The sequence below is a fragment of the Elaeis guineensis genome, chromosome 12 (assembly GCF_000442705.2).
Source record: "Elaeis guineensis isolate ETL-2024a chromosome 12, EG11, whole genome shotgun sequence".
Lineage (NCBI taxonomy): Eukaryota > Viridiplantae > Streptophyta > Magnoliopsida > Arecales > Arecaceae > Elaeis > Elaeis guineensis.
Window position 1 is genome coordinate 17,040,436 of NC_026004.2, and position 72,089 is coordinate 17,112,524.

Consider the following 72,089-nt stretch of genomic DNA (forward strand, 5'->3'; position numbering starts at 1 on the left):
AACAGGTCTTGATTTGCCACATACGCCAAGACAGACGAGGGGAGTGTGATATTAGGAGATGATCATCCGTGCAAGATTGCTAGGATAGGTACGGTTCGGATGCGAATATTTGATGGGATTATGCAAACTCTCACAAATGTAAAGCATGTCTCAGAATTGAAGAACTTGGTATCACTTAGTTATTTGAAGAGGAATGGCTGCAGTTTCAATAGTCATGCCAGGAGTGGTGTGCTGAATATCTCCAAGGGGGCCATGGTGGTGATGAGGGGAAGAAGGTTGGATAATAACTTTTACAGGTTGGAGGGTTCTGTTGTGATCGAAGATTCTGATATAGTGGCTGCGATACAGAATCAGCAGGACTTGCATCGATTGTGGCACTACTGTCTGGGCCACATGGGAGATCGAGAGATGCAGGAGCTGAGTAGGCATAGGTTGATTTCAGATACGGAGGGTAGAGTTTCAGATATCTGTGAGCTGTGCCAGATGGACAAGCAGAAAAGGGTTCAGTTTGCCATCAATACAGCTAGGAGTGAAGCCCCATTGGAGCTTGTGCATACAGATGTGTGGGGACCAGGACCTGTTTTGGCCTAGAATGGGGCCAGATACTTCTTGACACTGATTAATGACTTCTTGAGAAAAGTTTGGATTTATTTTTTGAGAAAAAATTAGATGTCTTCTTCAAATTCAAGGTGTGGAAGGCTGAGGTGGAGAAGGAGCAAAGATGCAGTGTGAAGTGCTTAAGATCAGATAATGGTGAAGAGTTCACCAGTAGAGAGTTCCAGAAGTTCTGTGAGGAGTGCGACATTAAACGATATTTCATAGTGAAGGAAACTCTACGGCAAAATGAGGTGGCTGAAAGAATAAACAGGACTCTCCTAGAGAAGGCAAAATGCATGAGGCTGCAGGTAGGATTTCTCAAGATTTTTTGGGTGGACACAGTTAATGCAACATGCTACCTAGTGAATCGGTCACCTCATACCAGACTGGATGGAGGTATTCCTATGGAGAAGTGGTTTGGAAAGAAGGTGGAGTTGGGCCTGCTTAGGATGTTTGGGTGCACGGCTTATGTGCACATTGCTACTGGTGAGCAAAGCAAATTGGATGCCAGGTTGAGGAAGATGGTGTTCCTATGCTATCCGCCAAATGTGAAGGGATATAGGCTGTGAGATCCCATGGAGCAGAAGGCCGTCATCAATAGAGATGTGGTCTTTGATGAGAGTTCAGTTCTTCAAAGGTAATGAGGTATGAAAAAATAGCAAGAGCAATAGGAGATCCAATCGGACAGTGGTGGACAGCTAATCTCCTATACTGTTTTGCCTTTTGTAGGTACATCTGGAGGATTGACATTCACGTGGAGCACTCACCCGAGATGTCTCCACAGGTGGAGAGGACAGTGACTAGAGGTAAAAGCCAAGAAGGTCAACAGGATTATGTTGAACCCAAAACAGATGGTGGAATTGCACTGAATAGGCCCAGGAGGAATATACGTCCACTACAGCAATATGGCTTCGAGGAGCCTGATTCATATGCTTGATGATTGCAAATGGGGACCCATATACCTATGAGGAGGTAATAGAGAGCCGTGATAGTGATAGGTGGATTTAGGTGATGTCCGAGGAGATGCAGTCACTATATAAGAATCAGACTTGGTAGTTGGTGCAGTTGCCAGAAGAGAAAAGATCCATTGGATACAAGTGGCTCTTTCAGTGCAAGGAGGGGCCATCGGAGCAAGGAGTTATCAGGTACAAGGTGAGATTGATGGTTAAGAGATACTCTCAGAGAGAAGGCATTGATTTCAGTGAGATCTTCTCTCTTGTAGTCAGACATACGTCAATTCAGATACTATTGAGTATAGTTGCGGCTTAGGATTTGGAGCTAGAGCAGATGGATGTCAAGATCGCATTTCTCCATAGAAATTTAGAGGAGAGCATATATATAGAGTAGCCACAGGGGTTTACAGAGTCAGGGTCAGAGGGGAAGTGTGTTTGCTGCAGAAGTTATTGTATAGATTGAAGCAATCGCCAAGGTAGTGGTACAAATACTTTGATTCATATGTGAGAAGCATCGGATTTTCAAGGTGTGAGTATGACCCGTGTGTCTGTGTGAAGACTCTAGAGGATGAGTCTAGATTGTATTTATTCCTATATATGGATGATATGTTGATAGTATGTAGTAGTAGAGGAGTTGTGTAGGAACTAAAGGAGGCCTTATCTCAGGAGTTCAAGATGAAGGATTTGGGACCTGCAAAAAAAATTCTAGGCATGAAAATCCTCAGGAACAGAGCAAAGGGGCTGCTACATCTATCTCAAGGTGGTAATATACAGAAGGTCCTTGAAAGGTTTGGGATGAAGGAAGCCAAGCCGGCAATACTTTCACTTGTCGGGTGATTCAGACTTTCAAAGGACATGTCGCCACAGACAGAGATGGAGGCTTAGGAGATGGAGAGAGTGCCTTATGCCTCAGGGGTAGAAAGTTTAATTTATGCGATGGTGTGTTGTAGGCCAGATCTTGCCCATGCAGTGAGTCAGGTCAACAGGTTCATGGCACGGCCTGGTAAGGAGCACTGGAGAGTACTGAAAGAGATTTTCAGATATTTGGTGGATACAGTTGGGGTCGGCATCTGCTTTGGACAGTTAGGAGATGCTGAGGGAAGTTTCAAGTTGGCCAAAAGAGCTCTGGAGCAGATTGAAAGATATGTGGATGCAGATTTTGGAGGAGACATGGACACTAGGCGTTCGACTACTGGGTTTGTCTTCAGTATGAATGGGGGTCCAGTCTTATGAAGATCTTACTTGCAACCCATTACAGCCTTATCCACCATCGAGGCTGAATACATCAAAGTTACAGAGGTGGTAAAGGAGGCACTGTGGCTGAAAGGACTATTGTTGGAGATAGACTTCACACAGAAGGCTGTTAAGGTGTATTATGACAGTCAGAGTGCATTGATGCTGGCACAGAATTCTATCTATCTAGCTAGGACAAAGCATATAGATATCAGATACCATAGGATCAGAGAGCTTGTGGAAGAGGGTGAAGTAGAGCTGGTGAAGGTGCACACTTCAGAAAATCCAGCTGATGTACTCACAAAGGTTCTTTTCAGGGATGGCTTCTACAAATGTGTAGGACTGATGAGATTATTGGATAGAGTGAAGCTTGCTGAGGCTATGGGGTATCAAGATAGAGATTGTAGAACTTGGTGTGGTGCTCTAAAGTCTCAGAGGAACAAGGAGGCCAGCAGGAAAAGGAAGCCAGAAACATGACAGCAATAGTAGCTTAGTTGACTCACCCTTTGACTGGATCGACTCAGCTGAAGGTGGGTCAACCCAGTCTCAAGGTGGGTCACTAAGTCTAAGAGAACAGCCAGACAAAGAGCAGCATATCAGTTTCTCTGGCATGGCATGGTAAATGAGTCGACCCAGTTTCTGGATGGATCGACTCAGTCAAGGTGGATTGGCTCAGTTATAGTGTGGGTTGGCAACTGTGTGGCCAGATAGAAAAGGTGTACTTTCGGATGTCTGGAGGCAGTAGAAAACTTAATCGACTCAGTCCAGATATGAGTCAACAAAGTGGCACACTGAGTCGACTCAGTCTCAACTGAGTCGACCTAGTTCGCAGGCTAAAGTTGCATGAGATTTCTATTTTGGTTTAGAATCGAGTTTGATTCTAAGGACCTAGGGCCTTGGTTGGAGAGGTTCAAGGGGCCTAACCTTGTGTTTGGGTTAGGATTAAGTTCAAAGAGATGTGTGGATGTGAGACATAGGTATACATGGGCTCAGGGATTGCATCACATCAGATTAGCCATTTGGGAGTTTTCTTTGAGCATTGGGCTTGACTCATTTTGTATAGTATTCATATATTGTAATTAGGTCAAGAAAGATGCACAGTGAATGAAATTTGCTCTTTCTTCCAAAACTCTAGCTCTCTCTTCTCTCTTTCTCCTTCTCTTACTCGTCCTAGGGCATCATCGATCTTTAGTTTAGATTAATCTCTGATGTCCCCACACGATCAGATTTTTCATAACAAAAAAGTTGTGTGGGCTCAGGGCCGTAGGATGCCGAAGCGCAGGGGGGGAGAAACCATCGGGAAGGAGGCACCAGGGGGAGGGGAATGGAACTGAGGTCAGGGCCGCAGGATCAAGCCGACAGGGCAGGAGTCACAAGGTCGGGGCTGTGGGTTGGGGGCAGCAGGGCAGGGGCTTGGGGTCGGGCCGATGGGGCCGGGTTACTAAGGTCTAGGCCGATGGACTCGAGGCGGCCGCAAGCATGGCCGAAGCTCGGGCTCGGGGCCATAGGATGCCAGAGCGCAGGGAGGGAAGAACTATCGAGAAGGAGGCACTGGGGAGTGGGGAACCGCCAAGAAGGAGGCACCGATGAGAGGGAGAAAAGTCAGAAAGGAGGAGGCGATGAGGGGAGAATTACAGGAAGAGGAGTGGATAAGGTACGAAAATTTTTTTTTCTCCCGTGGATCGGGAGGGATATTTTTGGTGAACTATTAGCGACGGCAAAGGTGGCCGTCGCTAATGTCGTCACTATATGATATTTAGTGACGGCAATCTTTCGTCTCTAAAAACTAATCGCCATCACTAATACTGCTATTAGAAAAAAATATTTTTTTTATAATTTTTAAATAATTTTTTTTCGAAATTATTAGCGACGGCAATTCTTTTTATCGCTAATAGCAGTTAGTAATTAATTAATTTTATTATAATTATAATCAAAAAAATTTTAAAATTTTAAATTTATTAGCGACGGCTTTTGCTGTCACTAATTATCAGAATTCCGTCGCTAATAATATTAGCAATGGATAATTTTTTGGATTATTTTTGTGGTGGTTAAAGACTATTATTAGCGACGGATTTGTTTTCCATCGTCAATACCATCGCTAATATTACAAATTCTTGTAATAGATGTTGTATGATCAAATGATGATCTCCAAATATTTAGCTTACGAATTGGCTTCGTGATGTGGTTGATCTTGCTTTTAGCCCTTATCTAGCCCTACCATAGTAGCTTAAGTTGTTTACATCAAGTTTGATGATCGTTCTTGATCATATTCTCTCCTCAACCAATCATTCATTGTGTAAGATACACCATATGGATGTATGGATTAAAAATCCTAGCTAGGATATTAAAAGGGTCATATTCATGCTAATTTTTCAACCTATATGTTATTGTTCGAGTTACATTATATTCGTTGTCATGATGAAAAAGGAGAATCAAATTCATGTAAGCATTCAAGTAGTGCATGTACACTTAAAACAAAAGAAAACAACAATTGAATAGCTCAAAAGTGTTTAGGGCTATAAATGAGTTAGGTCATCCAAGGACTCAGATTACTCAATCTAGGCCTCATTAGACTTGACCTCATTCATATTTATAGACTAGTAGGTTTGGTTGGATTCAAAAATTGGATTCAGAGCTAGGTCAAATCTAGGTATTCTATTTTCTGATGCAACCTGATTTGCATGCACAGGCTTGCATAACATCATGGTCCAATTTGAGTCAATAAAAAAGGCACAACCCGATCCAACTTGACCTGACTCAATCCTGACTTGGATCCGAATATTTTAGTTTGGGTCTAGATTGTACTTGGCCTTGATCAAATCCATGACCAGCTGGATCTAAAATCTTTTCCATTGACCCCATCAGCTAATGAGTTGCATTTAGGTCTAAAATCAATACCTGAATGTGAAAGCCGATGAAGCTAGTTTCAAGCATGCTCGACCTGACTGCACCTAGCTATTTGCCGTCCAAAGTATCAAGGAAACTTATATTGACTGATATGCCTAGCTCTCAATGGAACATTCTTTCTTCGAATTAAAAGCCATTACTAAATCAAGTCTTATATCCCTAGGTCATATCCAATAGGGATTAGATTTCATATTGTAATAAGGAAATGAGCAAGAAATCCTACACACATGTGCACAAATGCGAACATACAAATAAAAATATTAAATAAAAATAATTAAATAAAAATAAAAAATAAGAAATATATAAATTAAAAATATGATGAAAACTGCAAAACAAAATATAAGAGGCATTACCTAGCTATGGTCCCACTAATCTTGGGTCTTGATAAGAGCAAAGAGAGGAAAAACCTCATCTTTGGCATTATTTTACACAAAATAGCTAGCCTAAGACTACAACATGCACCAAGCCTTCTACTATTCCACTAAAGAATGGCTCCTATACAATTATAAAATTTATCTAACAGTATATTCAAATAATATAGTTTATAATAAAGTAGATTTGAATATATATAATAATATGAGATTTTATCTAAAAAAACTAGTTGGAAGATATTATTTAGATTCATTAGCTTGGTATATGTATCGATTTAACATCTATCTTATGTACAGTTAATGTAAGACTAAACACATATTTGTATGGATTCTCACATACTTCTCTTGTTTAAGTTTTTGTATCATTACTAAGCTGAGGATCCAAATCTAATTACATACACTATGATGGTCTATAGTCAACATTGAAATAGCTCCTGTTATAGTCTTCCTTGGGCCATGTGATCTATAGCCAGTATCCATTTGATACCATTTGTAACAACCTAAGGTCTTACTAAAAAAGACTAGACAAAATGTGTTATTTAGATTCCTTATCCCCATATAAAAACCCAAGATCTGCCTAGTGCCCGATCAATATAAGATTATACAAACACCAATATGGGTCCTCATGTATGAATCATGAGGACTTTATAAAAGTTCACTCATCTTAGTTTTACTCTCAATTGTAGTTTTTGTGACTAGATTTGATTCAATCTAAACCCTTAGCTTGATCAAAATGCTTAACTTAGACAACAAAGTATGTTGTGACCCATGCAAGCATGTCTTTTTTTTTTGGTAAAAGATGCAAGCATGTCTTTAGTCACATATCGATGGTATGCTAGAAAGATCTTAAGTATTATCTAGAGACAAGGAACTAAGTAAAATATTCCAACTAGTCTTTTTGGATGAGGTCTTGGTTCATTATAAAAGATATCGGAGCAAATCTACTCCGTGACTCTTATGTGACTAAGGGATACCATCGGATAGGTCTTTCATAGTTTGAACATAGGCTAGTCATGATGTTTATGATTGGATTGACTAGATTTGGACCCTTAAATGAGAAGGACTTGAGGGTTTAAATAGGGTTAGCATATGAGAACTTGTGCAAGCGTATGTTTAGCTTTTATTTGGATGGTTACTGAGTAAATCTTATATACTTATATAAGATCAAATAATCTAAATAATATCTTCTAATTAATCTTTCTGTAAGCTTGTGTTGTAAAGTGTCCCCTACTCATACATGAGCTATAGTCTAAATCTGCTATGATATATATTACTTATAATGATCTAATTAGATCTCATCCAAAAAAGTTCGCTAAGGAGTATTGTTTAGATTCTTTGACCTCATATTAAGTACTTAAAGTCTCCCCAATATGCAACCTATGTGATGCTAAATATGCCCTCGGAGGTCTTTACATACTCTCCCCATTTAAACTCAAATGTTCTCACCAAGCTAAAGACCATGATGAGTTTGTCGGGCTTATGCTATAGTATTTCTTAATCTACATATACTATAGGTTGAGTTTGTCCTGTCATCATTTGTGATAACTAAGGTCTCATGGTTGCCCATAGGCTAATCATGGTATTATAATTTGCTTTGACTAAATTTGGATCCTTAACCTAGCAAAGATGCTAGGATTTAAATGGAAGAACCATGTGAGGATCTACGTGGACATATATTTATTCCTATATTGCTTGTATGTTGGTAGATCTTGGATAGTTACATAAAGCATAAAGAATTGATATAACACCTTTCGACTTGTTTTCTTAAGGAAGGTTCTAAGTTATTACAAATGGTATTCGAGCGGACCCAGCTTATATCCAATATCAACTAGGAGATATTATAGTATGGGCCCTTGTGGCACTAAACATAGTTTACTTATGGTATTTGTAATTGCTTTTGTCTAGACTTGGATTCCTATCTCTACAAGGCTGCTAAAGCTTAAACAAGGAAAGTATGTGAGGACTTGTGCAAGAATGTATTAATCCCTATTAGTTGTGCACTTAGGAGATCTTAAGTATTTATGCAGAGTCAAAAAATCAAAAAATATTTTTCAACTAGTCTTTTTGGTGAGATCCTAAATTGTTACCGATGGTGTCAAAGTGAACCATGCTCGTCGTTCATGTGGATTAGATGAGACTATGCTATGAGCTCTTCTAAGGCTAAACATAGGCCAAACGTGGTATTTATGACTGAATTCAATTAGATTTGGACCTTTAGCGAGAATATCAAAGCTTGGGGGTGGGGATCATATGAGCATATGTTTTATCCCATAGCAGTTACGCACTAGGTAGAGCTTGTGTGGTTAAAGGAACCTCAATGGTACCTTCTTTCAAGCCTTTTTGACTGAGGTTCTAATTCGTTACAATATATATGAAAGATAAAACTAAGTAAATATTAAATAAACAAATAAATATATAAAAATTATGAATCTAAATAGGATTTATAGGATCCAGATGACAAAATAAAATGGCAAAATAAAAATATGAACAAAGTACCAGAAGTAAAGAAACAAAATGCAAGACAATATTAAATCAATTAAAATTTCAAACAAAATCCATATATTAAGAAATGAAAAGGAAACAAAATGATAAAGTGAAAGGTACAAACAAATTAAGTATGATAAGTAAAATGAAATAAATATAGGATATTATTAAATCAAATTATTTGAAAAATAAAATCAAAAAACAAAAATTAAAGTTGAATGCATAAACTAAGAAAATGATAATATGAAGAACATACAAACAACATATAAACTAAGAATATGCAAAGAAAAATTAAAAACAAGATACTACCAATAAAAGAATTAAAGTAGTAAGATAAAAGTTATGGAACATGTAAAGCAAAACGAACAAAAAATTAAATAAAAAAATTGGACAAAAAAAAAACACACACATATGTATCTCTCGTAACATCCAATCTGGGAACGATAGGAGGTGGGGGATGGCAGCTTAAGGGAGGTAAAATAATGGATACTATTGGACCCAGGCAAAGTTTGGTCAGATTTTCCTATAGTTTGAGAGGAAGTAAAAAAATTTTTCATTCTCTTGCTCAAACGCAACACAAGCTTGGCTTGAAACGTGAATAGTCTTGGCCAAGCTAATCCTAGTTGAGCCTCCATGCTTGGCCCAACCCAGGTCCCGGACCCTTCCATGCTTTAAAAGGTTGCTATATGTAGATGTTCTACCAGCACACATCTCCCTACTGTGTTAGTGCAAAAATGGAAGTGAGGGAGAGAGAGAGAGGAAGAAAGCAATCTAGAAAGAGGGAGAGGAGAGAGATGGGCCAAGAGATTAAGAGAGAGTGGGGAAGGAGAGAGAGAAATAGAGAGAGAGAGAAGAAGAAGAGAGAGTGAGAGAGAGGGGGCGCTAGAAGTAGGGGTGCAAATGGGTCGGGTCTAACCAGTAGGTAATAAGTGACCCTGACCCGACCCAGTTCCTTGATTGGGTCTTAATATTGGACCTATACATGAGTCCAATAAAAGATCGGATTGGATTGAATGGGATCCATAATCAAATTTCTGAACCCAATGGATCATTCAGATTGGATCAGATCCATGCATAATCCGGCTCTAATTTATAAAATATGGGTCCAATTCAAGTCTGAGTCAGGTTGGATCTGGAGAATTTTACAATCTGTGCCGACATCTCCCATCAATAAGGTTCATTTTCTTTTTCTATCTCATTTAAAATATTGTAAAATTTAAAATGCTACTTCTTTCCCCATTCTATTGAAAGAGTTTGAAATTCATTTTTTAACTTACCCTGGTATAGCACCAATATATTTTTTCATAGTATTTGGAAGAGCAACTAAAAAACTAAAGCAAATGATCTTTGTTTATCGTTGTGTATCCTAACATAGGTCATATCCTAATCCAAATAATCAGCACAATTGCATGAATAGTACTTAATAAACATACTACTTCTTAATAAAATGCAATAAACATACTACTTCTTAATGAAATGCTATGTAAAAAATATATTTGTTCTTAATAGAAAGCCATGCACAAAGTATATTTCATAAACTATGTCTAGTCTACTAAGATTTTAGGGATCAAGAATATACAAAATTATACTTTGTTTTTTTTCCTTCATCATGCTTTTGCATTACAAAATAATATTTATATTATTTAAAGCAACGATCTTTAGTCATAGATATAATATTGACAGGCCCACATATCAAAACTTTCCCTCCAGTGACATGGATGACTTATACTTGAGAAAAGGCGAGGTGACTTATACTTGAGAAAAGGCGAGGTTGTTGGTCAGTCTGCCAAAAATAGGAACTTAGGCTTTTTCTTCTATAATTGAAGGCCTTCTCTAGACTCAATAAGGATGTTCGACTCTTTCCACTGTAGTAATATTTGAAAAGCAAACACATATTATTCTTTTTGATAGACAAATTAAGATAACATTGTAAAACATGTCTTAAAAAAATCCATATCCAAAAGATAATGAATAAATCGAGTCCAGTTGGATTGGGTTGGATCATTGAGCATAAGATCCAAATCAACTTAGAAAGATTTGGCCAGGTTGGGTCAGAATTCAGTAAATGCAAATCCGATCTGAAAAGTAGAATGAGTTTAATTTTAGAATCTGACTATCCCCCATGGTTCTTTTAAAATAGTTCGGATCATGTCTCAATAGATCGGGTCATGGGTCAACCTGACATTTGTAGCTTTAGCAGAAGAGAAAAAGAGGAGAAGAGATGGAGAGAGAGAGATCAAAAGAAAGAATAAGAGCAATATGGTGAGGGATGGAAGGGAGAGAGGTGCAAAGAAAGGAGAGGGATGGTTGGGTAGGGTTGTTTGAGGGTGGGTCAAGCCTAATTGAACCCCAAGTAGAAATTTAGGCCGGACTACTCCTAGCCTTAATCTCACTTTCGGCCCGATGACTTAAACCCAAACTATCTTAAGCTTGGCGGAAAGACCAACTTGAAGCCACCCCATCCCAAGGAGCCTCAAGTCGGATATAATCAAGAAGAGTTTAGATTATGCGTTGGGAGTGAGGATAAGAGGATAAGGTTGGAGTTCGTAAAGAATGATTAGTTTTGAGAGAGATGAAATTTGGTAAGAAAGTGAGAAGATTGGTCAGGGAAAACAAGATTCCGATAGGACAAACAGAATTGATCCTAACTTAAATTTGAGGTAAAGTCAAAGAGATTGGTTTGAATAAGAACTAAAACGGGTTGGCTAGAGAGAAAACAATTGTGATGGGAGAAATAGGAATGGATTTGGTTTTATTTTCAATACAAGTGAGTGAGAGAGGAGATGATACATGAGAAGTTTCCGGGTGGAATTGACTTTCTATTATTATTCTTTTATAATAGAAACATATAGTAATTTTTTTTAAATGAGGATATTTTGATCAAAAAAAAATTTGGACAACAAAATTTATTTGCCACATATTTTTGATTTTAAATATAGGGGTAGATATTGGAGAGTATGCATATGTTTTGCTCATCCTCATGCATGAGTAGCTGTCACCATGTATTACATTTAAAAGGTGAACAAGTATATCGGAGTCATCATGTACTGTGTGTGGTGTTGATCTCTAAAGGCTTATGCCTCACCTCTACGACTGGTTACTTTAGTCTGAAGAAGCTATCAGAAACATCACTAACAACCTCTCCATTGTTGTACATATGTATATGCCTTTCCCAGCGTTTGTACTAGCAAAAATGATGGGCCCATGCAATGTAAGCCTTGAAGCACTCTATATGCTGTTCAGTACACTACTCTTTGTTGTTGGTGGTCTATACCATCTAGTTGGGCTAGCCCAATAGCAGATTACCTATGTTTCTATGCATGGACCGAAGTTAGAACACCACTGTCATATTGGTGTTTGCAATGAAAGATTCTTAGCTCAAGACCAGTGGTGAATGCAATTCAGATTGAACAGAGATTGGGGCAAGCCATAAGTGAGATCCATGCCCTTGTAAATTATGATTAGTAGGAAGATACATAAAGGAAAAGGGGCAGGGGCAGGGTTAACCCTGATCTTAGAAACACTACCATGCTTAATTTGGTTTAAAATATGACTGCATAAACCAATAAATTGATTTCTATGGAATGGGTTTTGTTGTTGTTGAGGAAAACGTCTCAAGACTCGGTCCACAATAAGCTCAAAATGAGGTCCAGGACGAAAAACAAAATTCAACGAGCCCAAGAATAGCCCAAACGGAGTCTAGACAGAGTAGATACATACGAGAGAAGACCAGCAGCAGGCTGGTACAACCCATGGGCCGCTAAAGGGGGCTCATGTGCCAACGCAGGCCGGCAGCATGCGGGCCAGGCCAGGCATACACAAGCGCACGCAGGGCGCGGCATATCGCGGTCCACCGGATTGGCGCGGTCCAAGGGGGCTGCATGGACCAGGCCCTATTTTTCAGAGCATTTCGCGTGGCCTACGATGGACCGGCAGCATTTTCTAGGGAGTTTCTCGCAGTCTATGATATTTTTTGTGGATCGGCTTCACATGATTGTACAATCGGACGGTGACTGGAGTGTGCCGGGTGTGATTTGATGGTTCGGTGGGTTGTTGGGTGCTATTAAGAGATCTAAACTCCGATCTAAACTCGATCTCAGGTCCTTAAAAGCTCTTATGGGTGAACAGAGCGTGGTAGAAGGTGCAGTCGAGAGACAGAGGCAGTAGTGAGCACCATGAGAGGTTTTGAAGTCTTGGTGAGTAATAGGGAGGCTTCTTTGGGTGATCTTAAGAGCTCTATAAGCATAAAGGCTTCTTGTTGAGAGAGAGAAATAGGGATTTGAGAGTTGAGCAAGTGAGGTCTCCTCTTGTAATTAATTTCTCTTTTTCATAGTAAAGCTTTGCATGCTTCATGGAAGTGAGTCTTTTAGCTGATCCACATATTGGATTATTTTTTATTTTTTATTTTTATTTTTTTCATAATAATTGGTATTGGATCCTATTCAACAAGTGGTATCAGAGCCAGATTAGTACCAAAGTGCATATTGTGGCGATGGTGATCAAGATTGAAGATGGAGAAAACATGCATAATCAAGGTGGAGATCAACAGATTTAATGAAAAGAGTAATTTCTTCTTATGACAAGTGAGGATAAAGAACGTGCTCATCCAACACAGGTTGATCGATACTCTCTTGTATGAGAAGAAATCGGACACTATGAAAAAGAAGATCTAAGAGCGGCTATAGATGCAGACGGTGAATACCATCTGCTTGTACCTGATGGATAAAGAGGTGATTGACGTACTTGGCAAGATTTTTCTGATGGTGCTGTAGTCGAAGCTCGAGGAGTTGTACATGGCAAAGTTTCTCATCAATACTCTTTCTCTAGAGACAGTTCTACCAACTCCGGATGGATGAGAGACAGTGTGCAGAAGCATCTCAACCATTTTCAGAAGATTCTCACTATTTTCTTAGTGTAAATGAGAAGGTTGAAGAGAAGACTAGAGCGTTGGTCATGCTAGCATCACTTTTCCCTTCGTATGAGTCTTTGATGACTGCTCTTCTAGTAGGAAAGAGTACTATCAAGATGGATGAGGTCACCATGGTGATTCTTCAAAATGAGGTTTTCAGGCGGAAGAACCAGGCTTCGAGCTTAAATGGCGGCAGCTCAACTTCGATAATTTCTCGATGAGCAGAGGGCAGTAGATGAAGCGGCAGAAGATCACGAGGAGGACGATCCAGGTCCAAGACGAGAGACCCTAGCAAGATTAGGTGCTATTGGTGTGATGAGTTAAGGCATCATATCAGAGATTGTCCTAAACTCAGAGATCGAACGACAGCTACTGCAGCGACGGCCTGTAGCGAATCACAGGATGATGTTTTGTTGATATTTGATGAGGTATCTATTTCTTTCCAGCAGCAGATTTTAGATTCTGCATGTATCGATCATGTATATTGCAGAAAGGAGCTGTTTGACTTCCTAGAGAATGTGAGGGCACTATTCATCCATCGGATAGATCGAGCTGTGCGATCATGGACATCAGGATGGTCAACTGGAGGACACATTATGATGCAGTGAGGAGATTGGGGGAGATCTGATGCATACCCAATTTCAGATGAAATCTTATCTCACTAAGTAGACTGGATTTAAATAGCTGCAGGTGGGTAGCTGGTGATAGAATCCTAAAGGTTATATATGGGGATAGGGTGATATTGGAGAAAAAGAAGATCAAAAGAGGATATTACTACCTGGTAGGGAGCCCAATATGAGTTGGAGCTTCAGGAGCTAGGGAGAACTCAGTGCGAGGTAGAGCTCTAGATGCAGGCGGATCAGACATGAGACGGAAGACTCGAAAAGACGAGAGGCGACATTACAAAGTGAAATTTTTATTGCCGTAGGAGACTTCTCTGAGCAAATCTTTGGTCAGAGTGGATATAGTCCATGACGGAGGTGGGATCTAGCATTCTAGCTGAACTCCCATATTTGCCCATCAATGAGAAGCAGGCATGCCTTAGGATATGGGGATGAGACGGATCTTAGGTTCACAGAGATAGGTGGAGGCCGACCATCGAGTCAAGATAATAATTATTAAAAAAATAACTTGAGATTCGATCCATAATAAGCCCAAAATGAGGTTCAGGATGAAAAATAGAATCCAACGAGTCCAAGAACAACCGAAACGAAATCCAGACAGAGTAGATACGCATGAGAGAAGGCCAGCAACAGGCTAGTATGGCCCACGGACTGTCGGAGGGGGCCCATGAGCTGACGCAGGCTGGCAGCACACGGGCCAGCCAGGCTTGCGTGGGAGCACATGGACCGATTGCAGGTGTGCAGCACAGTGCGAGCGTGGCCCAGCATGAGGCCCCGACCCTCTGCAGGCATGCGCGGGGCGTGGCATATCACAGTCCACTAGGCTAGCATGGTCCATGGGGGGCCATGTGGACCAAGCCTCGATTCTCAGGGCATTTTGCACAGTCCACAGTGGACCGACGACATTTCTTGGGAAGTTTCTTGCGGTCTATGGTATTTTTGTAGACCAGCTTCGTGTGATTGCACAATCGGACGGTGACTGGAGTGTGCCGGGCATGATCTGATGGTTCGGTGGGTTGTTGAGTGATGTTAGGAGATCTAAACTCTGATCTGGACTCAGTCTCAAGTCCTTAAAAGCTCCTATGGATGAACAAAGTGTGGTAAAAGGTGCAACCGAGAGACAAAGGCAACAGTGAGCATCATGAGAGGTCCTGGAGTCTTGGTGAGCGATAGGGAGGCTTCTTTAGGTGATTTTGAGAGCTCTATAAGGGTGAGTGCTTCTTATTGAGAGAGAAATAGGAATTTGAGTGTTGAGCAAGTGAGGTCTCCTCTTGTAATTAATTTTTCTTTTTCATAGTGAAGCTTTGCATGCCTCGTGGAGGCGAATCTTTTGGCTGACCGATGTATTTGATTATTTTTTATTTTTATTTTTTCTTTCTTTTCTATAATAATTGGTACCAAATCCTGTCCAATGATTGTAAGGGGTCATACCATCTTAGCTGATGTCCTTAGAGCTCATACTCAAGAGTTCTCGGATTGACAAGAATATCGATATAAGGCTTGACTGTAGAGCTCATCAGAAGACCAACCTCATTAGAAGGCCAACCTCATCAGAAGATCGAGGTCATCAGAAAGTTGATCTCAATAGAAAGCTGATAGCTGAGCTCATCAGAAGGCCAACTTCATTAGGAACCGACCTTATCAACAGGCTGACAACTGAGCTTATCAGAAGGCTGACCTCATCCTAAAGCTGAAGATCGATCTCATCAGGAGGTCGATCTCATCAAAAAGCTGAAGATCGAGTTCATTAGAAGGCCGACCTCATCAAGAGACTGACTTTATCAGCAGAATGATAGCTAAGCTCATCAGAAAGCCGACCCCATCAAGAGGCCGACCTCATTAGAAAGTTAAAGGCCAACCTCATCTGGTAAGTCAAGTCTGAGTGAACAGAGACAAAACTCTATTAAAATCTTCAAAGAAAATAAGAGTTCTCTCCATTTTTAACTCAAATTCTCATTCTTGCTTTCTACTTCTCCATTTTCACTATCTATTCTTCAGGCTCCGTCTAACTTAAGCATCAAAGGGTCCTAAATCAGAGAGCATCCCATGGTTTTGAGATTTTTTTTATAAATTTTACTTACGGTTTACGTCGACACAACTCTCAGCTATCTAGCTTGATTCATTGCCGACTCCTCCGGAGCCTTGCAGCAACAGATTGGCGCTAGAGGAAGGATATTTGATAATTTTTAGTAAAAAATGGTAAACAAAAAGGCACCAATTCGTCCTCTGTTTGTCTCATCCTCGTCTAGAGATACTCAAAAAGTCATTTAACCATCAATGACTATTGATCCTCAGTAATTCAACCTCCTAGTTCAGCAAATTCAAGCCCTCACTACTGTGGTACAATAGCTCCAACGTACCACAGAGCAGAAACGAGAGATCATGGTGAAAATCAAGGGGCAGCTGAGAGTTCTTCTCTGAAAAGGCAGAGATAGCTTCTTTAGTCCTATATTGGTTGTGAGTTAAGAGGAAGTATGGTTTATATGGATTGAAATCTTCTCTCCCCATGTTAAAAGGTAAAACCATAAAGCTCCAAATGATCAAGGCCCGCCAAAGCCCAAAAATGCTCATAGTCAAAGTGGACAATACCTTATGTACATGAGAGCAGAGTGAACCCAACCATCCAAGCCATCTAACCCCTTAACCATAATAAATATTTTTGATCAAATAAAAAAAAGATTAAGTTTATCCAAACGAGGTCGGAAAAAGCCACGATAAGGCCATGAAAATCCCAACCAAATTGGATAACTTAGTGTTTAATTTCATGAATATCCGATGTGAAGCATTTGAATTTATGGATTAGACTTCGCAAACATTAGCTCTAGAAGATTTATGTTCTAAGTCATATTCTTAGATAATATGCCTTTGAAAGGGAAGAAAATGAGGCATCAAAGATTGAAATCCTATCAGATATACAGAAGATCCGACCTGCTTACTCCAAGCTCAAGTAGAAGGATGCAATGGTTCATTTGAACCAAACGACATGGATTCATCACCTCGGATAAGCTGAAAATTTTTTTCATGGACTACTTCTTTCGTTCGAAGTAATTTCTTCAAACTCAGAAGTAAGGGACAAGTATTGTAGAAGGTCATACCACCTCAACTAATATCCTCGGGATTTATACTCAAGAGTTCGTGGATTGACAAGAATACTAATATAAAGCTCGATTGTGGAGCTCATCAAAAGGCTGATCTCATTAGAAGCCCGATCTCATCAGAAAGCTGAGGTTATTAGAAAGCTGATCTCAACCGAAGGCTGACAGCTGAGCTTATCAGAAGACCGACCTCATTAGGAGGCCGACCTCATCAACAGGCTGATAGCTGAGCTCATCAGGAGGCCGACCTCATCCTAAAATGAGGCACGGCATATCACAGTCCACTAGGCTGGCATGGTCCATGGGGGGCCGTGTGGACCAAGCCTCGATTCTCATGGCATTTCGCACGATCCATAGTGGACCGACGATATTTCTTGAGAAGTTTCTTGCGTTCTATGGTATTTTTGTAGACCAGCTTCGTGTGATTGCGCAATCAGACGGCGACTAGAGTGTGCCGGGCATGATCTGACGGTTCGATGGGTTGTTGGGTGATGTTAGGAGATCTAAACTCTGATCTGGACTCAGTCTCAGGTCCTTAAAAGCTCCTATGGATGAACAGAGTGTGGTAGAAGGTACAATCGAGAGATAAAGGCAACAGTGAGCATTATGAGAGGTCCTGGAGTCTTGGTGAGCAATAGGGAGGCTTCTTTGGGTGATTTTGAGAGCTCTATAAGGGTGAGTGCTTCTTATTAAGAGAGAAATAGAAATTTGAGAGTTGAGCAAGTGAGGTCTCCTCTTGTAATTAATTTCTCTTTTTCATAGTGAAGCTTTGCATGCCCCGTGGAAGCGAGTCTTTTGGCTGACCAATATATTTAATTATTTTTTTATTTTTATTTCTTCTTTTTTTTTCATAATAATTGGTACCAGATCCTATCCAATGATTGTAAGGGGTCATATCATCTTGGCTGATGTCCTCGGGGCTCATACTCAAAAATTCTTGGATTGACAAAAATATCGATATAAGGCTCGACTGTAGAGCTCATCAAAAGATTGATCTCATTAGAAGGCCGACCTCATCGGAAGATCAAAGTCATCAGAAAGTCGATCTCAATAGAAGGCTGACAGCTGAGCTCATCAGAAGGCCAACTTCATTAGGAGCCGACCTTATCAACAGGCTGACAGCTGAACTCATCAGAAGGCCGACCTCATCCTAAAGCTGAAGACCGACCTCATTAGGAGGTCGACCTCATCAGAAAGCTGAAGGCTGACTTTATTAGAAGGCTGATCTCATCAACAGGCTGACAGTTGAGCTCATCAGGAGGCCAACCTCATTAGAAAGCTAAAGGCCGACCTCATCAGATAAGTCAAGTATGAGTGAACAAAGACAAAATTCTACTAAAATTCTCAAAGAAAATCAGAGTTCTCTCTACTTTTCTCGACTCAAACTCACATTCTTACTTTCTATTTCTTCATTTTCACTACTTACTCTCAAGACCCCATCTGACTTAAGCATCAGAGGGTCCTAAACTGAAGGGCACCCCATAGTTTTGAGATTTTTTTTATAGGTTTTACTCGCCGTTCATATCGATACAACTTTTAGCTCTCCAGCTCGATTCATTGCCGACCTCTCCTTCGGAGCCTTGCAGCAACAGGTTTGAGACCCAAGTCTCTGTTCAAGCCTTTCTTAAACCAAGGCTTAGGATTACTAAATGCATAACTAGAAACTTCATTGTTCCATACCAAGGATGATCTGTTCCAAGAGAGTAATTGATAAAAATTAGTCATAATATGTAATTTTGAGCTATGTGAATGTACTGTCCCCCATTGCTTGTGCTTTTCCAGCATTTTAGGTTCTCATATTAGGATTGTCTAGAGCTCCATAAGTTTGAGATTTATTGGCTTTAGGTGGAGCTTTTTTTTTTTTTTCCCTAGATATGCATTATTACAATTTGTAATTTTAACGCTAAAAAAGCAATATACTTGGTGACAAATTACACTTTTGAGTTCTGCTCCTATGAGCACATAAAATACAATGCATACTACATGATAGTTCACGCCTATGGTGAGTTGAACTCTAATGGCGAGTTGAACTCTAACATCATCTCAAATCACTGACCTCGGAGCATGGCTAGGTTGATCCACTTATTACCTTATATTCCATGATAAATCCCAAGATTGGAACCCTATTTGAAATTGGTGTTTATCAACAGCGAAATTCTTTATGCACCGCATGCAGTGCAGAAGACTGCGCACCACGTGCGGTGATTCGCTCTCACATAGAGCCGGCAAAAAAAAAAAAAAAATTCCACCGACATCTCCGAGCCCATGCGTGAGTGAATCACCATGCACCGTATGTGATTTTCTACGCCGCGTGAGGTGCACAAAGAATTGCTCTTATCAACAACATCACCCTATAGAATGCCCATATCCACATCAAAAATTACTAATAGCCTTGATATCAAGGCCCATATCATATATTCTACATGAATAGGGGGAATACTTGTGCTTCCATCTACCTTTGTTTGCCCAAGGAAGAATTATGGACTATAGCTTTTTACGCTTTTAATGGTCTATCTGTGTATGGTTCTCATCCAGAGAATTTTGAGATTGGCTTTGCTTCTTTGCCTTTCCGATCACTCCTTTGGAAGATGTGAAAGCTACGAATTGTCATTGAAGATATCGATCGGCAAAGTTGGAGTATGTAGGCTTGGCAGTTCTAGACATATGTCTAGTTTTCTTTGCTTGTCATCATTAGTAGAACTGGATTAAAATTATGTCTTTGAGTTAACAAAATGTCTGATTTTATTAGGCAATGACTCACATGTGATTGATTATTCTCTCTCAAGATTTATAACATATTGTTGCTTTTGTGTTTGGTTGCAGGACTGATGCATCCAGATCAGGTGAGATTTATCTTGTCAAAATCTGGCCAATGTGTGTCAATACTACATGCCATTTGGGCCTTGGGATAGGTTGAAATGCCACATCATGGCTAATTTCCCATGCGATAAGGCATCAAAATTCGTGGCAGTCCTTGCATTTCTTGCTACATGGCCTATGTGGTGTGCATCACATTTTTGGTGGTTAAGCAGACATCGTATTAACTTCCACTCAGATTGTTTTCTGCTTGGGTCTCGCAAAATACTTAATCAATCCATATATGAAACAAGCAACATTGTAAGAGTTTGAGCAATGCATTTTATCCTGAGACAACCATGAACAATACAAACAATTCAACCATTCAGTAACATAACTAAAAGACAAGTTCAATCCAATCTTGGACAGATAGGAAATATCCACCTATTTATTCATACAGGATAATGTAGGTAATAATTAGGTAATCCACTTCATGCTCTTTGGATTTTACAATCTTTCACAAAATAACACAGTTGATGTACTCTTATTTTCCATGGGCATTTATATTTATGTGAATCCATTTAATCCATAGATGCAGGCGCCGGTGATGATAACATGAATCACTTGACCTTGCAAGTCCCTGGCCTACCAATTACCAGCTCTGTCTCTACATCTGTATTCTGACTATCATAATCATCAGAAACAGCAGGAGCACATAGCTGTAGCCGAGGTTCTGCATTTAACTTAACATAAATAACAAACATCATGTCAGTTAAGACATTGTTGAAGAAGTCACTACTCACTAACCATTTAGTGATAGAGACTTTAACTATTGCACATTGAGTAGATGATGGAACAACATAAAGACCAAATTCTATTCAACTTCTTACCTTTTCTTGTATCGAAGCAGTGAGGATCTTTTCCTGAATTTGATGACCAAAATGTAAGTGGAAGTCTTAAGTAGTAGAAATAAAAATTGATGTAATTCCTTAGCAAAACAGAACACCTTGTTGTCACAATGGACATTTAATAGTCTACCTTTTCTTTTAGCCGACAGATTTGCTCTTCGAGCATTTGATACTGAATGAAACAGAAGATAATGATCATGTCAGAGATAATGATGTTTGGTTGATGGATAAAGTCAAATACAATAACAAAGAAAAGGCTTTATATCGTACTTTCCGATTTCTGATGCTGCTTAGGCTTTGCTCTAACTGGAGCTCTAGATCATGCAGTTCCTCAATTGCACATGATTCTAAATTTTCACCCAAGAGCTTTCTGCACAGAAGCAAGTGTCAGGGTTTCATCTTATGAAAAATATTTTCCAGTTCAAGTGAGAGGCAAATTCTCAAATTTTCAGTCTGCACCTTTTAGAAGCTTCAAGCCGTTCAATCTTCTTCATCAAGCTTGCAGCATCAGACTTCAACTGCTGCAGTTTAGGCAACTAATTTCAAGACATATACAAAATTAAAAAAAAAAAGAGAAATTAATTTTAGGAGTTTGTCTTAAGGATTTTTATAAAGGTGCATTATTGTTTATGTATCATTATTTAAGACTCTTTCATAGTTCATGACAATTTCTTATGTGTATGATAACCATAATATAAATCCTTCAATGTTACCTTTTCTCTGTTCCTATTACTATTATCTGATCCTTTCCATATGATGTCACTGATGGTAATAATGAAAAGCATTTAAAGATACTTAGGTGTTTTGCTTAATCTGACACTTGGCTTTGGAAATGATGTTTTCTTCTCTTCTGCCAACCAACTTTAGCTCGGTTGGTTGGCATCAACCACCTTCTTTCTTTTATTCCACATGGATTTGGGGTTGGTTTGAATGTATATTTTGAATTTGGGGTTGGTTTCTTAGTTTTTTCATTGTTTGTTGAGCTCTAACTATTGCCATACCATCATTTTCTTAGGAAATAGTAGGTGGGGTAGCCTCTTCCCTTCTTTACAAAAAGAAAAAAAATATTTATTTGATAATTTTTTAATGAAACTATAAGTATATTTCGAGTATTTATGTGCTTTTAGTAACTAAACTCAAAACCTAGCTCCTGAATGCTATGTTTCCTTCTCTGCAAGAATAATACATGAAATCAAACAGATCACTCTGATATTAAACAGAAACCATCAAAAGTCAGATAAGTAAAATAGGATCACTTCAGAATAGTGAAGGAATGTTAACTTGTGCATTATGCTCTCTTGATTTCTTGTTGATGTTAACATCTTTTGCGTGCATTATGTAACGATCGATCGTCTTTTCCATGCTGAAACACCACAAATACAAAAGTTAGGGTTCATTCATGACTATGTTCAGATAAAAGAAATCTGCGGAGGATACTTATTAAAACGTATTAATTCTTCAAACAACTTAGAGGTAGATGCAATTGCATTTAGATCAAAGCCAGAGAAATCTCTAAAACATCCCAACATGTTTGAAACAGTAGATGAAAAATAAGCATTAAATTTAGTTGACTTCCGAAAAAAGGAATCTAAGAGATATATCTCGCCCATTTCAGCCAATCAAATATGCAAAAGAACAATATTACAATGCAAATCAATGCAGTTGTCAACGGATACATCTCATAAACATACTGGACTGCATGGTAATTTATATGATTCTAATTACTTTTAAAAATGAAAGAACTGGGAAATTGTTAAAATTACAAAATCTAGAAACTTATGATTCAAATGAACTTAAGAGTAATTTCTTATAAAAAATAACAGAATATAGAGTACCGAATATCGAATTTGACATGTGCACCTTAGCTGTTGCCAGAGATCGACTAGTTTGATGTCTAGAACAATTTATATTGATGATCACAAGTCAAATCAGCCTCAAGTTTTATTCTTTCACTCTCATATAGGAAAAAATCTTGAATACAAGGATACAAAAAAAAAATGATAAGATTAGTAAGTCCAGAAGTAGCTTAAACAAAAATTAATTGCCACTGGATATGCACCGATTCAACCTGGCAGTCGAGGAACACCCAAATGCCAAAATAATAAAAAACAGCCAACTCTTAGGAAGAGAGTTTCATATGCACTTGCTTTCAAAGTTCACTATGAAAACCCCAACGGTCCAAAAAGGATTAGCCAGAAGGTTATTAATTAAAGTCCTTAACCTTTCTTCATCACGTAAGGCCTTCCTAATGCATCCTTACTGTGAGACTAAATACACGTCTACATGCATTCTATCACACTCCTCTGCTTAATACTGGTCGTAATCCTTAGGGAATGATCCATCCAGAAGCACCCCAGATACCTGTGGTCAGCTTTAGAGGACTCCTAGCTAGACAGCCATCGGCTGGATTCACATTGATATAATTTATAATAACTCAAAAAGGACCAATAAGAAGAGGATTAGCCAGATTCTTATCTGTAGGTAAGTACGCAAGGCTCCTCAACACATATATAACAATATAGGATCTTGTTGGGGTAGATCCTCATCAATTAGCCGACTACCTTCCTACTCATCTCCAAGCCAGCTAAAGGAACCACACCGACTAAGCCATTGTGGCTTCTCCCGACTCAAATCAATGAGTCCTATCCGGTCGGCTCAACGACGGCCTTTATCAATGGCATCCGGCTGACTAAAGGCAGCTCACTTGTGATCGGCACCAGACCGATTAGAATTAACGTGCTACTCACGGCCGCTTATACTCAACAGCGCTCCATTTGTAACCGATTTTCTACTCGACGTACAGCTGACTATGCCAGTCGATGATGGGATACCACCTTTCGACGGCTTCATTTTGCCAACTCCGACAACGCGAGTCTCTACCGACTAGCGGAGCACCAAACATGGCCACCACACCATTCTGATAGGCTACATCAGGATTATGTCACTCAGACGTCATACTCTGGACGATTAGCTACACGCCGTGATGGGATGCTACAAATTCATTAAATACGCCCATAGGATCAATTATTAGACCCCACATATGATAGCATCCGCTGCCTTGTGTATGCCAAATAGAAGGCATGCTGGCCGTCAGCATTTAAAGACGTCCATACGGCATCATGCGGCACCGTACGATGGGACATGATTAACATGATCATCTGTCCTCTCACTAGAGACTCTGTCGCTCTCTTCAGTAGGGACCCCTCCAGGTAAGTGGGGATCCCTCCAGGTACGCACACTGTTTGCAACTCAAAGACTCTGTCGCTCTCTTCTCTCAAGCTATCTCATTAATTTGAGCGTCGGAGGGTCCTCGCCGAAGCTATCTCCGGTAGGACTTTCTTTACATATCATTCTTCTCCGACGTCGGGTGGAGACCAGTGCGATCATTCACCGTTGACTCCTCGCTCTCTCCTCCGATCTTGACTGTGTGCAACTTCTCTAACGACGGTACTCAATCTTCCGGCATCCCACTGGCCTATACTCAAATATTTTGATCAAGGCTCCAGGGTGACTCTTGACCGGAGAAAGGCCGCAACAGATCTTACTTAGTCAAAAAATATTATTTGAGTTCCTTGATCTTGTATGAGCATTTAATATTTACCTATTGCATAGTTAACGACGGACTAAATATATCCCCATATAGGTCCTCGCATTCTCCTCCAGTTTAAGCCCCGATTTCTTTGCTAGGCTTAGGATCCAAAACCCATTTAACGTCAATCATAAGTACTGCAAACCTAATCTCGATCCGTCCTACAATATTCTCTAATTCACATAGGCCATGTGCTACGTTCGCTTCAATATCATTTATAATAATCCAAGATCTTATCTGAAAAGTTAGTCGAAAGATATTATTTGAATTTTTTCATCTTGTATAAGTATTCAGAATTTACCCATTGTATAGTCGATGCGGGACTAAATATATATCCGCACGAGTACTCACAACACACCTGATATAAAACTATATACATACATACAATAGGACCAATCGAGGTCGACCCTCAAAGGACTCGTACTATGACATCTCCTAGCTGCATACAACTCATAGCTAGACTAGCTCCGATACTATCTAATAGGTTCAAGTACTAAGGACCTCCTCCACATACAGCCAATTGGGGAACAAAACAAGCTCTCATGGATCCTTACAAACTTAATAAAACTAGTGGATCAAAAAACAAAAAGAGATTTCATATGCTATGAATTTTTCAAAGGATCAAGGAAATGAAAGCCTACTCTTTTACATACTCAAACAAAGAACCAGAAAGAAAGTGCATGTTAGATTGTTTATGCATAACGAAGATTCTTCCATGATATAGAACTAATTTCGAGTTATTTAAATATTGCAGCAATAAAATAGAAATTTGAGGCATTAGATATGACCTACAATCTCTAAAATGCATCAAAAAAATCATATTTTTCTTCAATTCCTCACATATTCATCAAGTCTACCCAACATTAGGACCGTGTAAACAGCTAATCTGGGATGACCTGCGGCAAGAAGCATCCGAAACATTTTATTATTTGTTTATAAGCAAGTTGGATTTTGTAAATCATATCATGGTTCAATTTTGCATATTTTAGCTCCCACGTTTAGGTTTGGTATGTGCCAACATCTTTTTCCACCTTACATTTGCAGAAAGTTTATCACGCCATATGCAAATCAATATATATACATATACATACAGATATACATATACATATATATGATGCATTAATTACCTGTGCCCAGATCTTGGGAAACCTCTCGAGTTTTACTCTCAGAACCTCCTCTATTGAAGGCAGTATAGACCCACTCCCCTACAGCCTATTCTGCATAAGCCTTTATATACTGATCATATATTATGTCCCTGTAACACATGCATCCATGCATCATGCATGCTTTTTGTCAATGTGCATGCATGTCTACGCACGTGCACATCCCATGCATGTTGTAGTAAGTAGAATTTTAGGGTTGAGCACCAACATTCTTGTGACTACGTGACAGTGTGTTCAGCTCGACCATGTCTTAGCCGTCCCCTTGACCTAGCATGATCCAAAAAAGGGAGCTACAAAATTTCTTATTTGCATCTTTTAGTAGGATTTGGATCCCTGCATGTTCTTCCTTCTAGCCCAATCCCATTCCTCTGGATGGTTTCTCCAACCATTTCCCTCATCAACATTTCTTAACAAGTCCACATCATGTCATCTTCACTCTTGCTAATGCTCCCTAGGCAACAAGTGAAAGAACTCCTTCGATGGCTTTACCACTACTTAATTGACTCTCCTATCCACCTCATTTGATTACCATATTCAATCCATGATCTTCAACCCTTACTGATAGTGTCTTCATAGACATCACATTTGCGAATTTGCAAAGAATTTCGTAGACTGCCTCCTCAAATATTCATCTTATCCCCACCTCTTCCCATCACCATCCCTTCTTCTCACAGCTCACATTTTCCAAAATAACCATAGCTATTTACAATTGGTCCATTAACTGAGGGGTGTACACATACCAAGATTTATGTTGCTCAGTTGGCCCTTTAAATAGCAATTTTGTTCGAAGAACATCAAGGAACTAGACAAGTATAACGATAAATTTGTCTTCCTTTTTTACAGTGTACCTAACTACTAAAAATATACCTGATTCCTTGCATGTGTACATTCAAAGAACCTTTAATGTTCTACCCAAATCTATGCTTTACCAAGCCTACACTAATAAAATATTTAATTATTGAAACATGAAAAAATAAATAACTAAAAGAACATGATTTTGTAGGAACCAAGTTCTATCCAGAGACAAACACTCTTTTTTCATAAGACTACTGCCATTTCTAAACCTTAAAATTTTAATAAAATTTATGCAAACTTTATATTGCTTTTCCACCAAACTCATCAAAGTTAGCTTACTTATGAAGTGAGCTATAGGCAACCTTGTAGCTTTCTTGCCAATAATGAGAAAAAATTTATTGCATGAACTTTCAATTCAAAAAAAAAATGTGGGAGCTTTCTGACGGTGGCCGTTTCAGCTACCAAGGAAGCCAACCATGCTTAAGCCGTCGCATGGATGCCCAGTTTAAGGCCCAACCAAGAAGGCAGTCAGGCCCATTATGTGCCCTAACAATTTTATAGGCGTGCACATGGCTAGGAAGGTTGTTTCTGGACTATCTTCTATGATGGGTTAGATGTCGATTGGTGGGTGGGACGGGTGGTGTTATTAGTTCTCCAAGCAGATAACAATCCCACTTCAATACTTGTTTTGGTTCCTAATGTCATAGTCCCATATTGTCTAATAAAAAAAGGTGCCACATGGGTTTACTAGCTTGGGTCGGTCAGTCCTTTTAATAGCTTAATCTTTTGGGCTATAAGTCCATGAAAATTTGTATCAGAGCCAAGCCAATTGTAGGTCACAATTTTATTAGTCATGTGAATCCCTCAATGGATAATATCAAGATTAAGGAGGACCGGATAGGGTTGAACACCACACTCCCACTCCCCCCCTCACACCCCACCCCCCAAATAGGAGCCAACTGTGATGAGAGCATTACAAGGTTGGGTGTGTGCGATTGTCATAGTCCCATATTGACTAATGAAAGTGGAGCCATATAGGTTTATTAGCCTAGCTGATTCTCCTCCAATGACTTAAGCTTTTGGGCTATGAGTTCGTAATACTAAACACTTCATAGAATTAAAACTTAGAAGACTCACTACCTGTCAATTTGTTGCTTACTTCCTATTTTGCATTTATTAGTTCATCCTTTCACACTTCATGTTGCATTAACTTGAACTCTTGGGGGTGTTTATTTGGATGATCAATTTATATTATGATATGATTAGAATAATGGTGGTCCTATAGATTCACAAATTTTCTTTAAAAAATAATGTTCAGAATGTTGCAGTAATGCAGTGTAATGATATAAAATAAATGAACATCAGCATGTTCCTTTAATTTACTCTCTATGTCCTTAGTTTATTTTGATTTATTTCTACTTGTCGGTTTAATTTGAATATTTTTAATTTCAATTAGATTTTGCCCTTTTTTCCCACCTAAACATCCATCTAAACACCCATTTTCAGCCAAATTTTTGTATGGCCTATACCTAGTGGCAACTTCAAAGTGAAAATTCCTTTATTTTTTTAAGAACTATAATGGCAAGAAGTCCATTTGAAATGGGTAAGGATGGGATCAAAGTCAGGTCACTAATACCCAACATTCAATATCTTTTACCCTCAGCTACAAATCATCTTTGTTGAAATTAGTTGATACATTTGGATACAAACAAATCTATTAAGATCAAGATGCCGACATAGATATCAATGTCCAAGAGCTTGTCAATGTTTTAAGCTATGGCGGGATGGGGGGGGGGGAGGGGGGGTCCCAGCTATTCCATCTTGCTTTTGTGAGAAAATGGAACTGAATATTTCTAGGATTTCGAAACCCATCCATACATAGAGAGAAGAAGAAAGAGAAAAGAAAAAAAAAAAAGAAAGATGAAGAGAAGGAAAAAGTAAAAGAAAAGAAGAAGTAGAAGAAAAAGAAAATGAAGAAAAGAAGGCAAACGAAAAAGAAGGGAAGGAAGAAAGGGAAGAGACAAGAAGGGAAGGAAAAATGAAATAAAGGAAGGAATAAAAAAAAAAAAAAAGAGAAAAAATGTAGAAAAAAGTAAGGAATGAAGGAAAGAATGAAGAAAAAAAGAAAAGAATAAGGGAAGATAGATGGAGGATATCTATCGAGAGGTATGATCGAGACCGTTGCTAGGATAGGGTATAACAATGGGACATCCTGTTTCATAGAGAAATCGGGATACCCCTATCCCATGAAATTTAAAAGCTTGCTAAGGAACTTTTTTTTTTTTATCATGCTTCACTAATTCACACTTTTCAGCACAACCCTTTGAGCATAATTTCCTTATATAATTCTGCTTTAGGACAATTATATTTTAGCTTAATGTTTTATCTGTCACACTTTTGTAGCATCATGGCTACTCAACTTTGATTTCTATCTAGTTTGCCATGTGCTCCAAATGCTTTTACCTTTTGGGCCTATTTGTTGCATATAAGTTCACCATATACTAATCTTGTTTTATTACTGTAAAGATGGTTTTACCAACATGGGATGATAAACCCTTCGAAGTTTTCAATAGAGGTGCAAACATGATCACTATTGAAGAAAGACTTTCATAGCCTAGGGCCCATTTTGAAAGCGAAATATGAATGGAATATAGGAGTTATTCCAATCTATCCCATCCAGACAGCTAACATTGGGGGGAGTAGTTTATGCTCGACCTACACATAAAATCTCCTACTCAACCCCACAAGCAATTCCGTCGGGGGCCGGAATTGATATTCCACCATGGTTATAGCTCCTACTTACCACCATGGTTCTCTCCCAATTACTTTTTTGCCCCTCTCTCCTTCAACTCTCTTTATTAGTTTTAAATAATAAATAATAACATTACAGATAATATATAAATTATATAAATAATAAACAATAGTACTATTTATTATTATGAATCAAATAATATTAATATTATTAACTATTGATAGTAATAATAATGCTAGCAACATTAGTTATTAATATTATTAATTATGATCAAATAAAAAAATAATATTAAATATCATTATTTAAATAATAAAAATAATATTAATAATTATCTCATCATGCCTAGTCGTATTTTGCAAATGGAAGGATAATTTTGTCTAGATAAAAGAAACCGCTTTTCTCCTTACCTTATTCTCCCAAACTCATCCATCCACCCAAGCACACAAGATTTTTATGCCACAAAATAGTGTTGTTCTTTCGAATTTGTCAGGACATCTTTTCATGATTTTCTCAAATTTATTCCGCAACCAAACCTAGTATATGGGAGGACCCAATGGATGGAAGGACTAGCTAGCCTAGATAATTTTTCAATCATTGATTTGACAAATGGAAAGTTGAAATTATATGATTGTCGATTTATGAAGATATCCTTGGATCATCACCCTGAGTCTCTAAGGCTCCCCTGTTGCACACGCAATGACTCGGAGGGTTCTTTTCATCATTTAAAAGCCTCTCTCTCGGGGTTTATCAAGATCAATTTTGATGGCAGTGTTAAAGATGACAGAGATAGTGTATGCTATGCCATTCGGAGCCTGGATGGTAGACTTCTAGCAGTTAGGGGCTCATACTTATTTGAGCCGTCGGTCCCAAGAGTGGAGCTCTAGACAGCCTAGGTGGGCATCACCTGCACACAGCAAGAGTTGCATGCAGAGAGCATCTTCGTGGAGGATGCTCTACCACAGTCATTGGCTAGATCCGGGGATGAAACAAAGTAGGTGAGAGCTCATCCGCTGCTCCATGACATCTGGAGGTTTCTAGGTCACTTTTCTACGATGGCTATTCGACATGGCTACCGGGAGGAAACAGTATCGCGGATTGGATATATAGCTTCGTTTGTTACCGATCACAGTGAAAATTGGTCATAGCGCCAAGAAGATGTGTGCCCACCGTCACTTCACGATATTTTGCATTCTAATTTTTTAGACTGCACTCATATCAGAATAATGTGATTGCCCGCTTGTATCAATAAAACAAAAGATATCCTTGGATCACATCCATCCAATCGGCACTCTGTAGGAACAAATCAAAGCCTAAAAGCTTCTTGAATATTTTGAATTTAATTTAATATTATGTTTTCAATGTCTAATTGAGTTTTGAGGTAGTTAGGATTATCTTTAAAAATAAATGAAATAAAGGATTGATATTCGACATTGTCCATGCTATATTATGTGAATAGTTAATCAAATCCATAGTTTTTCGCCATTAGCTAGTTCCATTAAAGTCCCAATGTTGTAATAGGCTTCTCCTTTTTTATAGATTTCTATTTTTTATTCTTCTATTTTGCTAGATTTTTGTACTATAGATTAATTTATATATATGATTAAAATTCGATCTATTAAAATCTTCTTTCTCAATTTTGTTGCTATTATTTTTCTTGACTCCTAATTTATCACATGGTTGAATTAGATTTTTGCTGCCAAAATTTTCTTCTCACTCGTAATCCTTGAGCCCATCTTGACCTCAGCTGCACCAAGTTTAATATTCTGAGGAGGTGTTTGGTTGAGAGGAGCTCAGACTTGGAATGGGAATGGGAATGTGTGACTTTCATTTCAACTATTTGGTTAAAAGAGTTCTATTCTAATTCTGATTCTTGGATATAATGGAATTAGCCCAATCCCTCTAAAATCCAATCTCGATTCTCTTCTGAGGATTTATATCTTCATTCTAATTCTGACTATGATTCAAACCAAACACTTCGATGGATATGACTATTCTGATTTCCATTTCAATCCATTTTGATTCTGATTCCAATCGCAAACCAAATACCCTATGAGTTCTAGCAACTGTTATCATATTTTAGAACCTCCAGAAAACCTAGGGCTAACTAAGATCTTATAATTCCAATATGTCTTGTTTCTCATTCCATGATAGCAAGCATCTAAAACCTCTACACCTAAGAAACTCCTGTTACCTTATCCAACCATTGCTCATACATGTCCTGACCCTAGCATCCAACAATAGGGATACTCTCTATTACTTTTGAATCCTACTATATCTGGTCCTGAGACTGAAATGATAGGATTTTCAATTGGGAGGAGTTGGGGTCTAAAACAGAAATGAAAATAGATGACTCCCATTCTAGTTATTTGGTTGGAAAGAGTTTCATTCTGATTTTGAGATGGAATGAAAATGATCCAATCTGCTTAAAATTCGATCTCACTCTCTTTTAGAGATTCAAATCTTCATTCCAATTCCAATTCCAATTCCAATTCCAATTTTTGTTACGAACTAAATATTTTAGAGAATATGAACATTCTGATTTTCATTATGATTCCGACCATGAACTAAATATCTCCGATTTATAAGATAATTTAATTTTTTATTTCACAAAATACATTGATCGTATTTTATAAAATTAAATAATTGATCAATCTGTCTATAAAATATTTTGCCTAGAAAACCGGTCAATCTGTTAGTCTTTTAATTATTTAACTACAGTGTGGAGTTAATTATACTAACGACCCGAAGTAACAAAAAAGCTTTGTTCGTTATGGTTTAAATCTCTGTGCTCGTCTTGTCTTGATTTGTTCATGGATGGAATCATTCTATGATGGGACAAGACGGCTAAGAAGATCCAAGACAGCCAGTGCCAACAACGATGACGAAAAAATAAAAATAGAGAAAGGTGTCCTTGTTCTATTAATTATCTCTGTAGATCCCGATAGTGCGCTGAGACGTAGATGGGATGGTTGGTACGTAACTAAAACAATCAGGACAGAATGGGATAGTGAAGACCACCTAGATCAAAAGAGTATCTATGTGTTAAGGCCATTCAGATTTAAAAGGATTTAAGAGGAAGATGAGAATTGGATGGTCTCTTATGTGATTAATCCCTTCTCAATTTCAAGATGTTCTTCATATAGATATTACAGATTGTATCTACTCTGGAGCCATCTAATTGTGCCACCTGAGAGAGAGAGAGAGAGAGAGAGCCTATATTTCACACTCATCTTGATCCAATTTCTTCTCAGAGAGAGAGAGAGAGAGAGAGCCTATATTTCACACTCATCTTGATCCAATTTCTTCTCAGAATAGCACTTATCCATGATACCATCCTACTTTAGCATGACCTAATTGCTTCATTAGTAAGAATATGGTATTTCATTGTTTTAAATTGGATGGATATTATCGATATTTAAAAGGTTTCACTGGTTTCATATGCACTGTAAACTGCCACCATAAATGTCTGAGGGTACACCATAGGCACACTTTATCAGCTACAATGACAAGAACGCCCCTCACACGGTGGCGTTCATTGCAGTCTGATATTTGTTTCATTACAAGAGGCTTTCTTTTTAACATTTTTATGTCTCGAGGGACCAACCTTACGGCCGCTTCTATGAAATCCAACAGTTGTATACAGAAAAGTGTCTTAGAGTGGTCCGCCTTCTATTTGATTATGCTTGCCGTAGTCATTCAAGATCTATTTTTTAATTCTTGATTCCATCTACATTTTATCTTATTATTCTATTTATCCATTTTCATCAATCAAATCAAGATTATTGCATTTTTGGATCTTTTGCAAATCATTTTAGAACTTTCAAAGTTTTAGTTAATCGATTGTGTTAACTAATTTAAAAAGAAAACTATACATATATATATATACATATACATACTTATACACACATATATACTTAAATGTATGCATGCATGCATCCACATATGTATATATATATGTGCATACATGTACGCATGTATGTATATATGTATGTATGTACACATGGATGGATGGATGGATGCATGCATGCATATATGTGTACGCACAGATGCTTGTATGCATATATGTACATATGCATGCATGCTGTATGTATTAATGTGTACACATGTACGTACATATATGTATATGTGTGTGCGTGCGTGCGCACATGCATGTATATGTCAATGTACGTAGGTATGTATATGTATGTTGAGCCAAACTAGATGGACAAATTGACCTTTTTTTTATAAAAATCATGATAAGGCAATTGTCAAAACCCAAAACAATGTGGAGCTGTTGATAAAAAAGTGCCACCTAAGAAGGTACATTAAGTAAGGATTTCCTTTATTACTTTATATCAAGAAGATTTTAGTAATAAAGTAAGATGCTAAAAGTTGATTTACTTATTGTTCCCCCAAAAATTGATCTGCTTATTTCATTCCATCTAATAATCTCCCATTGGCTATCTATACTAGTTAATTTGCAATATTTTGAAATTCATTTGTCTAAAGTGGATCACAAAAAAGGCTCAAGAAATGTGTAAATCTTAAGAGTTTCGACGCTGGACCACAAATTTATAGAACGGCACATAATGCAATGTAGATCAAACATGCTGGTCAAGGATCTAGAATAATCACCAATTAAGTCAAACGACAATAATGGAAGAAAAAATTTAGAAGAGAAAAAAATATTCAAAAGACATAAATGTTGAAATAATAAGTTTAACTCCTCTTGCAAAGAAGCCTCCAGTCTCTCCAAGGCATCTTTCTAAAACTCTCCCTACCACAAAGATGTAAATGTCATTGTATATCTCCCACTGTCATTAAGAAACAAATATGAAAAAATGAAGCCTAAAGATCAAGCAAACTCAACATAGACCAAGACCCTAACTCTATTAAAACTAATGATAAGGTAAACAGAAATCCTAATAAGATTAAGACTTGGCAATGAATCTTAACATTCTTTCTCATTGTAAAGTTGACATCAACAATGTTAATTTGCCAATATTATGAAACACCACTGTTATTACCATAATAATAGCAACATTGAATAACTTGTTAAACCAATAATTAAACAGTACAGCTCTTTTATTAGCTAAAATAATAACTCCTTTATTGGTTCATCCCCTTCGATATATATTAGGAGTCGGTAATATCCTCTAATACTTCCTCTTAGCGTTGACTTCATGCCTACTATGTCGAGATTCCATAACCATCTTATGCCAACAAACATTAAATTTCTAGTTATTGTCGTTGCTTACCAGAGCATCAACCATCGCTTGTGAATAAGTAAAATCAACAGAAAAACTTTGGTCACATTTACATACCTCTAGCTCAATAGCTCTGTTTATCTACATGTAGCTAGCTCCAACATATGAAATTAAATGCTCATTCATAGAATCTTTTAACTTTAAACTTTGGAGAAGCTTCAGAATTAACTAACACGTCAAAAGAATTGTCGAATACAAAGACACAATATGAATCGTTCGTAGCAAGCATATTTTCTTGTTGCTTAATCTTTGAAGCTACTTCAAAATTAGTCAATTCTTCATCTATATGACTCATTATCTCCACATGAAACATTTCATATATTGGATAGCTTCAGCATAAGATTTTTGTGTATAATTTGACCCTTCAATGTGAATCTCTGAGATCGGATCAACTGCAATATCTTTTGAATTTTAGTAAGCAATTTCAAAATTAATTAGATCTTCAATTATGATCTCCCCTAAAATTAATGCAGTATCCATTTGATGGGGCTTCTTTTGCTCCAAATATTTTCTGAACTTGATTGATCCTTGAGATGATCAACCTTATTTTGCTCTATATTTTTTGAACTAAATAGTCTCTTATTGATTAAGTTCTTCTTGCTTCAAATCTTCATCTTTAAATCAATTCTGCTCTTCTTCTAGATTTTCAAAAAAATTTGAAATCAAAATTCACTTTTCAGGCAACTTTTGCTTGAGAACACCTTGATTTCTCATCTTGCTAGATTCTTGGTAGACATTAGTAAGAATACCTCATGCCTTATTCAGCTCCCTTATATCTTAGATATGAAGAGAACCTTCTGCATCCATTGTAGCTTGAATAATCCATACCTTCCTGGAACCAAAACTCACAGTAGCTCTAATACCATATTAAACCACAAACATATGAACTACCAATCTCAAAATCTATAGCTCCGGTACCATGTAGAATACTATATTGTTTGATGTAGATCCAACATGCTAGCTCAAGATCCAGAATAATCACCAATTAAACTAAGCGACAGTAGTAGAAAAATTAATTTGGGTGAGGAAAAAATTATTCAAAAGAAATAAAGACTGAGATAATGCATTCAGCTCCTCTCACTATGAAGCCTCGAGCCTCACCAAGGTACCTCTCTAAAACTCTTCCTACCACATATATAAACATCACTATCTCCGGTTTCACTAATAAGCAAGCTCAATTATATTAAGCCTAAAGCTCAACCTAATTTACATAGACCTGAATCCTAAGGTTATTAAAGCTAATGACTAGCTAAACAAGAATCCTAGTAAGATTAGGACTTGGCAATGAATTTCAACAAAATCCAACTTTCTCCCATGTCACTCATTGCTGATCATAAATGAATGTGAGCTTTAAACATTTTAACCATTTCCATATCAAAGTAATTAAATTCTGAATCAAGTAGTGATAATAATCACGGATGAATTCTATGGCTAGAAAACTAAATACAATGAGACATACAGTGTGAAAGTGTTGTATGTGCTTATCTATATAGGATTCTTCCTCCAATGGGAAAGAACTTTACAGTCGACATGCCCACCTTCATAAGCTGGGGTTAAATCTTTTATGGGGGCTCTGAACTTCATGTGGCATTTTCTTGCTTATGCTAGTGCCTCATGTGTTATAGTTCTCATAATATAAACATCAAATATGACTGTGACGTACAAGTGACATAACATGTTTGCTATGAAAGCATACCAAATACATAATTACATATCATACCTTTAGCAATTCAAAATCCACCACAACTGAACAGTTTATGCCTCCTAGAGAAAGGTTTCTACCTATCAATTTGCTGCATGTGTTCCTTATTTTCATAAGGTATGCAAGCTTTTATCGATGGATGAGGGGGCCGAGCCAATTGGTGACATCATTATTTTCCATACTTCTTGAAATATAGTATCGACAACTATCAGAAAATTCAAGTGTAACGAGCATAGAGTATAAATATTTGCTTGCTTAAACTTATTCTCCCTCACCACTACTTATTCTGTCTCTCTTTTTTATGCCATCATAGGTGCTCACTTACTAGATGCTAATTAATCAAATCAAGAAAAGAGCAAGTTTCCATTAAAATAATATTGTTTTTGCAATAATATATCATTATGATCTCAACCACAATTTAAAGATATAATGAAATGTTGTGAGAAAGGTGGCGAAAGAGATGGGTTAGACATGATACTCTTGGCAGTATATGTAGCTAAATATTCAAAAGATGGAATCTTACATAATAATACCAATCCATTATACAAAAAATGAAGAATTTCAGCATAATTTATGCCAACATTTCAATCCGGGGTATAGAGGAAAGAACAATTATCAAGAAGAAAAATAGATTTTTCACAAGTATCCCACATGTAGAAGTCATCCAAAAATTTGCCTTCTTTGATAGATTAATATGGGTCTTGGTTCTTGTGCTGATCGTGCGTAGGATTAAAAGGCAAAACCAAATCTCGCTCATAAAACTGCTAGGGTCAAACTTAAGCCAGTATGCACAATGGTGTAAACAAGAATGAAAAGATGGTAAATAATGAAGTGAGTAGCACAAACTAATGGTGACATTTCAGTCTAGTGTTCCATAGACCAAAAGCCTTGCAGAAATATAGATAAATTTTTGTTTTATGAAATAGCGAAAGAAGACATCCGTAATAGAAAAACACCGAAATCTCTAATATCATTTGCAAACGCATTCATATTTTTTTGATGAATTTCATGAACGACTTTTCTTTATTTTAAAAAAGCAAAATAATGTATAGAACATAACTAGGAATATGGAATTGGTGAAAATTGAATTTTACATCAATTTCATATAGCAATAATGAAAAGAAAGCCAAAGAACCTCAAATGCCTTTCCCTAAATTGTGGAAGACAACATTCATTATGGGTTTTATGAAAACACATGGTGCCAATTTCCCAAGACATGTTAACATGGGAAAGCCAGGCAAAATCAATGCCCAATCGAGATTATTGACAAAACAAGAAGGAAGTGATTTTAACATTATAACTGCACTTACATTTGTTCTTTTTTCATAAAATCATTCAAGTCCAATACTAGATAACTGCTTGGCGAACGCAGATAATGTCTATCCCATGGACAAACTTTTGAATTGCAAGAAGTCCCATGAACCAAATTCATTCTCTTACTATTGGTCATTGATCAAATTGATTTTAGGAAGTCTAGAATATTGAAAATAATGAAAATAAATTAATGTAAGTGGTATGGTTGCATAAAATGCTTGGACAATTGCAACATCATCAAGACATGTCTGCAAGATTTTTTTTTTTTTTTGATACATATCTGCAATTACACTGAAAAAAAATTGTGTCTCATGGTCGAAACAAGCATATCAATATCAAGTTTCATTACATTTGAGATTTAGTAAAGGAAAAGGACATTGTGGTTGAGTTTTGTTCATCTAAATTTCAAATTGCAAATATTTTCACAAAGCTACTAAAAGTTGATATTGTTCCGAAGCTCAACGAGATGAGCATTATGATCAAGTTTAAAGAACTTGGTTTAAGGGAGGCAATGTAAGTGTTAATTAATAAACCGAGTTGAGAAAGTATTTATTTTATTTATTTTATTGGTTTCTATTTAGAAGCATTAGGTATGTTGCATGAGATCATATGGCCTATGGGTTTCCTCATTATAAAAGGATTAGTAGTTATGATGTTAGGGTTTTTAATTATAATGACAAAAAAAGAGGAGTGCTTGTGCTACCGTTTCTTCCTTAAAGGCCTCCACTACCTTTATAATTTTTTTTTTAAATATTTGTGTGGCTAAATAACTTCATCAATTTTTTGAACTCCAACAAGCAAATAACCACCATATTGTGAAAAAAGAAGCTAAGTTTCTTTACAGTTCTTCTTCTTCTTTTCTTTTTATTATGTGAAAGTGAGCAAGATCACCTAAAATGCTTCAAGTGAAAAGAAGCATTTGTGTTTCATCTTCATGCTAGAATCATGTCATTGCAGATTAAATAGATGTAACTAATGCGGAGTCTTTCTATGCACAAGAATTTTCAGGGGTCTTTACATGTCTACGTCAAAATGCTAGGAAACTGAATATTTTTGGTTTATCTATTTATTGAAAGAAACATGGTTTAGCAGACAACTAGCTAGTAAACGGGGAAAGTGCCAACAAAGATATAAATATGCAGCTGGACCAAATGATGATTTTGGTTAGAGTTGATTGTTTCATGGTGTTAAGCATGTATATATTGTTGATCATTTCCCATTAGCTTAAGTTTTTGGAGTCAATTGGTTACTCAATATGGTATCAAAGCTCAAGTTTGCCGGAGATATGAGTAGAAACCCCTTCCTCGTTAATTATTTACCTAATTATCGTAGATATTTTATTACTTATCTTAGTTATTGTTGTTGCTTCATGTATATAGTCTAGATGCATGTAAGGAGGCCATCTATTAAGCTTGACATACGTTGTTGATCCTTTCCTTATCAGCTTAAGTTTTTGGAGTTAATTGATTGCTCAAGACATACCAAAAAGAAATAGAAGAGGAAAAGGAAGTCTTGGAATTAGGGAGGGACTAGCAAGATAAGAAGCACGTGCTCACAAACTACGTTCCGTCAGATATTTTGCACTAGGAATGACACATATTATGTTATTAAGGTGATGATTTACAACTTCAGCATACGAGATGTGGAGTAATTGCATTTATAGCTCACGAAACCCCATTCCAAGTGGGTGGGCATAATGAAGGTATGAACTCTAGAAGCATCTTACAGAAGTAGTTCTATGCAAAATTTCTTATGGAAGAACTGAAAACCTCCGTCTATCTCACTGAAATATAAAGTTTAATATATATCATTCAGAAATAAGGAGTTCGTCTAATTTCCCATCATCTAAGAGTTTATATAGAAATAAAAACGATTATCATCTTAATTGATGACTCATGGTGTTGAATTGACATCAGCTATTTTATTATGCTTTAAATAACTGTATTAGCATGGTACTTGCAAAAAAATTTTGCTTAGTTTACGGTAGAAGGGTGTTGAAAAGAGCAAGACAAAGGACTACGTATGGAGACAGCAATATTGAAGGAATAGCTAGGACTGCAAAAGCTTTGCGCACCAAAACACTAGCTAGTTGTATGTATCTCATCATACAGCACGCAAGAGGGAACATATGAACCAAATAGATCAATTTCAGTACATATGAACCTATTGGACTTAATGACAAATCCTACGTACACATTATATCTGAGATTATTTTTTTCCCCAAAAAGATGTATTCAATATGCATTTGTTGGATGCCAGCGAAAAAGATGAGATAAAAAGATAGATCCATTATAATACTTGATGCAACAAACAATCTACCACAAAAGTATTGGACGAAAGTTTGGACATAGAAAATAAATTTGTTTTTGAATGGAAGACATTTTCACAGAAACGTTGTTTGAACATAAAATATCTCAAAATTAAAATTCTTTACTGTTTTTCCCTCTCAATACAGTAAACCCAACAAATTATGTTGTTTGACCCAAGGTTGAATTCTTTTTAAGATAGGGAAAAAGAGTAAAGAATTTTAATTTTGAGATATTTTATGTTCAAAGAATACTTAATCTCGATTCTTTTCTGGTGGAAGACAAAGAGCTTCGTTTCTGTGGTTTTGATTTCAATTTCAAGTTTTTAGCTGAAAATTCTAAAATCAAAAGAAGAAGCTAACAGAAATTACGGAAACATACAAAAATAAGTGAAGAAAATGAATAAAATATAATTCTAGGGTACATTCTACTATTTCTTCCATCAGAAAACATTCTGCTACTTCAGGACATTGTTAATTAAAAAAACTAAGTTATGGCAGGACAACTGCTGAACACCATGTGTGATTTGGTCTCATAAGTCAATTCCGGACTAGATTTCGGAATCAGTTTTGGTTTTTTTAAGTTTCCACTGGTGGTTGTACTATCGCATGATACTAAACCAGAAATAAGCAATAAAATTATAATCTAAAACATAGAGTACAACCTGATCTAAACCTATCTGACCCATCCAGCTTGCATTTGTAGGGTACTTTTTTTTTTTTTCCTTTATTGCTCGTCTCTTTTTTCTCCTTCTATGCGGTAGATATATGAACACCAATCAGCAAGGCAACCTGTCCAGTCTTCCTAAAGAATCCTCTTACTAATCCTCTTACTACTTAAAGCTGAAATCGCTATAAAAACCATGGGCTATTGCACTATGTTTCAAGAAAAAAAGGGCAAACCATTTACCCATTTAAGTGCAGAAATGGTACAGATTCTTGTACCCGAAACGAAGCTTTTCTTCTTTTCAAAAAGCATTTCCATTTCCCAGAAGAAGCCATGAAGTTTAAAGCATAAATATCATGGATCATTTGTTGGAAACAATTGAGAGAACTCAAGAAGAGAAACAGCATCAATCAGTACTACTAATCGTCGGTCCCGCAAAAGAGTTAGATATTGTCCTCATACCCTTGCTTTTGTTCTAAAACCTATATATCATAAGATCTGAAACAAAGAAGACTATACCGTACTAGTTCTCAGATAGCCTCAGAAAGTTTGTATAAAAAAGAATCAAGAAGGGGAGGGGGGGGGAGAAGGGGGGGAGCGGGGAGGAGAGAGACCTGGAGCTGGAGAACTCGTAGAGCTTCCCTCTAGGGGAGAAGACGATAAGGGCGACCTCGGCGTCGCAGAGGACGGAGAGCTCGAAGGCCTTCTTAAGAAGCCCATTCCGGCGCTTGGAAAACGTTACCTGCCGGCTGGTGGCGTTCTCGATCCGTCTCACCTGTGTCTTCCCTCGCACCATGACGATGGTTAATGATCTCTAATCTTTGATGTTCTTTGTTTTCCTTAGATTCGTCCCAAGATAGAGGCTATAAAAGGAAAGATAAGGAAGGAGCGAATAAGATGCAAGGAATAATGCTGTAACCATAATGGGAAAGGACTTTTGTTGCTATTTCTTCCCACCTTTTCTCTCTTTCTCTTTCTCTTTCTCCGGGGACACCTCTCTCCCCCCTTTTATTTTCTTATTGGTGGAAATTCTTTATATGAATTCCTTCTATTCGTGGATCAAAAAGAAATAAGTAGTGGGCATGATGACACCAAAAAAAACTCCTGATCTGATTATTTTGTGATAATAAAATATAGATTCAATATTTGATAACCTTGTGAGATCGAATTTGAATTTTATATATAGGATCTGATTTTTACTGCATTAAACTAGAATTTACCTGCATGAATATTTGAATTCAAATATCTAAAAATCGATACACATACATATATTATATATGTAATATACAAAATTAAAAAATTAAAAAGATGACTAGAGAGCTTATTTTATTTTTAATGTTTAAATTTTATATATATATATATATATATATATATATTGTTATTGAGCATGGATGTGAGTTGAAAGTTTTTTCATTTTGATAAACTTATCAAATTTGGATGCGGTATGATATGTATTTAATGGAAGTTTTATCTGTTTATAATCTTAAAGATAAAAAATATTTTATTTTTTCACTAAAATGATGTTTGATTCGTGATTGGAATGAAAATTGGAATAACTTGAAATTGGAATCAAGATGATCAAATTCTCTGAAATGCTTGGTTCATAATTGGAATCGGAATCGAAATCGAAACTGGAATAAAAATTAAAATCCATATATAGAGAAGAGTCTGGATTGAGGGATTGTTTGGTTGGAGAGAGCGGGAGTCTGAAATTAGAATGAAAATAAATGATTCTCATTCCAACAGTTTGGTTGGAAGGAGTTCCATTTCGATTTTGATTTCAAAGTAGAATGAGAATGGTCCAATCTACATAAAACTCAATTCCTGCTCTCTTCTATGGATTCAAATTTTCATTTCCGTTTCGATCCCGATCACAAATCAAGCATTTTGAGAGATTTAGTCATTCCTATTTTAATTTCCAATCATTCTGATTCTCATTTTGATTGTAGTTTCAGTCATGAACCAAGCACCTCTTGAGTTCTATGTAGATTAGATCATTCTTATTTTATTCTGAAATCGAAATCAAAATAAAATTTTTTATAATTAAATGATTGAAATAAAAATTAATTATTTTTATTTTTATTCCAGATCCTACTTCTCCGATCAAATACTTCCTAAAAAAAATATAAGAACCATAATTTTACATTGTGCGCATCATATAACAGTGCACGCTATCAACCGCAATCAATCGCCCCTCATCAAGTGTGTATTGCTATGCATGACGACAAAAATAAATAGTTATGATTGATAATATGCACAACCACGTGATGCATGCGGCACAGAGAGCTAGGGAATAATATCTCTATTTAAGGGAGCAAAAGGGCCAAAGAAAAAATTTTTATTTTATTTTTCTTGCTGAGGCGCTGAGATTTTATTGGTTGGTGGTGCACATGGCGGCGAGGGTGTGTGGTGTAAGGAGGCGAAGAGGGGATGGGGCGGAGGAGCGTCAGTGATATTTTGTGCCCTGAGCCTTCGAGACCATGGCATTGGTGGAGGGGCCCGGGTCGTACGCGGGGAGCTCGTACGACGTGCCTACGAGGAGTCGACACGCGTGAAAGCCTGACTGCATCATGGCCGTCGCCTCGGTTGGACCGCATCACGTGCCACCACTTGCGGACCGCGTCCCCCTTGATGCATTTTTTTTATTAAGTAATATAAAATAAATTTAGTGCGTGTTTAGATTATTTAATAAATTCTTATGCTAAGTTTAACTAACCTCGTTCTTCAATACTCTAACACTGTTCTACCACTGTTCTCGTATTCCGAATCCAGTTCCTGATCAAGGTTTCAATAACGATGTGCTTCTAGCATTATAAATCCGCACTACAACCTTTGTTAACTATTATAACGCTTATGATAGCTGTAATTTGTTCTACATTATAACTAAGAATCGCCCGCCATATTGTAACCTTGAGATAATGACAATTATGATAATTATTATTAAAATAATAAGAAAATGGCAGTATTATTTTTCAAGTCATTGGTTACTTGTGCTAACGGGCCAATATGATGCTCACCATCCCTTATATTTGCCAACAATTTCTATTTATTACACCAATACCTCCATGCGACGTGATATATATATATATATATATATATATATAACCTATTATTAATGAACTCTTAAAAATGGACAATGGTTCCCGGTTCCCAATTGCCTTGTCTCCAAGTTACTTTAAATAGTGGCTGGTACAAGGTGGTCCCGAGTTCCATTAAATCGTGGTCCGTACAAAGTGGTCCCAGGAACATTGCGTCGAATGGTTGGATCTCCGGTGGACTTTTCCCGGAAATGTTGTGGACCGATCTGGCATGGGACCCACTGGTATACTGATTCCTCTACCGTGGACGTGGCAGAGCAGCGGCCACAAAGGCAATGAAAATCTTTGCCATGGTGTCGAGGTGTACCGGATGCTAGTGTATTAACATGATTTTTGTAAAAAATAAAATAAAGAGGTGGTCGGTAGCCTATTATTATTATTATTATTATTATTATTATTATTATTATTATTATTATTAGATAAGGGGGCAAATCTCCATTATCAATAAATATTAAGATATACAATAGATCTCAAAAGTAACAGGCTCCCAGGAACAAAATGGAGGCTGTATTGACCAAAAAAAAAAAAAAACATACTAGATACATCAGTATGTCAGTGGCTGATAAAAATTAATAATAATAAGAGCTGATAACGGGGAGAAAAGTGAGTATGGGTCATGGGCTAGAAGTTGCTTGCTGAAACCTAAATCCTCCGACAAAAACATAAAAATCTGCGAGCAGCAGCATTATAAAATGGGCAGAGGCCTAAAATCAGAGCCTCAATAATCTGGATTGGTGCAGATAAGCTAAACCAATGTAATTGAAAAACTGCATAGCAAGTAGAATGTGACCGGCAAAGAAGACCGGCCATTATAACAAAACCATCTGAGATCTTATCGGAGATTGATGTCTTTAATTTGGGTTCCATTTCTCCAGACAACTTTGAGATACTTGATGGTACAAGAGAAGATCAATATATTCTATGCCAACAGATGCATAAAAGCTCAGACGCAAGGTGCTTAGAAGAGCCACAGTCAAAATCACTCTGCAACAACAATTAAAGCCTTCGTAGCATTGCAATATAAGTAATAGAGCCAATACTCCCTTAGCAAAGTGTAGTAGTGAAATACATTGCTATATATAGATTGATATGAGAATTTAAATAAACAACCATGGAAAGAACCCATTCTCTATAAATAATCAATCTAAAAGACTGAGCTGTGAAGTAATTTAGCCTAATTGGATCAGGCCAGTTCGCTCTGCAATGAAACAAGAGCACAAGCGTAAGAAATGTCATCTGAGAAATTGACAATACTTGAAGATTAGCAAATTGATAACCCTCCTATAACATGGTGTTGATATACTGCACCTAGGAGAAGAAACCTATTAACATCTGACATTGTTGTTATAGTAAAATCTACAAATCTTTGAATTGTTAGGATTTGATGCCTCAAGATTTGATCCACACTGAGCTCACAGCGAGGTCCACGATAACGAACGGAGTGCAACAAACTCAAAATCAGTCCAAACGGAGATCGGATGAAGGAGATACACTCGATAGAAGATGACACGAAAATTGGAGCGACAGAGGCCGACTGTAGGCCGCCTGAGCGGGTGCACGTGGCAGCATGCGGGATGGCTGTGAGCATGTGGCCCAATGTGCGGGCGCACAAGGTGCGCGGCCCAGGCTCAGGCGGGCGCGCGTTGCACGGCCAGCGCGATGCTCCTCACACGGTCCACGCATAGTACATGGACCGACGATCCATGGGGACCCACATGAATCGGGCGGATATTTTTCCTTAGTTTTGCACGGTCCACTATGGACTGAAGATCATTTTGGGCTGGTTTCTCATGGTCTACAAGGTTTTTCGTAGATCGGGGACTCCTGTTGCATGATCGGATGGCTTGAAGCTAGCATTGTCGGTCTTGATCTGATGGTTCAGAAAGTTGTTTGGTGCTATTAGAAAGCCTGATTCACTTTAGAGTCAAGATTGAACTCGATCTGACGCTATAAACAAGTCTGTGGCGAAACAGAGGCTGTGTTGCATGGGTTACTTTGGTTGTTCGGCAGAAGACCTAGAGTAGTAGCAGATCGAGAGATGCCGACAGAGAGCTAGAGCAGGGTACTTCAAGCAGGCTGTCGGACAGCGGACAGCAGTCACTTCAAGAGTTCAGGGAATCTTCTTAAAGAGAGAGTTTTTTGCGAGAGAAAGCTTCTTGTGAGGGAGAGATTGTGTGTACGAGGGTAAAAGAAACACTGACAGTACTATGCATGTAATTTTAAAATTTTTATATAAAGAAACTATAAGATTAAATAATTTAATCTAAATTATATGCATAAGATCTAATCTAAACTACCATGTCAAGATAAATAATTTGATTTAATATGCATATAAGATCTGAAAATAAAAACTTGCATCGATCTAATCGATGCTGCTATGTAGATCTAACCGTTAGATCTAGCAAACATGATCAAAAAAATTTAGAAATCATTACCAAACTGAAAGTTCTTGATCTCTATTGGTCCAATGCTTGGAAAAGATCTCCTTTAGGGTGTTTGTAGCCATACGAAGTCTTCCAGCCTCTACAGATCGTCCATACGAAGATCGGCATAGATCAGGCTCCTTAGAAGTGCTAGTTTGCAAAGATCTTGGAGACTGATTTCTCCCTTCTTTAAAAGCTTTGGACACTCTAAACGAAGAGAGAATTTGGAGGAAAAAGAGAAGAGAAGAAGGAGCTTTGGAAAAATAAAAAATACCAGCAAGAGGAACAAAGATGGGGCATCCAAGATTGGAGCTCCCTTTAAATAGAATAGGGATCAGGGTTTAGGTCAAAGAGAGGGCACCATAATCTCCACGCCAAACATAATTTTGGGGGTCCCAAAATTTTTAAAAATTAGTTTTTGGCATGGGGAAGAGATTTGGTATATCACACGCCCAAAAACTCCTCATAGAAATTAAGAAAAAAATCATTAGATGCCTCCTCTTTTTTCTTGTTTGAAAAATCTCTTTCCTTATTATTACCTTATCTCTAATTCGGATCACATTCGAATTAGGTAAGAGATAAGATCATGACTCACCATCTTTTACCACCCACCCTTATTGGGCCCACTCTCTTGATGCCAAAAATCTCAAGCCAAATCCAATTTGGCATTAAGATAGGTGCATGGATCCACGGTGGCGCAAGGATAAAAAGATAGAGTTCCTGTTAGCTTAGACTCTCTATTTCCAAATTAATTCTAAACCAAATCAAATCTAGTTTGAATCCAATATTAGAAATGAACCTAATCAAATTAGGAGCCCAATTATCTCAATAATTTTCTAACCCAATTAAGAATTCACTGAGTTCAAGTCCTGATCGAATCAGGATCAAATTTCTCTTACAATCAGACTTGATCATATCAAACCCAATCTAAGTCGAACTGAATCCAATTCAATTAGACTTGATCCAAAGCTCTTTACTCAATCAAATTGAGTCAATTAGTAATCTAATTACTAATTAATTCTCTATTAATAGTAGAGTCCCAGTCCAGTGGGATTCTCCTCCAGAGTCCCAGTCTCAATAGGACTCCTCACCAAAGTCACAATCCAATTGACTCTTCAGCCATCAGATCTATCTGAATCTTCTAATGTGTGTGACCCCATAAGTTTGAACCTAAATCAGTAGCATAGGAATAACTTCCTATACTAATCGATGTAACCATCTAGTAATGAGACCCGATGTTCGGATAGACCGAAAGATTGCAAAGCAACATTCTAGAACCTACCGATGTATGGTTACCCTATAATTCATCCCTTTGATCCTAATGCTCAAGGTGATCTAGAGTTTGACTGTCAACCCTAATATAGTCGATCACATTATATTTTAACCTTTCAAATACATCACATAGATTATCCTAACCAAAGTTTTACTAAATTGAAATACACTGATGCATATCTCCTATTAATTCAGAGAGATCAATTCCATCTTGACTCACACACTGACTTGATAAATACTTGACTGCACCCAGTATCCTTCCATCACTAAATTAGAAACTCAAATGATCCAGTATTAAAGTACAGTGAGTTACTTATAAGTCATCGTGATGATCTCAGGTCTGAGAGATACTTATACCCATATCCTTCACAAGCTACTCTTGACAGTAGAGTACTCGGTAAGTGATCACATTCGATGCGAACATATTCTTACATTCCATCTGCATGCCATAACAGTGTCTCTATACTCCTTGGTTAAGAGGACAACCAACTCATATGGCACACAATGATCTATATTCAATATTACTACCATCCTATTAACAGCATTTCATTCGGTCACGAACACTTTTAAAGACTAAATGATAAATCCTCTTTTATTGATTAATTAAAGTCCTAAGGACTTCATTATAGCATGGGAGTTCAAAATGAGATGGATAAATTGTAATGAAAACATCAAATAACTTTATTAATAAAAATTCATATACAATTACAAGTATGAGCATAATCATCAACAGGCTGACGATCGACTTTAGGACATATTTTTCAACAACTTTTACTTAGACTAAAGTCAATCGGTGTAGTATTGCATACTTATCTTCGACTTGTAATAATCAAACTCTTTGATTTTGAGAGCTTTAATAAATGAAATGGCTAGATTCTCTTTTTCATCGATCTTCTGAAGGTCGACGTCACTTCGATCCACGATCTTCTAGATAAGATGGTAGCAGCACAGAATATGCTTGATGAGTTAATGAGACTTCGGCTCTTTGGCTTGAGCAATAGCTCCAATGCTTTCGCAGTATAACAGGATAGGGCCATCGATGGAGGGTGCCACTCCAAGCTCACCAATGAACTTTCGCAACCATACAGTTTCTTTCACAGTATCAGATACCGTGATATACTCCGTCTCACAAACAGAGTCGACCATGATTTGCTGCTTGAAATTTTTTCAGCAGATTGCTCCACTATTCAGGATAAAAATATATCCCAACACACTTTTGTTATCGTTATGATCTGACTGAAAGCTAGAGTTAGTAACCCCATTAGTTTCAAGTCAGTTTCACCATATACAAGCCACTGATCCTTAGTATTTCTTAAATACTTAAAATTAATGATCTTTACGACCTTTCAGAGGTTCTCTCCTGGATCAGACTGATATCTACTCACTATCCCTAATGAGTATACCATATCAAGTCTTGTATATGTTATAGCGTATATTATAGAACCCATTGTCGAAACATATGAAACTCTACTTATACGCTATTTCTCTTGAGGAGTTATCGGACAATCCTTCTTCGAGAGAGAAATTCCATGATCTATCGGAAGATAGTCTTTTTTTATAATTCTTCATGCTGAACCATTTTAGTATAGTATCTATATGTTGGAAATAGTGTCCCAAAGCCAATCGTCAGTCTGTTGACGGTTGTGCTTTTTCTTGTATCAGTATATGAATTATAAATAAATAAAAATTATTTTGATATTTTTCATCACAAATTATTTTATCTTCTAATGAACTCCTGTGTTGTGGTGAAGTCCTTAGGACTATTTAGACTCGACAAAGGAGGATTTATCGTTTAGTCCTTAAACCAGTTCGCGACCAAATGATACGTTGTTACCAAGAACAACAATATTTATCAAGCATAGGTCGTTGTGTGCCATATGGGTTGCTTGTCCTCTTAACCAAGGAGTGTAAAGACACTGGTATGGCATACAGATGAGATGTAAGGGTACATCTGCACTGAACGTGACCGACTTCGGAGCTTATTCTGCTTCAAGATTTACTCCGATGGGATATGGGTATAAATGTCCCTCCGATCTGAGACCACCACGGTGACTTGCAAGTAACTCACTGTACTTAGGCATTGGACTATCTGAATTTCTAATTCAATGACGGAAGGCTACTGGATGTAGTCAAGTACTTGACTTGTCGGTGCGTGTGTCAAGATGGGATTGACCACTCCAGTTCAGGAGCTGTGTACAGTCATATTTCAATTTAGCAAAATCTTGGCTAGGGTAGTCCTGGTGAGGAGTCACAGGACTATTTGAGTTGAGCACGATTCGGATGATCTGATCAGGATTGACAGTTTAACCCTGAGTCATCCTATACACAGGGGTCAAAAGAGATGAATTATACAGTAACCATATTCGCGTAGGTTCTGAATGTTGCGATTGCGACTATTCGATCTATCCAGATGTCGGATACCATTGCTAAATAGTCACTTTGATTAGTATAGAAATTGGTTCCTGTGCTACCGACTTAGGTTCGAACCTGTGGGGTCACACACATTAGAGGTTCCTATCTGATCTGATGGCTGGTGAAGAGTTCCACTGGACTGAGACTCTTCGACCAAGAGTCCTAATGCTCGGAGACTCTGTGATTGAGAATCAGGATTTTCTGATCACGAGTTCCACACATTTTGGGTACTGGGGTCAAGAGTTCCACTGGTTTGGGACTCTTCGATCAAGGTTTCATATCGATGGACTTTGATGCCCGATTGTCCATCGTATTTGGACTCAGTATTTATGAGAAATTTAATTAATAATTTAATCACTAATTAACTCAATTTGATTGAGTAATTATTTTTGGATCAAGTCCAATTGAATTGGATTCAGTTGGGTTTGACCCGATTAGGTTAAGAGTTGACCTAATCACCGAGGTGGTTTGGTCCCTAATTTGATCAGGGGTTGGGCTTAGTCAATTTTTGATTTGATTAGGATTTTATTGAATCTAATTAAACCTAATTGTGTTGGATTTAACTTAGTCTAATTATGCCTAACCTATTTTAATAAGGTTGGTTCAATCAGGTTGATTTAATATTTGAAACCACCTTGACTTATCTCCCTGCGCCACCTCACCTCACCTGCGCCTATTTGAATTCACGAGAAACAAGTTCTGGTGAATTTTCTCCCATGCAGAAGCCTTCCCACGCCCCTCCCTTATGCGCCATTTGGATGGATAAAGATTGGTTGGTTGGCCATTCAAACTCAAATGATGTTTGAATTTGAATGGGCAACTAACCCATGTGCCACCTTATCTATTTGTGCGCCCCTTGCTCTACACGAAAAAATATTTCTCGTGTAGACTCTCCATGCACAAAGAGCCCACGCCCCTCTCTTCTCTCACTTTGAGTGGATAAGGATAGGTTGGTTGGTATTTGAATTCAAATTCGATTTGAATTCAAGTAAGCAACCACCTAGCTTTATCCTCTCACACGGTGAAGATGCGGTAAAGATGCGGTCTTGCACTATTTTAAAAAGGAAAGAGAAGGTGGGGCATGCGCATGACTTTCTTAGAGAGAAAGGGTGGCATGAGAAAGGCCTTCTGTGTGAGAAAAGAAAAGAAAAGAAGAGAGAAAAGACACAGGGTCTTCTGTGAGTACCCTAGGATTTCTGCCTAGGATTCGGGAAGTGAGAAGGTGAGCTATGAGTGTCGTGAGCCCATCAGACTTTAGGAAGAGCTTCATCAACCTCTCAAGTACCTTTGCTGATGATCCAAAGTATCTGAGAAGTCGGCAGACACCGATCGAATGAGTTCGATCAGCATCGGCCGTCGAAAGGATTCTGTGACGAACTAGCATTCGTAAGGAGCCGATCAGACCGGAAGCTTCGTGTGAATGATCCACAGAGGCCAGACATACTATGTGGCTGCATTACGATGACTAAACTTTCTCGACGGTGATCAGACTGCGACGATTGACTATCCGCACGAAGGTAATGTATTCTGAACACATAACAGTAAAATATTTACTGTAGAATTCAAAATTTTAAATTTAAATGCATGCTATATATATCATATTTAGATCTTTGTGTAGGGTTAATACATGTTAATTAATTAGATTAATTAATAATTTTTACTGTAAAATTATAATTTTGAAAAAGTTTTAAAATTACCGTTTTACCCCTGCACTGAAATTCTCACAAATGGTATCAGAGTAGGTTCTAAAATATGATATACATTTGCATGCGTAGATTAAGTAGTAATCTAAAAATTTAAATTTAAAATTTGAATTTAAAATTTAAAATTTAAAATTCAAAATTTAAAATTTAAATTTTGAAATTTAAAATTTGAAATTCAAAATTTAAAAATTTAAATTTCAAAATTTGAAATTTGAAATTTAAAATTTATTTAAAATTTTAAATTTAAAATTTAAAATTTAAAATTTAAAATTTAAAATTCAAAAATTTAAAATTTAAAATTTATTGAAAATTTGAAATTCAAAATTTAAAATTTAAAATTTAAATTTTGAAATTGGTATATTTAGATATACTTGATCTAAGTATCAAGTAGTCTAATTGGGTTGGTTGCCATGGTCGTCCGGTCATAGGAGAAAAGTAGGGTTTAAAGGCCCTCTCCTCCCATTCGATGGGATTCTCCTATGGTGGTAGGGGTGCCGAGTGATTATATCCCATGCAGACGAAGCAGCGAAAGGACTTAATTGTAAAGGTTCAATTGTAAAATTTATTATGAATGTGTTAGATTAGATCTAAAGGAATATTCATGATTTATTTTGATTGAGTTATTTTCTATTATGTAATTAGCAATAGAATTACTGTTTATGAAATGTACTGATCCGTTTGTGAAATGAGTCAACATATTTGGTGAACAGAAAATAAAACCTTTCAAATTTGAAAATTATTTTCGAAATGCCAAACCCTGACCCATCAGCCCAAATACTTAATTAAAAAAATTAAGTATTGTCTAGTTGGTCTAGAATTGTGAATTAAGACCTAAGACAATTGCATAAACTTATGGGTCAATGGATTAGATAGATTAGGTCCATAATTGGGTTAGACCTAAGGTTAGCTTAAAGAAATGGATTAAATTAGAGTAATTGATCAAATCTAATCAAAAGTTAAATTAGATTAGGTCAAGGACACTCTAGACTCAACTCCAATAGTTGTAGTTGAATAAGTCCATGTCTTTAACTAGACCAAGATGGACTTAATTCATGGCTACGTGGTGGAATCCTATTTACTAAGTTGATCAAATTAAAACTAATGAACCGGTTGGTGTCTAAGATAAGTTCGACAGTCTGACTAGTAGTTTTTAACTGGGAGCTACTCGCATTGATTCGATCTCTGACGAGTTAATGGCATATCCCTTCCACTGATCTCACTTACCAGACCAACCTGATGAGTTAGATTTTGATTAGATCACTTGGTGATTAGGGCTCACCCATGTCATTAGGTAAATCAGTGTGACTGATTTAGGTGCTCCTAATGTCAGCTTTAATTAAATCTTTTTTAATCTGACTTGATGAAGTCAGTGGGAGGATTAAAATTGACTGGTTAATTTCTTCTCTTCTATCCTTTAATAAAATCCTCAAAAATTATTAGGTCCCTAAAAATAATTAAGTTATAGTGATAACTAAGTTATAGTGATAACTAAGTTATAGTTAAGTGAGTGATAATGAGTCCATTAGTTTAATAATCACTGGAGGCCCAAAGGCCTGGTGCTTATTGACTAATGAAATTATCATTCATAATATGATCATTTGGTTGAGTCTTTCTGATGGTGGTCAGGTTGGCCGACCAAAGTCGGGCCTGATCATTTATTGGTCAGATTCACCAAATCAAATTATGTTAATGGTTGGACCTAACCAGATCTTTTCAGTGGAGGTCAAAGCCTACTAATTAGGTTCTGAGGCAAAATTAATTACTAGAAGTTGTTTAGAGAAACAACTGGTTATGAACCTACGCATAGATGCACATGGGTTGACCAACCAAAGTTGGGCTCGTGTGTCGTCTGTGTGAATTCTAGTACCCACTAAGGAATTAAAATAATTCTTTGAATTGGAGATTGAGGCTACCAGTTCGTAAAAATACTGGGAGAAACTTTAGACTAAAGTCTAAATTTTTAGTATTAATAATTTATATACTAATAAAGGTCTAGTTCTTCTTTATGCAGCTATGGCCACTATCCTGTCGCTCCAGTCATTATTAGATAATGACAAGCTCATGGGACCTAATTTCGATAGCTGGTATCGAAAATTGAAAATCATCCTTGAGTATGAACAGATCCTTTATGTAGTAATGGATCCGGCACCTGAGGAGCCAGTCCCGAATGCTAGAAGGACGGTATAAGATACTTATCAGAAGTGGCTCAACGATCGCACCACCATACGGTGCATAATGTTGGTGGCAATGAATGATGAGTTCAGTCGTAGGTTCGAAAACGCCCAGCCACAGGAGATGCTTCAAATGTTGAACGACTCCTTTGGCATGCCTGACGACGTTGAAAGGCACAAAACTAGTTATGCCATTTTCAATGTCGAATGAGGGATGGGACCTCAGTCACCGATCATGTACTGTACATGATCAAAATGATTGAGTGCCTAAGTAAACTGGACTTTTCCTTGCACGAGCAGCTCGGTAAGGATGCGATCCTTAATTCTTTGCCCAAGTCCTTCCTCCCCTTCCTTACTCATTTTCGGATGACAAAGCCTGCAGTGAACTACCACGGCTTGTTGGGGTTGCTGCAGAACTTTGAGAAGGACCACCAGCTTCATAAGGAGTCGGTGAATGTTGTGAGAGGATCTTCTTCTGATCGTCGATCCTTTAAGAAAGGGAAGAAGAACAAGAAGGTGCAGCTGCATGCTGGGACGTCTGCACAAGGTCAGACCAAGAAGCGCAAGCCCGATCAAAGCCAGGCGAAGTGCTTCTTTTGCCAGAAGCAGGGGCACTGGAAGAGGAACTGTCCTCTATACATTGCCTCCCTGGACCCGAACAGGCCGAAGAAGAAGCAAGGTAAGTATATGATAACACCTTGCAATTTTTCTATTTGTGATACTACTGCCTGGGTATTGGATATCGAAAGCCCTTATCATATCTGTAATTCGATACAGGGTCTGCAGGTCAGTAGGAGATTTGATGAAGGCAAGAGGTTCCTGAACGTTGAAAATGGAAGCAAAGTTTCAGTTCTAGCTTTAAGAATCATGAACCTTGTAATCAACTCTCGTAATGTAATTCTGAGTGAATATCACTATTGTCCAAGTTTTTTATTAAATATTATTTCTGTAGGCCTTTTGGCCATATACAGTTATGAATTTTTAATAAAAGGAAACGTTTGCAATATCATTTTGAATGGTGTTACAATGTTTGTTGGACAATTAAATAATAGAATTTACTTACTATCACAGCTTGTTAATATGGTTCAAATCTCCGATAAACGCCTTAGAATGGATAATATGTCAGAAGTCTACCTTTGACACTGTAGGCTAGGTCATATCAATAAGAACAGGATAAACAGGTTGGCTCAAGAAGGAATTCTTGAAGTTGGTGATTGTGAATCACTTCCAACCTGTGAATCCTGTCATCTTGGGAAGATGACCAAATTACCTTTTACTGAAAAAGGTGAGCGAGCCAGTGAACTCTTGGGCCTGATACATTCTGATGTATGTGGACCCATGAGCTCAAGTGCAAGAGGTGGATATTTCTACTTCATAACATTCACAGACGACCTATCGAGGTATGGATATGTCTACTTAATGAAGCATAAGTCGGAGTCGTTTGAAATATTCAAACTATTCCGAAATGAGGTAGAAAAACAAACTGAGAAGTGTATTAAAACTCTTCGATCTGATCGAGGAGGTGAATACATTTCCAATGAGTTTCTGACATATCTTGGAGAGAATGAGATTCTCTCTCAGCGGACTTCTCCTGGAATATCATAGCATGATGGTATGTCTGAAAGGAGGAATCGAACTTTGTTGGACATGGTTCGATCCATGATGGGGTTTGCTGATCTGCCAATCTCCCTCTAGAGATATGCGCTCGAATCGGCTTGTTACCTTTTAAATAGGGTTTCGAGTAAGTCTATAACCAAAACTCCATATGAGATATGGATAGGACGTAAGCCAGTACTCTCGCACCTTAGGGTTTGGGGGTGTCCGACTTATGTTAAACGTTTAATTATGGATAAGCTTGGATCTAGGTCTGACAAGTGTTATTTCATAGGGTACCCAAAAGAGACCAAAGGATATTATTTCTATCTAGCTGATGAGCAAAAGGTGTTTGTCAGCCTTAAGGCAATCTTTTTAGAAAAGGAGTTCCTTGGTGAAGGGACTGTTGCCTCTAAGGTCGAACTTGAGGAAGTTCGGCAGGTGAAAAAACTAACACAAGTTGCTGAATCTGAATCGGATTTGGTTAGATCAAATTCGGAGCCCATTGTTTCAGCACCCTTAAGGCGGTCTGGTAGAGTACCACGTCAACTGGATAGATACTATAGTTTCTTGGTCCGGGACGACGATCCTATCGAACTTGTTGAAAACGATGAGGATCCGATCACCTACATGGATGCAATGCAGAGACCTGACTCTGAGAAATGGCTAAAGACCATGAAATCCAAAATGGAGTCCATGAAGGTTAACAATGTGTGGACATTGGTTGACCCACCCGAAGGAGTAAAACCCATAGGGTGCAAGTGGGTCTTCAAGAGGAAGAGGGGCACAGACGGAAAAGTGGAGACCTATAAAGCCCGTTTGGTTACCAAGGGATATCGTCAATGTTATGGTATAGACTATGACGAGATGTTTTCTCCTATGACAATGCTCAAATCTATTCGGATTATGCTTGCGATAGCTGCCCATCTAGACTATGAAATTTGGCAGATGGATGTGAAGACAGCTTTCCTAAATAGAGAGCTGGACGAAGAGGTGTATATGATACAACCTGAAAGGTTCACATCCACAGATGAGTCTAAAGTGTGCAGGCTACAGAGGTCCATTTATGGACTTAAGCAGGCATCCCAGAGTTGGAACATACGTTTTGATAGGACGATCAAAACGTATGACTTCGTTAAGAACGAAGAAGAGCCCTGCATTTATAAGTGGGCTAATGATCCAATAGTGATATTTCTTGTATTGTATGTGGATGATATTCTCTTAATCGAAAATAATGTCCCTGCATTACAGAAAATAAAGATTTGCCTGTCGTCACAGTTCTCCATAAAAGATCTGGGAGAAGCTTCCTACATCCTAGGGATGAGAATCTATAAGGATAGATCTAAAAGATTGCTTGGTTTATCCCAGTCCACATATATTGATACTATGCTGAAGAGGTTCAGCATTGAGAATTCCAAGAAAAACTATCTATCAATAGGCCATGGAATTTCTCTCTCGAAGAGAAATTATCCGACAACACCTCAAGAGAGAGAGCGTATGGGTAGAATTCCATATACTTTGGCAGTGGGATCTATCATGTATGCCATGATATGTACACGATCAGATGTGGCATACTCAGTAGGGGTAGTGAGTAGATACCAATCTGATCCAGGGGAGAATCACTGGAAGGTTGTTAAAACCATCCTGAAGTATTTAAGAAATACTAAGGACCAGTGGCTTGTTTATGATGAATCAGACTTGAGACTTATGGGGTTTACAGACTCCAGTTTTCAGTCTGATCACGATGACAGCAAGAGTGTGTCGGGATTTATTTTTACCCTTAATGGTGGGGCTGTCTGCTGGAAGAGTTCCAAGCAGCACACTGTGGCTGATTCAGTTTGCGAGGCAGAATATGTCACTGCATCAGATGCTGCCAAAGAAGCGGTGTAGCTGAGAAAATTCATCATCGAGCTCGGAGTAGCACCCTCCCTTGTTGGTCCAGTTCTGCTCTATTGTGACAGCTCTGGAGCCATTGCTCAGGCAAAAGAACCGAAGGTACACAAGCGGACGAAGCATATTCTGCGCTGCTACCATCTTATCCAAAAAATCATGGATAGAGGTGATGTTGACCTTCAGAAGATCGATGGGAAGGAGAACCTGGCTGATCCATTTACTAAAGCCGTTGCAGTGAAGGAGTTCGACGACTTCAAGTCGAAGATGGGTATTAGATACTGCACCGATTGACTTTAGGCCAAGTGGAAGATTGTTGGAAATAGTGTCCCAAAGTCAATCGTCAGCCTGTTGATGGTTGTGCTCTTTCTTGTATTAGTATATGAATTATAAATAAATAAAAATTATTTTAGTATTTTTCATCACAAATTGTTTCATCTTCTAATGAACTCCTATGTTGTGGTGAAGTCCTTAGGACTATTTAGACTCGACAAAGGAGGATTTGTTGTTTAGTCCTTAAATCAGTTCGCAATCAAATGATACGTTGTTATCAAGGACAACAACGTTTATCAAGCATAAGTCATTGTGTACCATATGGGTTGGTTGTCCTCTTAACCAAGGAGTGTAGAGATACTGATATGGCATACAAGTGAGATGTAAGGGTACATCTGCACTAAACATGATCGACTCCTAAGCTTATTCTGCTGTCAAAATTTGCTCCGATGGAATATGGGTATAAATGTTCCTCCGATCTGAGACCACCACGGTGACTTGCAAGCAACTCACTGCACTTAGGCACTGGACTATCTGAATTTCTAATTCAGTGACGGAAGGCTGCTGGGTGTAGTCAAGTACTTGACTTGTCGGTGCGTGTATCAAGATGGGATTGACCACTCCAGTTCAGGAGCTGTGTACAATCGTGTTTCAATTTAGCAAAACCTTGGCCAGGGTAGTCTTAGTGAAGAGTCACAGGACTGTTTGAGTTGAGCACGATTCGGATGATCTGATCAGGGTTGACAGTTTAATCCTGAGTCGTCCTATACACAGGGGTCAAAAGGGATGAATTATACAGTAACCATATTTGCGTAGGTTCTGAATGTTGCGATTGTGACTATTCGATCTATCTAGATGTTGGGTACCATTGCTAGATGGTCACTTTGATTAGTACAGGAATTGGTTCCTGTGCTATCGACTTAGGTTCGAACCTGCGGGGTCACACACATTAGAAGTTCCTATCTGATCTGATGGCTGGTGAAGAGTCCCACTAGACTGAGACTCTTCGACCAAGAGTCCTAATGCTTGAAGACTCTGTGATTGAGAATCAGGATTCTCTGATCATGAGTTCCACATATTTTAGGTACCGGGATCAAGAGTCCCACTGGTTTGGGACTCTTCGATCAAAGTTTCATATCGATGGACTTTGATGCCCGATTGCCCATCGGATTTGGACTCAGTATTTATGAGAGGTTTAATTAGTGATTTGATCACTAATTAACTCAATTTGATTGAGTAATTATTTTTGGATCAAGTCCAATTGAATTGGATTCAGTTAGGTTTGACCCGATTAGATTAAGAGTTGACCTAATCGCCGAGGTGGTTTGGTTCTTGATTTGATCAGGGGTTAACCCTAATTTAGTCAGAACTCATGATAGAGGAATTCAATCACACAGGTTGCTGCACTGAGAGGTTCGTCTTCAGTTTTGATGGGTTGCCACCACATACTGCTAGGTATCACTGGTGGATATTGTGAGAGTTTGAGCAGCCTCTTAGATCTATCCTTATAGATTTTCATCCTTAGGATGTAGGTTGCTTCTCCCAGATCTTTCATGGAGAATTATGACGATAGTCACACTTTTATTTTCTGTAATGCAGGGACATCATTTTTGATTAAGAGAATGTCATCCATATACAAAATAAGAAATACAATTACTGAACTATTAACCCACTTATATATGCAAAGTTCTTCTCCATTCCTAACGAAGCCATACATTCTGATCACCTTATTAAAATGTATGTTCCAACTTCGAGATGCTTGCTTCAATTCATAAATGAATCTCTGAAGCTTGCACACCTTGGATTCATTTGTGGATGTGAACTCTTCAGATTATATCATATACACTTCTTCATTCAGCTCTCTATTTAGAAAAACTGTCTTCACATCCATTTGCCAGACTTTATAGTCCAAGTACACTGCTATCGCAAGTATGATCCGAATGGACTTAAGCATTGCTATAGGAGAAAATGACTCATCATAGTTAATACCATAATATTGATGATACACCTTTGCAACCAGACGGACTTTATAGATCTCCACCTTTTCGTCTGTACTTATTTTTCTTTAGAAGACCCATTTACACCCTATGAGTTTTATCCCTTCGGATGGATCAACTAATGTCCATACATCATTGATCTTCATGGACTCCATTTTAGATTTCATGGCTTCAAGTCATTTCTCAGAGTCAGACCTCTACATCACATCCATGAAGGTGATTGATCCTCATTGTTCTCATCGAGCTCAACAGGATCTCCATCTTAGATCAAAAAATCATAGTATCTATCTAACTGATATGGTACTCTATCGGATCATCTTAAGAATATTTGTATATTGGGCTCCGAGTTTGATCTTATCAAATCCGATTCAAATTCAGTCACTGGTGTCAGTTTTTCTACCTGTCAAACTTCGTCAAGCTCAATTTTAGAGACACTTATTCCTTTACTAAAGAATTTCTTTTTCAAAAAATATACCTTACTGCTGATAAATATCTTTTGTTCAGCAGGGAGATAAAAGTAATATCTTCTTATTTTCTTGGGGTATCCTATGAAGTTATACTTATTGGACCTACGTCCGAGCTTATCGATTTGTAATCGTTTAACTTAAGTCGGACACTCTCGAACCTTAAAGTAAGTGAGGTTCGACCTACACCCTGACTATATTTCATATAGTGTTTTACTAATTAACTTGCTTGAAATATTATTGAGTACAAAATAATCTGTCTTAAGTGTATATCCTCAAAAAGAGATTGACAGACTTGCAAACTCCATTATGGACCGAAACATGTCCAACAAGGTTTGATTTCTTTTTTCTGAGACACCATTATGTTGTGGTGTCCCTGGAGGGGTTCATTGTGAGAGAATCCTATTCTCTCTTAGATATGTCAGAAATTTACTGGAAAGATAATCACCTCCTAGGTCAGACCGAAGAGTTCTAATACTTTTTTTAGTCTATTTTTCTACTTCATTACGAAATTATTTGAGTATTTCAAACGATTCAGATTTGTGTTTCATCAAGTAGACATGCCCATATCTAAATAGGTTGTCTGTGAATGTAATGAAATAGCTATACCCTCCTGTGGCACTTGTGCTCATGGATCCACATACATCAATATATACCAGACCTAGAATATCACTGGTTCGTTCATTTTTTTCAGTAAAAGATGACTTGATCATTTTTCTAAATAGGCAGGATTCACAAGTTGGCAATGATTTATAATCATTATCATCAAGAATTCTTTCTTGAGCTAACCTGTTCATCCTGTTCTTGTCGATATGACCTAGCCTATAATGCCAAAGGTAGGCATCCATGACATCAATTGTCCTAAGATATTTATTAGAAATATACATTACATTAGGTCTAGATACAATATAGATACCATTGTTCAACTATCTACGCATTATAGTAACACCATTCAAAATAATATCACAATAAATTTTCTTCATTGATCTTTCATAATTTGATTTGGTCAAAAGGTCTATAAAAATAATATTTAAAAAAAATTGAGATAGTAATGACATTCATTTAGAATAATAAAATGAGACTCAAATACAAGCTTGATAATTTTTAAAGCTAAAATTTTAACTGATCTTCCATCTCCAATGTTCAGGAATCTCTCATCATTTCTAAATCTCTTACTGACCTGAAGATCCTGCAATGAAGCAAATGTTAATATGGCTATCGGTATCCAATATCTAGGTCATTGTATCAAAAATAAAAAAGTTACAAGATGTTATCATATAAGTATCTTATCCCGCAACCGATTGCTTCTTCTTCTTTGGCCAGTTCGGATCAAGAAAAGCTATATATTGAGGACAGTTCTTCTTCCAGTGACCTTACTTCTAATAATAGAAGTACTCTGCTTAATTCTGGTCAGCCTTGAACTTAAACTTTTGAGTCTAACTCCCAGTACTTTGCATCTTTTTATTTTTCTTCTTTTTTTCTTTCTTAAAGAGACGACGTCCACTCAAAAAAGATCCTCCCACTATATTCACTATCTTCTTGTGGAGCTGGTGATCCTTCTCAAAAATTTGTAGCAACCCCAACAGATCATGGTAATTGACTACAGGCTTCGTCATTCTAAAATGATTGAGAAATGATAGATAGGATTTGGACAGGGAGTTCAGGATCGCATCCTTCCCCAGCCGTTTATGCAAAAAAAGCTGAGCTTGCTCAGTCACTCGATCTGCTTGATCATATATAATACATGATCGGTGACCGATGCTCCCTCCCTCATCTAACCATTAAAAATTATGCAACTAGTCTTGTATCGCTCAACGTCGTTGGGAGTACCAAAGGACTCTTAATATTTGGAGCATATCCTTTGGCTAAGCCTATTTGAACTTTCGACTGAACTCGTCATTCATGAAGGCCCATATTATGCAACACACCGTAATGCGATCGTTGAGCCACTTCAAGTAAGTGTCTCTAACTGTGCCATAAGCGTTAGAAGCGGGCTCCTCAGATATCGAATCTGTAATCACATACAAGATTCGCTCATGCTCTAGGATGATTTTGAGTTTTCAATACCAGTTATCAAAATTTGGTCCCGTTAACTTCTCACTGTCCAATAGTGATCGGAGCGATAAATTTAAGGCTATATCTGCACAAAGAAAAAATTAAAATCTAATCAGTATAAGAATTAATTAAGCCTAAAGACATAGACTTTAGTCTAAAAATTTTTCTACTATTTTATACGAATTAGTAGCCTCTACCTCCAATTCGAAGAATTACTTTAATTTCTCAATAGGTATTAGAATCCACACAAACTGCAAACTGGCCTGAGCATGGCTCGGCCTACCCATATGCATCTATGGGTAGGTTCTTAACTAATTATTTTTTTAAATAATTTTTAGTAATTAATTTCGCTCTAGATTTCATTTCAGTAGGTGATGGGCCTCCACTAAAATTTTTGATTAGGTCAAACCATTAATATGAACCTACTCAATGATTCTAACTAATGAATTATCAGATCCGAGTATGGTCTGACCAATCCAATCATTCTTCAGATAGTATATCAGAGTCATCATATGATGAATGATAATTTCATCATTCAAAAAAATACCAAACGGATGGTGCCTACAATGCCAATCAGAAATAACGAACCCGTTACCATTTATCTTAATGGGAGGCTATAATCTAGTTATCACCATAACTATCTCATTTAAGGGATCTAATAATTTAGAAGATTTAATTTATGAATTAAGAAGAGAAAAGAGATCAATATATAAATCACAATCCTCCTACTGACTTCACTAAGTCATTGAATCAGATTAGGGTTATGCTGATTGAAATGATACCTAGATCAGTCACACTGATCAATCTTAATGGCATGGATTAACTCGAATCACTTAGCGATCTAATTAAAATATAATTCATCAAATTGGTTAGGTAAGTGAGATCGATGGAAGGGTCTGCTAAGCTTGCCTTAGACACCATCGAAGTGGTCAGGTAAGTCGCTCTCAATTAAAAATCATCGATCGAAATACCAAACTTACTTTAGATACTAATTGGTTAATTAGTTTCAATTTGATCAATCTAATGATTCAGATTCAACCACTGAGCCACAATCAAGGTCCACTTGATCTAATCAAAGACATGAACCTGACCATCTACAACTATTATATTAGAGAAACTCTGATTAATCTAATTTAATATTTAGTTAGACTTAATCAATTTTTCTATATGGTCAATTAATTTTTTGATTCTAATCTTAGATTTAACCTAATTAATAGGATCTAATTTGAACTAACATATACCCCATGTTTTATGCAATATCATTAGATCTTAAAACACAATTCTAGATCTAATCAATCCGGCACTTAATTCTTAATTAAATTTTTGCATCAACATAGTTTAGGTTTTAAAATAATTTCTCATGCAAACTTTTTATATTAAATCATAAAATATTTTTGGATCAAATATAAATTTTCATGATTTTAAATCAAAATAATTTTGATTATGAAGATTAGATATAACTAATTTTCTATGCAACTTGCATCACATACAACAACTCCTAGGATTTCAAGATCTAAGATTTTGTAAGAAAGTAAGTTTTTCTCTTTTCACTTTCTTCTTTATGGGACCTCACAGTGGCACCTCCATACATCATAAGAGCACCCCACTGAATGGAAGGAGAGGATCATGTAATCCTACTTGCTCCTATGATCGGACGGCTTAGTGATTATCCAATCTGAGTACTTTGCTACTCAAATCATCTAATCTATCAAATAAATAGTCAGATTTGAAAACAAAATATATTTAGATCTAATCTAAATAGCAAATAATTAGATCTAAAGCATATTATCAAATCTAATAGCATATTAAATTAGATTATAATGAACATGGCTCTGATACCAATTGAAAAAAATACTAGCAGTGCTATGCATGTAATTTCAAAATTTTTATGCAATGGAACAATAAGATTAAATAATTTAATCTAAATTATATGTATAAGATATAATCTAGACTGTCATGTTAAGATAAATAATATAATTTAATATGCATATGAGATCTGAAAATAAAAACTTGCATCGATCTAATCAATGCTGCCATGTAGATCAACCATTAGATCTAACAAACATGATCAAGAAAGTTTAGAAACCATTATCAAACTGAAAGTTCTTGATTTCTACTGGTCCAGTGCTTGGAAAGGATCTCTTTCAGATTGCTAGCAGCCACATGAAGTCATCTGACCTCTACAGATCATCCACACAAAGACCGACACAGATTAGGCTCTTTCAAAATACTAGCTTGCAAGGATCTTGGAGGCTGATTTCTCCCTTCTTCTTCAAAAGCTTTGGACACTCTAAATGAAGAAAGGATTTAGAGGAGGAAGAGGAGAGGAAAAGGAGCTCTGGAAAAATAAAAAATACCAGCAAGAGGAACAAAGATGGGGTGTCCAAGATTGGAGCCCCCTTTAAATAGAATAGGGATCAGGGTTTAGGTCAAAGAGAGGGCACCATAATCTCCACGCCAAACATAATTTTGGGCATCCCAAAATTTTCAAAAATTAGTCTTTGGCATGGGGAAGAGATCTTGTATCTCACACGTTCAAAAACTCCTCAAAAAAATTAAGAAAAAAATCATTAGGTGCCTCCTCTCTTTCCTTATTCGAAAAATTTCGTTCCTTCTTATCACCTTATCTCTAATTTGGATCGCATTCAAATTAGGCAAAAGATAAGATCATGACTCACCATCCTTTGCCACCCACCCTTACTAGGCCCACTCTCTTGATACCAAAAATCTTAAGCCAAATCCAATTTGGCATTGAGATAAGGTGCATGAGTCCAAGGTGGTGCAAGGATAAAGAGATAGAGTTCTTGTTGGCTTGGACTCTCTATTTTCAAATTAATTATAAGCCAAATCAAATTTGGTTTGAACCTAATGTTAAAAATAAATCTAATCAAATTAGGAGCCCAATTATCTCAATAACTTTTTAACCTAAGTAAGAATTAGCTGAGCCCAAGTTCTGATCGAATCAGGATCAAATTTTTTTTGCAATCAGACTTGATCATATCAAACCCAATCTAAGTCTAGCTGAATCTAATTTAATTAGACTTGATCCAAAGCTCTTTACTCAATCAAATTGAGTCAATTAGTAATCTAATTGCTAATTAATTCTTCATTAATAGTAGAGTTTCAGTCCAATGGGACTCTCCTTCAGAGTTTCAGTCCCAGTGGGACTCCTCACCAGACTCACAATCTAATTGGACTCTTTAGCCATCAGACCTATCCGAATCTTCTAATGTGCATGACCCCATAGGTTCGAATTTAAGTCGGTAGTATAGGAACAACTTCTTATATTAATCAACGTAACCATCTAGCAATGAGACCCAACGTAATATAATATATTGCATAATATATTATAATATATTATTATTTTATAAAAATAATCTATTATTATAAATCTATCGTAATGTAATATATTACATAATAATATAATATATAATATTATAGTAAAATAAAATATATTATCTATATTATATTATATATTTAAAATATTTTAAATTATATATAATATAATATAAATTATAATATATAATAGATATATTTATATAATAAAAGATATTATGAAAAATATGGGTGGACTTTAGCAACTCACCCAAGAACATAATAATACAAAAGAACAAGGATGGTAGATTTTCGAGCTATTTGTTGATGTATAAAAGAATATGAAAACATTATTTTTCTATCTAAATGGTGTCTAGAAAATATTTATTTTAAAAAAATAGAGATTCCTAGATAAGCTATTTATCCTCCAAAGAATGGGTCCTATAATTATCGCGTATTATGAAGAACTATTACCATGTAGTTATTATACGCTCTATTGATCTCGATAAATTAAAAAAACTCTAAGATAGATCATCTTTCTACTTTACTCTATCTCTCCCACTATTTTTCTAAAATTTGACTGACTTAAGCATCAAAAAATTCCCCATTAAATAAACTACAATAAGATAACTTTATTTTTAGGTTGATTTGATGCCTTAGAAATTTGGTCAAACTCACCACCAGCATCTAATTAGTTAGTATTCAATATCTCATTCATCAACCCTAACATTCCAGCTCACAAAGGAGCCGACCTCACTATTTAACTTTGGTTACCTACCAACATCAACATTCATCTCAGATTTTAGCAGCAAAAAATTGACACTAGAGAAAATGCCTCTTCTTATCCCTATTTGGAAGCTCAAGAGAGATTTAAAACTTTTAGCCATGAAGTCAAGGAGAATTCATGGTACGTCAATTGCACTTCTCGCTAGGAGGCTCACCCTAAATCAAATGCCTTTCAATAAGGTCTTCATCAAGCTCCCCCACCTTAGCAAGTGGTACTGGCACTTGTTATACCAAAGAAGTTTAACCTGCTCGTATAATAGCTGTAAACATCGATAATAGCTATTCAAGGCATGCAACAGGAGACCACCAACCAACAATAGCCAAATTAGTCGATTTTATCCAACTTTGACTCCAACTCCTCTTAGTCATCATTCTCATACACGAAACTCTGGATGAGTTAAGCAAAGCCATCACTCTTGCCCAAAGAGTGTCAAATGGAGTGATAGGCATCATTTTGTTAGGACGCCGTGCACCTGCATGGACTTGAGGAGACCTATAACAAAATCTTCTACAAGAGCTCACTGCGATCCAGACTCTCTAAGGACTGCAAACTTCATGCACTAGGTCACTGCACACCTTGAACCCTGCACAATGACTTAGTTCGTGAAGTTTGCAGCCCTTAGAGAGTCTGGATTGCAGTGGACTCTTGCAAAAGGTTTTTTTGTAGGTCTCTTTAGATCCACATAGGTGCACGACAGTCCTAACAATTGGTATCAGAATCAGATTGAGCGTGAAAATAAAGGAGACGTCATACGGATAAAAAACTGAAATCTGCACACCTATTCCACAGTATGCCTCGGATCTACCTTTGTTTTTGCTATAGTTCGGCCAACCAGGAGCAATGGATTGAAGGTGGAGGTTAAGGGACTTGATAGGAAGGGAAGCTTTTCGGGGTGGAAGGTTTGGGTGCATGTTTTGCAAATCCAACTTTGATTGGATGCGGTCTTGGAGGAAAGGTCAGGGTGTATGATGATAGGCTATGGAGTTTGTTGGTTAGGAGGGCATGCTCATGTGTTAGGGGCTATTTGATGGATGAGGAGTGTGTGGCATGTACGGCATGCTTGAGGAGAGATTTTCAAGGGATAATGATCGAGGTGGAGCTGAAGAAGCGACTATACAACCTTTGGATGCAGGAAAATAGAAAAGTAGTCGGGGTGCATTCAGCAGTTCGACCAGAGCATAGATTTACGGAGCCTTGGGATGATGGAGATGGCTGATCCACATAGTGTCCCAACTGGTTCAGAGAAGGAGGAGGTCCTCTGGTGGCTTCGTAGGGATCCACGGAATGCAGAAGATCCAAAACGGCAGCAGCAACGATAGAGGTTCAGCGGGAGGTCCAGTAGGACAGTGCTGGATAGCTGACCATGAATCTGATTTTATCTTCTGTAGGATCACCAGAAAGAATCATCATTCAGATGGAGTATCGGTCAGGGGTGCCTCCACAGGTGGAGGATGGTATGGCAAAGGTTTAGAGCTGAGGGATGCAAGGATGGAACGAGATTCCAACACCAATGGTGGTGATGCACAGCATGATTCTATATAGGATGTGCGAGCAACGGAGAGCCGTAGCTCTGGAGAGATTATGTCAGATGGTTTATTTGCAACAAGAGAGGATCCGGATATCTATGAGGAGGCTGAGATGATTTTCAAGTGAGATAGGTGGATCTGAGTTCGGACAGAATTTGAGCTGTAGTCCCTTTAGAAAAAGCTGAAGCGATAGTCGGTGCCATACAAAAGAAGAAGACGTCAACAGGACACAGGAGGGTGCCAAGATACAAGAAAAGATCTTCAGCCTAGATGGAGGCAATCATCTCAGAGGCCTCTAGGGGAGCTCCAACGATGGAGGTTTGCACAGGGAGCTATCAGGGCGCGCAGTGGCAGTAGAATCATGCAGACGGATCGTACGGAGGTTTGTCAAGATTTGGAGGTATCAAGATGGAGATTGTTGGCATATGTATAGTGCTTTCAAGCCTTGGGAGGTCAAAAGAGGAACCATAGAATTGGCTCTAGGATTTTAGGACTAGTTTGGGTTCTAGGGCTAGGATCGATTTGGTCCTAGGGTGGAGGTTCAGCCTCCACGATTATAAGGCTCTGATTTGTGGGTCTCATAAGAGCTAATCCAAGTTTGGATCAAGTTTGGATCCATGGGGTTGAGTCCATGATGCATGATCAGACCATAGGTATACATGGGCTTGGGTAAGTGCATTCGAATTAGGTTAGTAATGAAAGTTTTTGGGTTGAGTAGAGTACATTATATAGGACTATATCTATATTGTATGTAATCCTAATTTGAGTAGAATCAAAGAAACCTTTTTCTCCCTTAACCTCTCTCTCTGGTTTGCATGCCATCCCAGGTGGCAAGGAAGAAACCCTAGAGTGGGGGGGGGGTGCCTCCCTCAAACCCTAGATGCCCTAGGATTAGGAGGAGGGAGACGCCCCATCACCTTTTGGGCCGCCATCTCTCAGGTCTCTATACCCTCTTTTCTTTACTAGTTGGGGGCTTGAAAGAGGATATTTTCAAATCTAGAATGGAGAGTTTCAGATCTGATATCAACAGAATTTTGAGAGAGGAAGAACAAGATGTAGAACACAATGACTGCGGATGCAAGATGCTGCCCAATTTTGGACTCTCTCTCTTGTACTGTATAGCTCCAGTTTTTAGATATCCTAATATTCTAATTTCTAAAAGGATGAGTAGATGATCTCATGGGGAGGTTTGGGCTCTGATTTGATTTAAATCAGAGGTGTGTAGGGGCCAAAATGGAGCACATAAGTTAAACACTACAGTTTGGAGATGCTGCCATGGAGTCCTAGTCCAACAAAGACTCCTCATTAATGGTTTAGGTCTAAATCTGATAGTCCAAAAGTATCATGCCTCAAGCTCTGATTCTTAGAGTGTTGAGGATGAAAGATCAGATCTGGAGATGCATCTCAAGCCCCTGGAAGCAAGGGGGGATACAAACTAGGTCGCTGCAAAGGGTTTAGGGTGTGCAGCGATCTAGAACATGAAGTTTGCTAACCCTAAAGAGTCCAGATTGCCATGGACTTTTGCAAAGAGCTTTGTCACAGGTTTCATCAAATGCATGCAAGCGCATGACGATCCTAACACATTCACCTAACTCACACTTTAAATAAAGATTCCACTTCCTCCCATCACCAATCAGAATGGATTTCCAAGCAAAGGATGACCTCAATTGGAAAATCAAGAAAATGGATCGACAGATTGAAGCTCTAAGAGGACAGATGCTGGGCTTGCAAATAATTTGAATTTTATGTTAAAGCCTCCCATTTGCAGAAGATAATAGAGAAACCATTTTTGCATTGGTTTAAAATGCCTCAACTGGAACCCTATGGTGATACTTCAGATCCCATGGATCACTTGGAGATCTTTAAAACTCTTATGATGCTTCAAAGCAGCATCAACACTATATTAGGCTAAGCATTTTCTACCAAAGTTTTAAATTTTGTAGGATGAGGCTGTCTCATTTTTTCTATGGAACAGGATGCACTACCATCCCACCCTATCCCGATACTTAGGATAGAAGATATTTCAAACTATTTCAATCAGAATGCTAGGATGCTAGTGGGATGGCCCTATCCTGATATATGAGATGGTACCTATCTCGATATCCCACGAGACATTCTGTTGAGACCTGAATCCTTATTCCCTACCTTGCTTTGAAAGCCAACTCGATTTTGGTATTCAGGACTCCAGTCAAGCTCAATTTATTCATTCAAGTAGCTCAATCGATTATTCACTGCTCATTACATTAGCAGTAAAAGAAAGCATCAAGGCTTTGAGGCTTTGGCTGGAAAGCAGAAGGAGAATCCCTTAGAGACTTTATTAGCCATTTCAATGCAGCTATTTTGGAAATTTGCAACTTGAACCAGTGGACTGCAATGCATGCTATGAAGGATGAATTGAGGCCATATAGTTTTCTTTTCACCCTAGAGAAAAGGTTCCTGAAAGACTTTGCTGAGCTATTGGCTCAGGCTAAAATATATGCCAATGCCAAGGAAGCAATGGCATCCAAGTAAGAGTCGGTCGAGGATAAGCATAGCAAAAAGAAAAAAAGGAGTAGAGACAAAAAGGATGAGCTGATGAAATCTGACAAGATGAAGAGAGTTCACGTTGGCCAAGCTCATAAATATGAGAGGTATACTCTTATCAATGCACCAAGGGCCTAAATTCTCATGAAGATCAAGGATCGAGGATATTTGAAGCCACCATGAAGAATGAAAGCACCAATGAATAGAAGAGATAAGAAAAAGTGTTCAAGTTTTATTGGGACCATGGCCATGACATCAAAGTGTGTTTATAGCTGAAGAATGAGATTGAAGCTCTCATCCAACGTGGGCAACTTGATCATTACATCAATGATCGGAGAGAGAGAAAATTAACCAAGATCAACATCTTCTAGGGGAGCCACATGATAGCTAGCCAAATGGTGAGGGTATTAAGCACTATTTCTAAAGGCTCTATGGTTGGAGGTGCCAAGATGTCGAAAAGTCATGCTTAGGATGGTTGAGCAAAGGATCTAACACTAAAGAGACGAAGGACCAAGGATGTCATCTCTTTCTTATGCCAACTTAATAGAAATTCAAGCTCTACATGAGGATGTTGTTGCAATCTCTCTTATTATCTCAACTTATGATGTAAGTAGAATTTTAGTTAATAATGGAAGCTCAGCCAATGTATTATTTTTTTGATGTCGTCCAAAAAATAAATTTACCAACAGATCAGTTGAGGAGAATTAATGCTCCTCCCATCTATTTTTCTAGGAGCTCCATACCTGAGGAAGGCAGCATCAATCTTCCAATTGCTGTGGGTTGGGAACTATGGTAGGCAATCATGAAGCGAGACTTCTTGATGATCAAAGTCCTCATCACATAAAATGCAATTCTAGGTCGACTGAGTTGAACACCTTCCGAGTTGTGATATCGATCTATTATTTTGTTGATAAGGTTCCCCATAAAGAATAGAGTTGGTGGAGTATGAGGTGACCAAGGGGTAGCTTGTTAGAGGGGAAAAGCCCATCAAGACACTCCCAATCAAAAGTTTGGATGTTTAAGACAAGCTGAAAGAACAATAAGACTGAAGTGGGCTTCATCTCATATATATCTCGGGAAACTATGGACTCGTTTGATTTGTAGGAGGAGGGAGAAAGTATGGTCAACGGAAGAATAGGAAAATCCCTTATATTTGCTAAAAGTTTCAAAGGAGAGATCAATGAAAAATAGCTTTTCTATGAAAATAAGATTCCTACATTTTATGAAAAAGAAAAACCCAAATATAAGAAAGTCCATTTCCCACTAGCTGAAAATTGAGATAATTTTTTTTAAAAGTATTCTTACACTTTTAGATAAATTAGTGTTAGATCTTTCTCTTTATTAAAGGCATAATACATATTTTACATAATTTTTTTGAGAAGACACGTCACTACTACAAGAAAGGGCTATGACAGCAGTTCACAACCACTATTGTAGTCAAAAATAATTACTGCCATAGCCTACGATAGCTGTTCTACAATCGATGCCACTGTCACCGTCGCTGTAGGTCTATGACAGCGGTTATTGCAACAGTTGATATAACTGCTGCTATATTCTAGGTATAGCAGCGATTATTCAACCGCTGCTATAGCTTATAATATAGCAGTGATTTTTCAACTACTGCTATATAGGCTATAGCAGCGGTTATTCAACCACTGCTATAGCTTTTATAGCAGCAGTTGGGCAATCGCTGCATTAAAGTATATAGCAGTAGTTAAGAAACTGTTACCATAGACTACAGCAATGGTTGTACAACCACTGCTATAGATCTAGAAAAGCAGTTTGTCAACTGTTGTCATAAATTTATGGTAGTGGTTAGCACAGAACCACGACAGTGATTGGTACAGATATAGCAGCGACTGTGCAATTATTGCCGTAGGCTATGGCAGTGATTTTTTTACTACGACAGCGGTTCACCCACTGTCGTAGTCCTTTCCTATAGTTACTAACTTTTCAACCACTTAAATTTATTTTTTTTATCTGATAGATCCAGTTCAATATATAATTACTCAAACTAAAATTTGTAAGAATCAAAAATTTCATATAAAATTCAATAATAATATAGGAATATGTCTCAAATACTCAAATTGTATTACTGATCAATTGTATTACAATATTTTTTAAGTAAAAATAAAATACATCAAAAAAAATTTAAATCAAAATTCTCCTCTTCAAGCA

The 72,089-nt window shown here is 37.6% G+C and overlaps 1 protein-coding gene across 3 annotated transcripts; it reads right to left on the reverse strand.

The window, feature by feature from the left end:
* Window positions 1-20,287: 20,287 nt before the first annotated feature.
* On the reverse strand, window positions 20,288-41,457 carry LOC105054954 (MADS-box transcription factor 50). Of its 3 annotated transcripts, XM_010936619.4 has the most exons (8): window positions 41,367-41,457; window positions 41,024-41,272; window positions 22,158-22,239; window positions 21,336-21,397; window positions 21,147-21,246; window positions 21,007-21,048; window positions 20,859-20,891; window positions 20,288-20,711 (listed from the first exon to the last, which is right to left on the reverse strand). In XM_010936619.4, exons 2-8 carry the CDS (start codon window positions 41,203-41,205, stop codon window positions 20,589-20,591), a joined length of 624 nt encoding a protein of 207 aa, XP_010934921.1. In that variant the 5' UTR covers window positions 41,206-41,272; window positions 41,367-41,457; the 3' UTR covers window positions 20,288-20,588. The 3 variants fall into 3 exon arrangements, with proteins under 3 accessions (XP_010934921.1, XP_029123401.1, XP_010934920.1); XM_029267568.2 differs by lacking the exon at window positions 41,367-41,457 and having other exon boundaries at window positions 21,336-21,394; window positions 41,024-41,354; XM_010936618.4 differs by lacking the exon at window positions 41,367-41,457 and having other exon boundaries at window positions 41,024-41,352.
* Window positions 41,458-72,089: the final 30,632 nt, after the last annotated feature.

Coding starts and splice junctions, on each gene's coding strand:
- LOC105054954 (XM_010936619.4), bottom strand. CDS start 41,205: ATGGTGCGAGGGAAGACACAGGTGAGACGGATCGAGAACGCCACCAGC. Junction 21,398..22,157: donor CAAGAGAGCATAATGCACAA/GTTAACATTCCT, acceptor CCTAAACTGCAG/CAGTTGAAGTCTGATGCTGC. Junction 20,892..21,006: donor TCTGTCGGCTAAAAGAAAAG/GTAGACTATTAA, acceptor CATCAAATTCAG/GAAAAGATCCTCACTGCTTC.